Here is a 72,089-nt window from a genome sequence, read left to right as displayed (position 1 = left end):
TGTTGTTGTTGTTCTTACACTGGATTTTGTTTTCTAAATGTTTTTCCAGCTGTTGTATATTTGGATTGCAGAACAATTTGTAAGGTAATTATTTTTTATAAATGTGCAATATTAAAGTGTGAGTGAAGCTAATTGTCAAGTTTATTAAAGAAGATTGAGTTGTGCCCGCTACCTAGTGTAAAATAAAATCAGATCATTACAGGCTTAAAATAAAAGGAAGAGGTAAATATAGTCAAGTAATGAACATATTTCCTGGCTCTGGGGAGGCTGAGATACAGATATTCTTTAATATGAACAGTCTGGATTTTTTTTTGAGTGGGGGAACTAGAAAAGGAACGAAATAACAGAATAGAAAGTAGGTATATAGGTACTACCTATATATGCTATCTAGCCTGTCTTCTAATTTGCTGGTGTCTATTCTGAAAGCAGGGCTCTGCTGTTCCTTATTTAGCAGGCGTGCCATTTGCTGTTTACTGAGAATAGGGTTTGCAGAGTCTCAGGAGTTCCAGTTGCCTCACTGCCATCAAAGCATGGGGCATTTGGAGATGGCATCCTGCTTCTTTTGCTCAGATGGGTACCTGAAAGCTCTGCGTGTGTCACTTGGGCTGCTCTGAACAGCAACTTACCTGTCAGATTTGCTCTCTGTCTCCTGACCTCACTAGCTGACCCATTCCCCACCACGTGGACTGTGCTGTGTGTCTGCGTGCCTCTGTGCCCGCTGGGTCTTGCCATCCATCTCTACCTACTCCCTGCTCAGGTTTCTACTTGTGTTCCAGTAACTCACTTGACTCCATACAGCCCAGCTTCATACTGTGCACTATGCAAATCAGCTTCTGTTCTGCATTTAATTTAGAAATTTAAACAAGTGTAGGGCTGACAAAACACTGTAAGGCTGGACACATGTCATCATTCATTTGCTCAAATACATGGACTATGAGCTATCAATTAGTGAACCCTAATTTAAACTATGGCCTAAATTGAGGGGGAGTGGATAATGGAGAAGGCTATAGTGTATGTGAAGGTACTTAGGTTATAGGAAAAAAAAATTGTGTACTTTTAGCTTAATTTTACTGCAAACCTCAGATGGTTTTAAATTTTTACCTTTAAAATTTAGTATGTTTTAATAATTTAGGTTTTCTAAAATCTGTGCAGAAAGAACAGGAAATCCCCATAATCTTCGGTACTTCTAATGTCCAATAACATCTTGATTTGTATGGCAATTATTTAACACTAAATTTATGGTGAAAAGCTAGACGACTCTTGAGATAAAATGAAATGAAGCAAGGGTGTCTGTTTTCATTACTTACACTCATCCTCAGGAGTCCTACTGGATATAATGAAGTGATGGACGTCAACAAAATGCATACAGATAGTGAAACTGGATTGAAACTATCAATTTGGATTCCTTCTAGAGGGATTTGTGGACCACATGAAAGCAGACTATTTGACTTGGCGAAGACCTCCCTTATTTGTCAGTGAAAATGGCAAACAGATGAATGAAATAATGAAAACAATTCAAGATATGAAAATAGAATACAACAAAAAAATAGAATCACTGAAAATACTTCAAATTGAAATAAAACTAGAAAGACAAATTAGGATGTCAGACAAAACTCTCAGAGGTAATCTTCAGGTGTTAAAGACAAGGTAGAGGAAATGGATAGCACAGTCAAAGAAATTGTTACATAAATAAAAAGGCACAAAACATCCAGGAAATCTTAAACATCTTGAAACAAATTTAAAACAAACAAAAAGCCTATGTATAATAGATATAGAGGAAGGAGAAGAAAGACACAAACAATATTTTGTCACAGACAGTATTTTAAACAGAATCAAACAATCTTTCCAATCTAAAGGAGGTGTCTGTCCAGATATAAGAAGCATGCAAAACATCACAAGGCAGGAACAGAATGAAATTCCAAATGACACATTCTCAAAGCACTAAATATACAGAAAAGTATATTAAAAGCTGCAATGGAAAAAGACTTAACTAACATATAAAGGCAAACCTATAAGAATTACACCTAACTTTTCAATGGAGATGTTGAAAGCCAAAAAGGATGGGCCAAATGTGTTCCACAAACTCTAAGGGACCACAGATGTCAGCTCAGACTACTACAGCCATTGAAACTATCAATCACAATTAAAAGGGAAAGAAACACACTCCTTGATAAAACCATATTCAAGCAATTTCTATCTACCAATCCAGCTCTACAATGGCACTATAAGAAATACTTTAGTCTGAAGAGGTTAACCACATCCAAGAAGACAGTGGAAGAAATAATCTTATAACAGTAAATTTAAAAAGAAAAAAAAAGGCCTATCTCAGCGGGTCCACTTGGAGTTCCTGCAGGCAAGATCCTTGACCCCCAAATCCGGGCCCCTGCAAAAGAACGAGGTCTCAGCTGGAGAGCGCCAGTTTCCAGTGAGATCCCACTACCCTGCAAAACCTTCTCAAGTTCCAGCCCAGCCCTCGTCCTCTTCTGCCGGCTATTGGCCAGAGGTGAGTCTGGGCCCAATCGGAGGCTGCTTGTCCCCTTCAACCTCTTTACCCCCCTCCCCCGCCTGAACTCCCTGGATTGGCCCCTGATCCTGCTGCTCCTGTCTCCGGTCCCCTTTGAGAGCACCCTTGGAGCTCTGATACACCCCCACCCATCCCAACCTCCAGCCTACCCCCCCCACCCTGTGCCCTACCCCACCTACGGTCCTGCCGCTCTGGTTGAGCACTGGGACAGAGGGTGGAGCCAACAGTCCACCCTACTTCGGAGACCTCTCGGAGCAACTCCTAACAAAGGAGACCTGACTATCCACGTGGGACCACCTGTAATTTCCACCGGCTTGGTCCCTGACCCCGCCTCCAGTCCTCTGCTGGAGTCCCAGGCCCCCTCCCAGAGATCCGCCTATCTCTGCGGGTCCACTTGGAGTTCCTGCAGGCAAGATCCTTGACCCCCAAATCCGGGCCCTGCCAAAGAACGAGGTCTCAGCTGGAGAGCGCCAGTTTCCAGTGAGATCCCACTACCCTGCAAAACCTTCTCAAGTTCCAGTCCAGCCCTCGTCCTCTTCTCCCGGCTATTGGCCAGAGAGAAGCCTCCCTAGAGAGCTTGGACCACACAGAGATACAGACATTGAATCTTTGATCCACATAAGCCCATCTGGGAAGGACCATAGAGAGAGGGAAGAGACACCACCAACACCTACAGGAAGAAACTATGGGAAGAAGGCAATACAAGAGAACACCTAACAACAGAAAGACAAACATGACACCACCAGAATCTAGGGAATCTACACCAACTAGAATGGAACACAACAACAAAGCAGAGGAAGCAGAAGGGTATGACTTAAAAATCACCAAAAAAAAAAAAAGAACAAAAAAAAAAAAAAAAAAAAAAAACAAAAAAAAAAAAAGAAAAAAAAAAAAAAAAAAAAAAAAAAAAAAAAAAACAACAAAAAAAAAAACAAAAAAAAAAAAAAAAAAAAAAAAAAACAGGAAAAGGAAAGGGAACAAGATAAAAAAACCAAAAAAAAAAAAAAAAAAAAACAACAAAAAAAGGAGGAAAGAAAAAAAAAAAAAAAAAGCAAAAAAAAAAACAACACCCCCAAACACCAACAAAAACAAAAAAAAAAAAAAAGAAGGAAGGAACAAACCCCCACAAAAAAAAAAAAAAGAAAAAAATACACCAACCAACCAAACCAAAAAACCCACCAAACCCTAAACCCCCAAAAACCAGGAAATGAGGGCCCCCAGGAAAAGCCAAACCCAAAAAAAAAAACCAAAGGGGGAGGTGAGGAAGCCCAGCTCAAAGGTGCTGAAAACATATTCAACAAAATCATCGAGGAAAACTTTCCAAATCTGAAGAAGGACATGCCCATGAAAGTACAAGAAGCATACCGAACCCCAAATAGGCTGGACCAAAGAAAAAAGACCCCTCGACATATAATAATCAAAACACCTAGCATACAGAATAAAGAAAAAATATTAAGAGCAGCGAAGGAAAAAGGACAGGTAACATATAAAGGCAGACCTATCAAAATTACACCTGACTTCTCCATGGAAACCCTCAAGGCCAGAAGGTCCTGGATAGATGTTCTAAAAGTATTAAGAGAACACGGATGCCAGCCTAGGCTACTATATCCAGCAAAACTCTCAGTCAATATAGATGGAGAGAACAAGATATTCAATGACAAAACCAGATTTTCCCAATATGTATCTACAAATCCAGCCCTACAGAAAGTATTGGAAGGAAAATTCCCAACCCAAGGAAGGTAACTACGCCCACAAAAATGTAGGCAACAGATAATCCAACTACACCAGAAACCTAGGGTGAAGCAGAACAAATATATTCACAATACCACTGCCAACAACAAACCTAAATCAAACAACCATCAACAATCAATGGTCCTTACTCACCCTCAACATTAATGGTCTTAACTCACCTATAAAAAGACACAGATTAACAGAATGGATACGAAGACAGAATCCATCCTTCTGCTGCATACAAGAAACACATCTTAGCTCCAAAGATAGACATTACCTCAGGGTAAAGGGTTGGGAAAAGATTTTCCAATCAAATGGAAATAAGAAGCAAGCAGGCGTAGCTATCCTAATATCTAACAAGCTAGACTTCAAACCAAAACTAGTCAAAAGAGATGAAGATGGTCATTTCATATTCATCTCAGGAGAAATCCATCAACACAAAGTCTCAATTCTGAACATCTATGCCCCTAATACAAAGCCACCCACATTCGTAAAAGAAACACTACTAAAACTCAAAGCTCATATAAAACCTCACACACTTATAGTGGGAGACTTCAATACACCACTCTCAACACTAGACAGGACCACAAATCAGAAACTCAACAAAGAAACAAAAGAATTAACAGAAGTTATGTCTCAACTGGGGCTAACAGACATCTATAGAACATTCCATCCAAAGACAAAAGAATATACCTTCTTCTCTGCTCCACATGGAACCTTCTCTAAAATCGACCACATACTAGGAGACATAACAAACCTCAACAGATACAAGAGAATAGAAATAGTCCCCTGTATCTTATCGGACCACCATGCTTTAAAATTGGAATTCAACAACAATACAAATAGCAGAAAACCTGCAAACTCATGGAAACTGAACAATGTGCAATTGCACCACTCCTGGGTCAAAGAAGAAATAAAGAAAGAGAATTAAAGACTTTCTAATATTCAACGAGAATGAGGATACAACATACCCGAACTTATGGGACACCTTGAAAGCAGTGCTACGAGGGAAGTTCATTGCACTAAGTGCCCATATGAAGAAAACAGAGGATAGTCACATAAATGAATTAACAGCGCAACTGAAAACCTTAGAACAGAGAGAAGCGAATTCACCCCGCAGGAGCAGACGCCAGGAAATAATCAACTTGAGGGCTGAAATCAACAAAATAGAAACCAGGAAAACAATACAAAAAATCAATGCAACAAAGAGTTGGTTTTTTGAGAAAATCAACAAGATTGATAAACCTTTATCCAAATTAACGAAAAAGCAGAGACAGAACATGCAAATTAACAAAATCAGAAATGAAATGGGGAACATAACAACAGACACAGAGGAAATCCAGACAATTTTCAGGTCATACTTCGAAAATCTGTATTCCACAAAAATTGAAAATTCAAAGGAAATGGACAAGTTTCTGGATAACTATCACTTACCAAAATTAAATCAAGAACAGACAAACAACTTAAATAGACCTATAACCCGGAAATGAAATAGAAGCAGTCATCGAAAGCCTTCCAACGAAAAAAAGTCCAGGGCCAGATGGATTCAGTGCAGAATTCTACCAGACATTCAAGGAAGAACTAATACCACTACTCCTCAAACTGTTCCACAAGATAGAAACAGAAGGTTTATTGCCAATCTCTTTTTATGAGGCCACAATAACTTTGGTACCCAAACCTCACAAAGACACAACTAAGAAAGAAAACTACAGACCAATATCCCTGATGAACATCGATGCAAAAATACTCAATAAAATAATGGCAAACCGAATTCAAAAATACATCAGAGAAATCATCCACCATGATCAAGTAGGCTTCATACCTGGATTGCAGGGATGGTTTAACATACGAAAATCTATCAACGTGATCCACCATATAAACAAACTGAAAAAAGAAAAACCATATGATTATCTCCCTAGATGCAGAAAAAGCCTTCGATAAAATTCAACACCCTTTCATGATAAAGGTATTAGAGAGGTCAGGGATAACAGGAACATACCTAAACATAATAAGAGCAATATACAGCAAACCAACTGCCAACATCAAACTGAATGGAGAGAAACTTAAGCCAATTCCTCTAAAATCAGGAACAAGACAAGGCTGTCCTCTCTCTCCATATCTCTTCAATATCGTACTAGAAGTTCTAGCTAATGCTATAAGACAACAAAAGGAGATCAAGGGCATCCAAATTGGAAAGGAAGAAGTCAAACTGTCTCTATTTGCAGATGATATGATAGTTTACATAAGCGACCCAATAAACTCTACCAGGGAACTCCTACAGCTGATAAACACCTTCAGCAAACTAGCAGGATACAAGATAAACTCAAAAAAATCAGTAGCCCTATTTTTTTCAGACGACAAAGAGGCAGAGAAAGAAATCAGAGAAACATCACCCTTTACAATAGCCACAAGCAACATAAAGTATCTTGGTGTAACGCTTACCAAACAAGTAAAAGATCTATATAATAAGAACTTTGTGACTCTAAAGAAAGAAATTAAAGAAGATACCAGAAAATGGAAAGACCTCCCATGCTCTTGGATAGGTAGGATAAACATAGTAAAAATGGCAATCTTACCAAAAGCAATCTACAGATTCAATGCAATCCCCATTAAAATCCCACCACAATTCTTCACCGACCTTGAAAGGATAATAATTAACTTTATATGGAAAAGCAAAAGACCCAGGATAGCCAAAACAACCCTATACAATAAAAAGAACATCAGGAGGCATCACCATTCCTGACTTTAAGCTCTACTACAGAGCTATAGTTCTGAAAACAGCCTGGTATTGGCATAAAAATAGACAGGTAGACCAATGGAATCGAATTGAAAATCCTGATATTAATCCATGCACCTATGAACACCTGATTTTCGACAAAACAGCTAAAATGATACAATGGGGCAAAGACAGCATCTTCAACAAATGGTGCTGGCACAATTGGATGAGGGTGTGTAGAAGACTGCAGATAGACCCATGTCTGTCGCCATGCACAAAACTCAAGTCCAAATGGATCAAAGACCTCAACATCAATCCAGCCACATTGAACCTCTTAGAAGAGAAAGTAGGAGGTACCCTTGAACAAATTGGTATAGGAGACCGCTTCTTGAACATAACTCCAGGGGCACAGACACTGAAAGAAACAATTAATAAATGGGACCTCTTCAAACTTAGAAGCTTCTGTAAGGCAAAGGACACAGTTGACAAGACCAAACGGCAGCCCACTGACTGGGAAAAGATTTTCACTAATCCTATATCCGACAAAGGGCTGATCTCCAAAATATACAAAGAACTCAAGAAACTAGTCAACAAAACACCAAATAACCCTATTAAAAAATGGGGTACAGAACTGAAGAAAGAATTCTCAATGGAGGAAATCAAAAAGGCTGAAAGACACTTAAGAAAATGCTCCACATCCTTAGCTATCAGGGAAATGCAAATCAAAACATCTTTGAGATACCATCTTACCCCTGCCAGAATGGCTAAAATTAGAAACACCAGTGATGACTTATGTTGGAGAGGATGTGGAGAAAGTGGAACACTCCTCCACTGCTGGTGGGAGTGCAAACTCATACAGCCACTTTGGAGATCAGTATGGCGGTTCCTCAGGAAAATGGGAATTAGTTTACCACAGGACCCGGCAATCCCCCTCTTAGGCATATACCCAAAGGATTCACATCAATGCAACAAAGACATCTGTTCAACTATGTTCATAGCAGCACTATTTGTAATAGCAAGAACCTGGAAGCAACCTAGATGCCCTTCAATTGAAGAATGGTTAATGAAGATGTGGCACATCTACACAATGGAATACTACTCTGCAGAAAAAAATAATGGTATCTTGAAATTCGCAGGCAAGTGGATGGCACTTGAAGAAACCATCCTGAATGAGGTAACCCAGTCACAAAAAGAGGAACACAGTATGTACTCACTCATATATGGATTTTAGACCTAGATCAAATGATCACCAGCCTATAATTCACATCACCAGAGGAACTAGGATACAAGTTGTATTCTAAGAGATTCATATAAAGTCCCTCACAGAACTGGGGGGACAGGACAATCCCCCAGACCTCAGGTCCCCACCCATATAGTGGGGGAGGACAGCTAATGGAGAGAGAAGTAGGAGAAAATGAGAGGGAGGAGAGGAAGGCATGTGTGACTAGGAGGATTGAGCCTGGTTAGGAATGGAAAATAGGAAAGAGAGAGAGAGACAGAGACAGAGAGAGAGAGAACATAAAAGAGGGGAGCCAATATTGGTTTGAAGATAAAGTTGAACACAAAGAAAGGTCGAGGGAACTACAAGACTGCTCCCAACTAACAATCTCAGCTTCCGTGGAAAGGCTATCATAAATGCCCTTCCGGAGAGTGAGATCAACAACTAACTTCTCCATGGAGTCCTCAACTAATGCCTGTTGAAAACAGGAGCAAACACCCATACATAAACACTGAGTCAAACTAGAACCCAGAAGCAGATGGAGAGGACAAGACCATGCGGTAGAAGTACATAGAGACAGCTTACCTGAACAAGGAGGAGCTAAGGGCCACTAGACTGATAGCTGGGAAGCCAACAGAGGTCTGACTCGGACTCCCCTGAATATGGGTCTCAGCCAGAAGGTCTGAGCAGTCTAAGAGACCTCAGACAGTGGAGCCAGGCTGTATCCCTGGTGCACAAAAGGACTTTGCAAACATATCCCCCATGGAGGGATAACTGCCTTATTCTAGAGATAGGAGAGAAGCCCTAGTCCCTACTTCACAGGACCTGTCAGATCTACATGACCCCAACTGGATGGCATTCCCCTACATATTGTATTGTGGTGGGGGGTTGGGAGGGGAGGGTGTTTAGAGTGCATGGGAGAGGGTAGAGAGGGCAAAAGGGAGGGAAGGAGGGAGGGAGGGCTTGGGGGGAGGGAGGGAGGGAGGGAGAGGGAACTGGGATCGACATGTAAAATAATAATAATAAAAAAAAAAAAAAAAAAAAAAAACGCTTTGACTCCAAAATTTAAGTTGAAGAACAAGTTACTGGGGAAAAGTATTTCTATTTTTGTTTCCACAGAAAATGAAAAGATGTGGATTCCTTCCAGACTAATGTGGTTTGATCACACCAGACCGCCTGAAACAGAGTACAAGCTGATCCTACATTCCAAACAGCTGGACAAAACAGCCCTACAGACTACAGCTAGGATATCTGAATCTTCTTCGAATCCCCCTAGACAGCGCCCCTTACCAGCAGGAAGTAGTTTGGAAAGAACGACGCCCAAATTCCAAAATATTGTGTATAAATGTTTGTTCTCATTTAATTGGACTTTGTTATATAAAATTAAATAAAAAATACTCTATATGCAAAAAAAAAAAAAAAAAAAAAAATAAAAAAGAAAAAAAAAAACCTGACATCATAACAACAAAATAACAAGCATTGAAAAATAATGCTAATTAATAATCTTCAATGTTAATAGTATAAATCTCCCCCACCCAAATACACAGACTAACCAATTGTATTAGAAAACAGGATCTTGGGGCTGGAGAGATGGCTCAGTGATTTCTGTTGCATTAAGAAACACATCTCACCATCAAGGATAGATATCACTACAGGGTAAAAGGATACATAAAGCTATTCCAACCAAATGGACCAAGGATCTGGTGGAGTAATTTTATCTGACAAAACAGACTTTAAACCAACCTAATCTGAAGAAACAGAGAAGTCATCAAAAGAGGATGATCCACCAAGAGGATATTGCACATCTAAATGTTTATGTGCCAAACACAAGGACACCCAAGTTCTTAAAATAAACACCACTATAGATAAAATTCCATACTGATTCTACACAGTGATAATGAGTGAATTTAATATTTTTACCCAGAAAATATAATAAGACTTGAATGCTGAATTTAAATAACGTTATAAATGAAATTGACCAAGCCATTACTACAGAGCACTTCACACAGACACAAAAGAATAAACTTTCCTCTTATCAACTCATAAAACTTTCTCCAAAAGTACACAATACTTGGACACAAAGCAAGTCTCAACAGATATAATGAAATATCAACCTGCATTCTACCTTATCCCTATGGACTAAAGTTGGATATCAACAACAATAGAAATGGTAGAAATTATACAAACTTATGGAAACTGAAGTCACTACTGAGAAAAAAAATAGTTAAGATATAAATCAACAAAGAAATTTTAAATGTTTTAAAATTGAATTAAAATGGAAACATGACATGCTAGTTGTGTCCCATGGAATACAATGAAGGCTATTCTAAGACTCAGTAATCAAGAATCATTAGTCATTGATATTCCTCAACATCAAAATTCTCAATTCACCAATTAAAAAAAAACACAGATTAAAATAATGTATGCAAAAACAAGATTCACACATCTGCTGTGTCAAAGAAATGTACCTTAACATAAAGAAGACATTACTCAAGGACAAAGCATTGGGAAAATATATTCTAGGCAAATGGACCTAAGAAGCAAACTGGTATGGCCATTTAACATCTAACAAAACAGACTTTAAGCCAAAACTAACCAGAAGAGATAGAAAAGGAGACTACATAGTCATCAAAGAAAAAATTCACCAAGATGACTTTTCAATTAACATCTATACCCTAAACACATGAGCACCAAGTTTATGAAAGAAGGACTACTACAGATTAAATCACACACTCTCACACATAGATAGTGAAAGACTTCATTACCCTATTCTCACCAATGGACAGGTCATCTGGACAAAAACTAAACAGAGCAATGCTGCAGCTAATAGACATTCTACAACAAATGGACCTAGCAAATACTTACAGAACATTTAATCCAAACATAAAAGAATATGCCTTCTTCTCTGTACCACATGAAATTTTCTCAAAAATTGACTACATACTTGAACACAAAACAAGTCACATCAAATACAAGAAAATTAAAATAACTCCCTGCCTCCTATCACACCAGCATGAATTAAAGCTGGATATCATATCAACAGTAGAAACAGCAAAGAGCTTATGAGCTCATGGAACCTGAATAATTCTCTACTGAATGAAAATGGGTCAAGCAGAAATTAAGAAAGAAAGGAAGAAATCAAAATATCATTATTTGCAAATAATATACATGTGGCCAGGAAACCCCTATAACTAATTAACACTTTCAGCAAAGAAGCTAATTGGATACAAAATTTACTGGCAAAAATCACTAGCCCTCCTATACACAAATGACAGCTAGACTGAGAAAGAAATTGGAAACAATACCTTTCACAGTAGACTCCAATAATATAAAATATCTTGGGGTAATTCTAACCAAGCAAGTGAAAGTATGACAAAACCTCAAGTCTTTGAAGAAAGAAACTGGAGAAGCTATCAGAAGATGGAAAGTTACCTAAAAAAGTAACTGACTCTTCTATTGGGAGTTTTAGCCATCAACTTTATGGATTTTAGGAGCATTTGTTTTTGGTGTAACTTGGTCATGAAAGAGGACCACAGTGACATACTCTCTAATAAAGACACACCTACTCCAACCAGGCCATACCTCCTAATAGTGCCACTTCCTATGATCTAAGCATTCAAACCCATGAGACTATGGTGTCCAAACCTATCCAAACACTTACAAAAGGTCTAATGCATCATCAAAAGGTTCTATCCACTTCTATGAATTATTTTCTTAACCAATGACTCTGGTAAACTAGTTCATCGAGGATCGATTTCCCTCATATTGTTTCAGGTTATGTAGCCTTTGCCTTAAAAGTGATGGGTAGTTACGGTGCTCAATTTTCCTGCCTCCTAAATAGTAAGACTGATCCTATATGCTTTTGTGTGCCACAGCCTCACAAGCCAGGCTTCAACAGGCTCCTTTACTGCTTTTAAAAAGGTCTTCCCTAATTCCAGAAGTTCAAGTGCCAAGGATTTCCCGGTCACCCTAGTTTTTTTGTACAGAACCATCTGCAAGTTGGGTAACAAATTTTCTTTTTTCTACTATGAGTTGTCCCTAAGGTGTGCCTTTTTCATTTCTTCTCATGGTCTCCAAGTTCTTGGATCCTAGGAAGGGCTTCTAAGAGGGAATCTAACTTGTATTCTCTTTCCCTTTCAGTATCTAAGCTGTAAGCAATATGAAGCCAATAATGTCTCTCTTACCCTCTTGTGTATCTAATCTACTTGCCAGATCAGAGGCTAACCTAAAGGATGTTAGCTGCATCTCCTTTTCTTTTTGCAATTCCTCCTTTATACAACACGTTCCTGCTTAGCTGCCACTTCAGCCTCAGATGTATTTCTTACTACATATAACAGGTCAGGCAACCTTTGCTGCTGCTGTTGCTGCTGCTGCTGCTGCTGCTGCTGCTGCTGCTTCTTTCTAACAGTCTTGATCTTTGCATTCTACTCTCAAAGACTGCAAAATTGCTTCTAAACTTTTAACTGTTTCCAGGGCCTCTTCATACTCATGTGGTCCTCACTTATTAAGTAGATATAGCACCCCATATGACATAGGAAGATTCCCACAGACAATCTAAATCCCTTTGGCTCAGCTTTAGTAGCAAAATCCATGCAGTTAATGCCAGAAAAAAAAAGGGACACACTAACATGAGAAAGGTTGGCTGTATTACAATTTCTTCCAAGGATGCTGCCCCCCTCAGGCTGTTCACCCATAGTTGTGCATGCTTTGTTACCTATAGCAAGACCATATACCCACTCCTCCCCAATTCATCTTTGTTTAGGTACCATTATGTTGTTTAACAGGCTTTTCATAAGGAGACATGGCATGTACGGGACGCACATATACATACTTCTCACTTCAGATAGGGAACCCATAACAGACCAAAGCACAGATACCACCAAAGTTCAATTAGGTGAATCAATAAGTTACTGAAGATATTTAGAGGAGTATGGGTGAAAATTTAACTACAATACAGGACAAAATCATCACCAAAGACCACACCAGTATGGGTGACGGCTCACAAAACCTTGAGCTCACTACACAGCTTTCAGAAAGCTCAATAGGTTGAAGAATGTCCTTTTAGTTTGTCTAGGCCCCTTCCAGGCAACTTAGCTGGTCTGCTTTTGCTTTTTTTTCTAGGCATTTTGGCTTTTGATAACTTAGCTTAAATAAACAATATTTATGAAAGACGTAAAATACCAAAATTACTGTAAAAGAATACAGTATCATATCTAATAAATAAATGGTAGTTGTAGTTTAAAAAGTCTCCTTATAAAGAAGACTCTAAGGCATTTATTCCATCAAACAATTAAAAGAGCAATGATTTGACCTTTCAAAAAAAAATCCCAAGCATACTCTTCAACTCATTAAGATCAGTATTTCAGGGATAGAAAACTAAGTAAAGGCATTATAAGAAACTACAAACTACTATTCTTCACACACACACATACATACACACACACACACACACACACACACACATATATATATATTAAATAATAAAGTAAATACTATTATATATAGTAGTTTAAAAATCTCCATTTAAATGCAGCAATATATGATAGAATAATACATCATGTCTAAATAGTTTTCATAAGGATTCAAGATTGGATTAGAACTAGAAAAACAATACAATTTCTCATAGTAACACATTAAAATAAAAACCTTCTGTTGATACAGGAAAAGGCAACTAACAAAAATCAATCACTCTTGAAATTTCTTTACCCACATCTAGTAATAGAACATCCTCAAACTGTAACAGACAACCACTAAGCACATGAAGATAATGCACTCAACAGCGAAGGAATTAACACTTTCTCTCAGAACAGTAATGCCAAAGAAATGTGCCCTCACATTTCTGTGTAACATTAGACAAAGGCTTTGAACACTCAGCAAGTCATTAACAGAGACACTGGGGATGATTGAAAAAGCTATATGTCTACTTAAAACCACTTATAATATTTATAAGTCTCTCTATATATAATTATTTAAATGAATTTATGCCACATGGGGTGATAATGCTTCCCTAAGATATATATATATATATATATATATATATATTCAGCATGGGAAATATCACCTCCAGTGTTTGGCCAGTGGAGTTCAAGTATCTTCCAGATTAATACAGACTATTGGCATTGCCCTTGGTTTCCTCCTGGGACTTAAAGCTAAGACCCACTGCAGAAGGCACCACATACTTCACACAAAAGAATTAGAAGAATCTAACCAAACTAGTCTTGAAGGCTCCTTTCTGAAGACTAGCTCTTATAGTATCAGAAAAATACAATACAAGCTGCCAAGGGAGAAAAGCAATTAACAGTACTACCAGCAAAATATCCCCAAAGATACAATAGTGACACTTATTTCTTGGGGTAATCAACAGCTATTTGATTATACTTAAGGCCTTTTCAGTAGGAGGGAATTCACCTCCTGGTACTGCAAGGTAATGGACCCTAGAGAAGAACCTATAACTACGTTTCCCTGAACCATTATAATTCCCAGCTGCATTCTCATTTCCTCAAGTGCAGTATAAATCTCAACGCACATATCTGTATCTGCAGATAATTGCAGCTCTTACTCCTCATCAAGGAAGCTTCTTTGTGTAGCAGATGGCAACCATTGCTCAAAGCCACAACTGGTCAGAATGCAGAGAACAATGACTGTGTGGTGCCCACTTACACTTAGGGCTCAGGGAAGAAGACAAAGCAGACAACAGACTTGAACAGAATTTGCACATGACTACACAAATGACCAATGAGCTTGTGGGAAGATGCCAAACATCAGAGTCCAAATCACGCCTCTGCTGAGAACTTTCCATGATGAGTTTTCCTATCAGCATGTATATGCAGAAAGGATTACAGTTCTCATATACTAATGGCAGAGAGTTAAAAGCATGGCAGTTGTTTATAAGGTGTCTTAATTAGGGTTACTGTTGTTGAAATGAAACACCATGATCAAAAGCAAATTGTGGAGGAGAGGGTTTATTTGGCTTATGCGTCCTCATCACTGTTTTCATTGAAGGATGTCAGCACAGGAACTCAAAATGGGCAGGAACCTGAAGGCAGGAGCTGATGCAGAGGCCATGGAGGGATGCTGCTTACAGGCTTGTTCTCCATAGCTTGCCTAGCCTGCTTTCCTATATAACCCAGGACCACCACCTCAGGGTGGTCACAACCCACAATGGGTTTGGCCCTCCCACATCAATCTCTAATCAAGAAAATTCCCTACATGCTTGCCCACAGCTTTATATCATTTTAATTAAATGTATTATTTATTTTCCATCCCCACTATAGTTTCCCCTCTCTCTTCTCCTCCCATTCCCATCTTTCACTTCCCCATGACTACCACCCCATCCACTCTTGTGTTTCTGTTCAGAAAGGCACAGACCTCCAATGGCTATCAACAAACATGGCATCTCAAGTTGATGTAGAAATGAGTTCCTCCCTTTGTATTAAGGCTAGGCGAGGCAATCCAGTATGAGGAATGGTTCCTAAAAGCCAACCAAAGTGTTAGGCACTGCCCCTGCTCCCACTGATAGGGATCCCACAAGTAGACAAAGCTATACAACTGTCACATACAAGTAGAGGGCCTACGTTGGTCCCATACAGGCCCCCTGGCTCCTACAGTCTGATCTTAAGGAGGGATTTTCTCAGTTGAGGTTCTCTCCAGCAACTCTAGTTTGTATGAAGTTGACAGAAAACTAGCCAGTACAAATGAATCCATATATCTACTATATAATTTAATCATTCTATACTCAGATGCTTTCCTAGAAACATACCCAAAAGAAAAACCTTGCATAAAGTTTCATAAGAACTTGTTTATAGAAGAAAATTGGAATTATCTTTACAATACCCACTAACAGGGAAAAGACCAATTCCTTGTATTACTATTAATCCATTGGAATAATATCTAATATAAAGGAATAAACAATCACACATACAAATAACATAAACTAACCTCAAAATAATACCATGAATATGATTGTATGATTCCATTTGTATAAAACCTAAAACAACACAAAAATTAATCTGCTCATAAAAGAAACAAATCCATGGCTGCCTAGGGCATGGAGAAGAAAAAAAGAGATACGAAGAATTTCTGGGGCAATAACATGCTTCCTACACTCACAATTGCTCATGTTTTCATGGTTGTGCACATACATGTAAAATTTGGTCAAGGTAAATACTTTTGACAGGTTCAGTTAATTTTAGGTCATTATATCTCAGTGCTGATAGTTTTTAAAAGTGTAATTTAGAGACAAAAATTTTTTCATTGAATTTCAACGTGCCAGAGTATATTCAAAGTAAATCTCATAAGTATCTATTCAAATCTGTTCCTGAAGGATCCTTCCTCAGGAAGTCCATCCTATTCTATTAGCCTGTGTAAAGATAGCCAGTTCTGTTCTGTGTCCCTCCAATTACATACATGTGGGAAACGTTTAACAGCTCTGATAAATGGCTCTGTGTATATCAAACGATAGTAGATTTTTCTATGCTGTGCACTGTGCATTGTTAATACATAACCTGGAACCTTAGGAGGTTTGTGCTGTGGTGGTGCCAGGGAATAAATTGAAGGAACTCTACAAAGAAACTGCAGACTTCAAGGGAACTTTTGAATTCAGAAGTTAGGACAATTTAGGCTTCCACCTAGGAGCCCATGTTTAGAAAAGCAGGGTCAGAGTTACATTTATTGTGGGGTGGATAAAAGCAGGGGATCTATAAGCCAGGGTGGACATGAGTGAGAGCAGAGTACAACTGACAGGGAGCTGTAGGTAGTTCTGGTTCCTCAGCAACCAGAGCACTCAGAGGAAAGAACTGAAAGCTAGGATCATAAAACCTGAAGGAAAACTCGGTATCTGTACCAGTTATGTAACTCTAGATTAGTCCTGGCATAGGTTACTGAGTGAGGCTGAATAACCACAGGGAGGGCACTTTTTTCAGCCTTAGTCAATGTAGCTTCCACAGCCCTATAAAGAGAAGAATTTGAGAGTACTATGTGCATTTTATCAAAACGGTCCATAATTTCATACTTATTTCTGTCACAAAAGATGGCCAATTTCTCTGGAATATTATTTAATTTTCAATGCCTTTTCAATACCTCTTATTAAAATAAAAAGAACATCTTTTGTGCACTACTTGTCACTTAAAACCTTGCAAATTCTGTTGCCTTCAGGTCTTTAGAGAGGAAGTCTTTGTCAGGGAGCAGGAGAACTTCTGAACATGGGACAGATTACAAGGATATATGGTGACTGCTGTGTTCAAGAACTCCAGGGGACTTTCTGTAGTCCCTGCCAGAAAACTCCTCCAGTGTACTGCAATCAACAGAAACTAGGACACACAAGATTAATGGTGCCAAACAAAACAGAGAGAGAGAAAGGGAAGAGGAGAGAGAAAGGGGATGCAGGGAAAGAGGAAAGAGAAGAAAGAAAAGGAGAATCTTACTTCTTCATCCCAGGGAGAACTGCAGGGAGATATGGCTTGATATGTCTCTGGCATTTGGCCTAAAAGTACAGGTCCATGTTCTAACAGTTCTGTCATCACTAACTGCCCACTGTGTATTTCCTCCTATGCCTTTTTCAGGGCTGGATGTTGAACTCAAAGGCACACACACTATGCAAGTGTTTTACCAAAGAGATATATCCCCAGCCTTTTTTCTTAGAGACAGGGTCATGCTAAGTTACCCAGACTAGCTTTGAACTTAACTTTGCAACCCTGGGGAGCTTTGAAACTATGATCCACCTGCTTTAGCCTCTCAAATACCTAAGATTACAGGCCTGTGCCACCAGGTTCTCCTCTTTCTGATGCCATTTCTAATTTAGACTGCTTAACCAAAACATTTGATGATTTTCCTGATTCCCTTTCTTTCCTCCTCTTAATCCATCTTTGACATCCAACCTTTTTATTTTGCTACTTCCCATTTGTAGTTTCTTAATTTCCTATTTCTTTTTATATAGTACAGCAATCTTTTATTTATACCTTGGTTATCTTGTTTTTATAGCACAAAAATTCAAATTTTACCCTTTTAAGAGCATGGAATCATCTATAGTAGATAGAGTTCAACAGGATAAAGGAACAAATGTCCTGTCTGCAGGAAATGTCAAGAAAATGCATACAAGACCAGCTTAAGAAAGAAGGTAAAACCAAGACAAATGGCTAGTGTTATAGTTTTTTGTTGTTTGTTTGTTTTCTGCTACTGCTGTGATAAAATACTTGGATGAAAATCAACTTATGGAAGGAAAGTTTTTATTTGGCTTATACTTATAGGTCATAGTTTAATCTCTGGGGAATATCATGGCAAGAACTCAAACAGTATTTTGAAGCAGAAACCATAGAGAAATGCTACTTGTTGGCTTGCTGATTTAGCTAATCTTACATCGTCCAGGCAAGTGGCCTAGGGATGCCCTAGCCCACAGTGTACTGGGCTTTTATACATTGACTAATAAGACAATCCCTACCTCTTCTGATTAGTTTTTGTTTGAAGCCTATTTTGTCACATATTAAGCCTATATAAGTCCATTTGCTTGCAATATATTTTTCCATTCATCCACTCTGAGGTAATGTTTATATTTGATATTAAAGTGTGTTCCTTGGATGCAGCAGAAGGATGGATGGATCCTGTTTTCCCGTGCATTCTGTTGCTCTGTGTCTTTTTATTGGGAAATTGAGGCTGTGGGTGTTAAGAGTTATCAATGAGTGCTGTTTGTGGATTCCTGTTATTTTGTTGTGGGATGTGTTATGTTTTCCCCTTCTTTTGATTTGCTGATCTGGGATAATTTAGTTATTTCTTAGGTACAGTTAACATCTTTATGATGAAAATTGTCCTTTAGTGTCTTCTGCAGGGCTGGTTTTGTAGATAGGTACTTCTCAAATTTAGTTTTTAATCATGGGATGTATTGTTTTTTCCTCCATCTGTTGTGTCTGATAGTTTTGCTGGATGTAGTAGTCTGAGCTGGCATTTGAGGGGTTAGTATGGGAATCTAATACAGTAGATGTTTCCTAAAATCCATATAATAAGGTAATGTAAATGAAATTGCCAAATTCTGGGAAACCAGCTGGCCATTTTTGTTACCAAATGAAGCTTCTAGCACCAGGAATACCTAATTTAGCTGCTGTCCAAAGGAGTACAATGGGAATCTCCAAACAACCCAGACTATTGTCAACTTGTTTTCCACAAACTTATGGCAAAGCCCTATTGCTGATGACAAAACCTACATAATTCTTGAACATGGAGATGTCAAGGTGGTGCCTACCTAGAGCCTTCAACCCTACTGGACAGTATTTTCAGTACTGGGATGTACTCGACATACTACCAAAGGATAGATGTAAGCACTAACCCAGCTCCTCAGCTTTCAATCTACAGTGGTGTCCTGCCTGAAAGATACATTAGTGCAATGATAGCACAAAGCTTGTGGGAGTAGCCAAGCAATATCTGATTTGATTTACAGCCCAGTCTACAAAATGGAACCCATATATGGCAATGCTCAAGAACCAGAGACTAGATAGGCCAGAGACCTAGGGCAAAACCAAATACTACTGTTCTATTAAATGAACATAGCACCAAACTACTTCAAATGACATTCTGCTATATTCAAAGTATTGCTCAGCCATCATCAGAAAAGCTTCTTTCTGCAGTAGATGTGAACAAATACAGAGACCCATAGCCAAACAAAATCTAGAGATTGAGAGGTCTTAGAACACTCAGACCTAAACAAGATGCTTCCATCAAATCCCTTCCTACCGGGCTCAGAGAACCCTAGAGAAGAGCAGGCATAAAGAGAATAAGAGCCAGAGGGGATGGAGTACCCAATGGAAACACAGCCTTCTAAACACAACAGGACCGAAACACATTTGAGGTCATAGAAACTGAAGCAGCATGAACAGGAACTGTCTGGGTCTGTACCAGATGGAATCCAAGAGCTGAAAGAAGTAGACACAAGTCCCTATCTCTAAGCAAAAAGCTCTCTCCAAAATGATAATCACTTGCACATGAAAATCTACTTTCCTCCAAGGGCATCTCACTGGGGAAACAAACTACTCATAAGGGTAGGCCATATTCCCAGTAGTAGATGACCAATAGAAAACGAACTCAACAACTTCTTGGAAGTTTCTTGTCTCATAATATGCTAAGAACTCTTACTTATTCTGTTTCTGTATTTTGAAATTTTTTAACTTCTCTCTCTCTCTCTCTCTCTCTCTCTCTCTCTCTCTCTCTCTCTCTCTCTCTCCCTTACAGGTCCTTTACATACACTGTGGCTTCCAATTTTGTGCTTTTCATGGGCTTCCTGCATGTTCAAATAAGTGGGTCACTGTGTCTGTATCTGTTTCTTGTGTCTTTCTTAGGTCCTTTTTTCTTTCTGCTTGTTTGTTTTGTTCCATTTGGATGTGTTTGTTTTTGTTGTATTGTCTTAATCATGACCAAAGCAACTCTTATGAAAGAAAGCACATTTAATTGGGTACAAACATCAAGATCCACTCCCAGTACCTACTTCCTCCAACAAGGCACACTGACTAAACCTAATCCTTTTAAATAGTGCCACTCTCTGCTGATTAAACAGTCAAATATATGATCCTGGGGGGGCATTCTTGTTCAAATCATTGTACTTATTATGTTTTATTTTGTTTTATTGTATTATGATCCCTTAGAAGCCTGTTTGCTTTCCTCTTTTTTAAAAAAAAAATTTAATTACTTTTTACATCCTGGCCACAGTTTCCCCTCCCTCCTCTCCTCCCAGTCCCTCCCCACTAAACTTTCTCTGTTCCCATCCCCCAATCTACTCCTCCTTCATTTCTGTTTAGGAAAGGACAGGTCTCCCATAAGTATCAGCAAACACAGTATATCAAATTGCTGTAAGAATAAGCACCTCCCATGTATTAAGGCTGAGCAAGGAGACACAGTATGAGGAATTAGGTCCCAAAAGGCAGTACAAGAGTCAGTGACAGCCCTTGTTCCCACTCTTAGGAATTTCATAAGAGGACCAAACTATCCAACCATAACATATATGCAGAGTGCCTAGGTCAGTCCCAGGCAGGCTCCCTGGTTCTTGGTTTAGTCTCTGTGAGCCCCTATGAGCCCAGGTTAGTTGATTCTGTAGATTTTCTTGTGGTGTCTTGACTCCACTAACTCCTAAAATGCACACCCCCTTCTGCAGGATTCCCCAAGCTCTGCCTAATGTTTGGCTGTTGTTCTGCATTTGTTTCTTTCAGTTGTGGGATGAATCTTCTCTGATGACAGTAGGGATTGGCACGGATCTATGAATATAGCAACATATTGTTAGGCATCATTACATTGACTTTTTCCCCCTCTAGTTGTGTTCATTTCTATCCTAGATTTCTGGGTCATCCAGCTTGTGGGACCTGCTGCTCCAGGCAGTGCTTATTCTCCTGGCAAGGGTTTTAGGCTAGATCATTGGTTGTCTACTTCCCCAATCTCTAGACCACTCTTAGCCCAGCACATCCCATAGGTAGGTCAAGGGTTTGTGGCTGGATTGATTTCCAACTCCCTCCACTTGAAGTCTTGTCTGGTCACAGGAAAAGGCTAGCTCAGGCTATATATATGTAATTGCTAGAAGACTTAGCTGGGATCAACCTTTCCTGGGAGATTCTCTTGCACCAGGTTTCTTTTCTAATGAAAGACAGTAAGGAGATGGATGATGTTAGGGTGGTAGGTGGGGAGTTACTGGGAGGAGTTGAGGTACTACAAACCATAATCAGGATATATTAATGACTGGTATTTGGTGTTCACAGGTCTGAGCAGGGTCAATTCTTCTGGACTTTCTGGCTAATAAGATAGACTTTTTGTATTCATCACTTCACTTAGATAGTATATAAGTTTAAAAGCTGGGAACATAACACAAGGTGAAGTTCTTACCCAGCGATCCCAAGACTATATGTTCCATTTCCAATACTAGTTTAGTCACTATTGCTACAAGAAAATAAACACAACAAAAAGCTTCTTGTGTGAGAGTGTGGAAGTTTGGTAATCTTGAGAATAGTTATGCCTTTTATTCTACTAGAGTAAAATTTGTTATACAAGTAACAAATGTGGTTGCAATTATGGATACAACTTTCATATCTTTCAGAGTCATTCTTAAGGTCCATTTGGTTTCCCTTTGGAGCTGTTTATTTATGGTGTTATTAACATTTCCTTGAATGAGACTTCTGTTTCAAAATAATAGTATCTTGAGGAAAAGAGATACTAAAATTGAATATGAAACACTCAACAATTTGCCTGTCACAGTGCAATAGATCTTTTTAAAGGTTCTACTTTAAGATACTTGTTTTTTCTTCTCAACATCAGTAAAATAAAAATTTGATTATTTCATTTAACCATGAAACAAGGATCTCTATTTCGCAAGATCATTTTAAAATTTCCCAGTGCGATGTCCTGCACAATAGTCTCAAGAGCCATAATATTTTATGGTAATTTGGTTCATATAAAACATGCCCAGGGATACCTTGCCAATGGTCAGCTTCAGTACTGATCATTTTAGAACCTCTTGGGTTTTCAAATGTTTGTAAGGAAAAAAATCATATAAAAGCTTTCATTTTGTTACAAACATGTAGCCCTGAAATAATCTATTACCCGCATACTGTTAGTCTACTGAGATTAAATCTACAAATGTTCCAGAAGCCAGCTCATACCTCATTGCACTCGGTAGCAAGCCACAGGAATTTAAATCGTGTGTCTCAAAGAATTACTGTGTCTGTATCTTTTCAAAGACCTCAGTAACAACAACAAGCTCTAACATGGCACTTACTAGATAAAATCAAATTTGGAACCAAATTTAAAAAGACAAACACGGTATGTACTCACTCATATATGGATTTTACACATACAGCAAAGGATTACCAGCCTGCAATTCTCACTGCCAGAAAAGCTAGGAAGACCCTAGGAGAGACATACATGGTCCCTCAGAGAAGGGGAAAGGGACAAGATCTCATTAGCAAATTGGGAGCATGGGGGGAGAGGGAGTTATGAGAAAGACAAGGGAGAAGAGGAGGGGAGAGGTGGGTATGAGGGAACAGGAAGACTGATACAGGGAAAGAATAGAGGAGAACAGGAAAAGAGATACCATAATAGAGGGAACCATTATAGATTTAAGGAGAAATCTGGCAATAGGGAATGCCCAGAGACCTACAAGGATGACCCCAACTAACAATCTAAGCAATAGTGGAGAGGCTACCTTTAATGCCCTTCCATGATAATGAGATTGATGACTACCTTATATGCCATCCTAGAGCCTTCATCTAGAAGCTGATGAAAGCTGAAGCAGCTAAACACTGAGCCAAACTCTTGGAATCCAGTTACAGAGTGATGAGCAAAGAGGTCAAGACCAGGCTGGAGAAACCCACAGAATCAGCTGACCTGAACAAGGGGGAGCTCATGCACCCCAGTCTGAAAGCTTGGAAACCAGCATAGGACTGACCCAGACCCCCTGAATGTGGTGTCACTTAGGAGGACTGGACAGTCTATGGGGCCTCTGGTAGTGGACCATATTTATCTCTAGTATACAAATGGATCTTGGGGACCCATCCCACATAAAGGGATACGTTCTCAGCCTAGACACATGGGGGAGGGTCTAGGCCCTGTCCCAAATGTTATGATGGACTTGAAGATTCCTCATGGAAAGCCTTACCCTCCCTGAAGAGCAGAAAGTGGATAGGCTAGGATTTGGTGGGGGTGAAAGGGGAGGATGGGAGGGTGAGGGAACTGGGATTAACATATAGAACAACTTTAAATTTCAATTTTAAATTTAAAAAGGGGGGAAATACTATGGTGACTTGAACAAAAATGGCCTGTGTTATTATGGAATGGCACTATGGATGTGACCTTATTGAACTACATGGCTTTGTTGGAAGAAGTATGTCACTGGGAGTGGGCTTTGAGGTTTTAGAAGCTCAAGCCAGGCCTGGTGGCTCACTGTCTCTTCCTGCTTCCTGAAGATCCAGATGTAGATCTCTTAGCAACTTCTTTAGCACCATGTCTGCCTGCATCTCACCATGCTTCTCGCCATGACAGTAGTGGACTAAACCTCTGAACTATAATCCAGCCCCAATGAAATGTTTCCTTTATAAGAGTTGTGGTGTCTCTTCCCAGCAATTAAACACTAGCTAAGACACGTACCAACCCTAATTTTTGTCAGTCTCAATTTCTAGTCCTGCATTAAGTACATCTTCACTGTTAACTTGGAATTATAGGAGTACTTCACAGTTCAGAGCTCTGCTTGTGTGACCCAGTTTCTACAGGTAATCTTGAGCTTGTCACTTACTCTGTCCAGCTATTAATCTCCTGGCCTGATAATGAGGACTCAGAATATGATAATTTCTAAGTTTCTTTCTGACTCAAAATCCCTATGTTCCTATTACCTGAGAAATATGAATTGAAGACCAGAGAAAATATCACCAATGGAAGGAATGCAATGGACCTCACTCTTCATTCCTGTGACATAAAAGTACACATTGATACTATGTGAGTTAGTGGGAAATCATAGACAGTAGGATCTACTGATTCAAATAGAAATTGATTTTTTCTTCTAGTTTGACTCTGCCTTAGGAAAAAGAAAATGTAACTGGCAGGACAGATTCTTAGTTTAAACCATTATATGGACCTGTGGAGCATTTGTGAGAGTACCCTCCTACTCTGGGCCTGATCTCTGACCTCTTGTGTAGCCATCTGAAGTTGTTTCCCAAATCAAACCTGGGGGAGATCTAATATTGATAACAGAACTCAAAAATCTCCATGATAGACTAATCCCACATCCCAATTAGGTGTCCAAAAATTCAATGGGACAATAAGTTGACAATTTAACCTGTTTCCCTTCCCTGCCACAGTGTAAAAAGGTAAACACATTTACAAAATTCTCAGCATATCAGTCCTGCCTGCAGCTGTGGATGCCTCATACTTTAAAAAACTGCAGTGAGTCTAATTTGGATGTTAAGGACAGAGGATTTTGAAACCAAGTCACATGAAGTGTGGGCAGAGTCTAGTTCTGAACACCTAAGCCTAGGAAGTATGAAAAATGTAATGTCTTGGATGAAAGGAAGAAGCAAGATGTCCAAGGTCTTTGGTGGGAGACTACATGAATAAAGAAACCGAAGCAGCTGACATCAGGAACAGATGCAGAACAGTGCATGAAGACGACCATCCACATGTGCTTGCTTGGGGAGTAAGGGTGACCGGAAGTGGAGCCGGAAGCCCTGCACTCTCCCCCCATGCACTCTGACCCCTTTCTGCACACTCCGCCCCCACTCCCTCCCCCCTTCTCCCATGAGCATTCCTAGCTGGGTTCTCTGGCCCAGGTCCTGCGTCTGTAGTCCAGGTCTCGAACGGGGTGACGTGTGATGACGCCTCAATGGTCGCCAGGCAGGCTGGGCTTCGCAGCGCAGCGTGGTGCCTCGTGGCCTCTGTTCGAAGCACCTCTCCTCCAGAGCCTGGGCTGCGACTGTGCGTTGGGCGGCCGTGAGGCCGAGAAGCATGCGCGCCCGGGGCGCGGGCTGCCCCGCCAAGCTGCTGGCCATGGGCTGGCTGCTCCTGGTGGGCCTGCAGGCCTCGCAGGCAGCGAATGTCACCGCGATCCAGGAACCCGGCGGCGTGGCCCGGGAGGGCGAGGGCGAGAGCGATACTGATGAGGAGGCCGAGAACGACACCGATGTGCCAGAGAACGAGGCCCCGGCCGAGGCCGAGGAAGAGGGTGAGGGCAGTGGCTCCCTGGGCGCGAAGGTCCCTGAAGAGGGCAGAAGCCCACCCTTTCCTCAGAAAAGAATTAATCAGTGTCACCTTCTGTAGAGTTTTTGGGCATTACACATCAGCCCCGAGTTAACCCACGCTGTGCATCCATAACCTTTAAAAAACAAGGTGCTAATGTCTAGGGCTCCAGGAAAATAAGCACGGATATTGAAAATGCTGTAGAAATACTTTACAAGAAAGAAATCGCATTTTTAAGAAATAAGGTGCCTGCTCATCATAAGGAATTGTGTGTGTGTGTGTGTGTGTGTGTGTGTGTGTGTGTGGTTTTACTCTGCAGTCATCTTGCTCGTTTTATTTTTTAATTTCCAAAATGCTTGACACCCTCTTCCTTTCCTATTCTTGAGATGGGAACTCAAGGGAAGTCAGGATTCCTTTTCTTGTGACATATCTAAATGAATATGCTGACAAAACTGCCCCAAATCTGCCATAATCTTGGTGCAGCCCTCAGCACCCTGGCATCAGGCCCTGTAGTGTTTGCCCTTCAAAGGACCGAGGCTGTAGAAAATGAAAGGACCCAAGTCATGATGCAGTTGGGTGATGATGTGTTAAAACATGAGAAATTGAAACAAACCTGTGTTTGGCTCTGTAAACTTAGCTTGTACTCCTGGCTCAAACAATAGTAGCTTACAAACAGTTGCACATGTTCACGAGTAACTCATGCGCTGATAGGTCAGTGGCAAGTTGGCAAGCATTTCCTTGATATCTTTGTTTTTCTTGTGTCTTCTCAATCTGTACCTATGGCATCGGTGCTGCACCTGCCATCCTTTTATTTCCTGATGACAATGACTCTCAGTATCAGAAAGAAATTGACTCTCTGAGATTATTGGGGACCCTACCTTGGCAACTTTACAGAGATCTCGAAGAGCTCTTTGATTTTGTAACTGTAAGAAAGAAAGGACTACAGAAGAGACTTAGGTTCTTTGAGTAACAGTTTTAATATTAAAATAGTCAAGGGAGAATTGTAGCTGTGAAGTGCCAAACAATGTAGAGGTGAAATCCTGGTGAGGGATTTGTAATCCCTTACATTCAGATTCAAAAATTTAGTGCACTTAATCTCATAGCACTTTTCTTTCTACATGCATGGGCTCCTGAGAGTTCACATGTCCTTTGGAATTTTAGATATATGCTTTCATGTCTAAGTGCTTTTTCCTGGGGGACTAAGAGCCCAGAACTGTAAACAGAGGTGATAGATACATGAACATTTCAGGACCTTGGCAAATTTGCATGATCCTGATAGCCTAGTGGATCTATAAAAATTGTCATCATCATTTACTAGCTGGTGTATTTTTCTTTTCTTTACTTGCTTTTCTTTTAATTCTGCTTCCAGATAGTTCACAAATTAAGGGCTGGTAAGAACACTGTGAGAAGCTTCAGTAGAAATTTCAATCTTGTTTTTGGGCGTTCTACCAGTGAAGTTGTACACACTCTAAACTGGGCAAATAATTTGAATACACCCTAAATTCTTAACTGTTCAACATGAATCTGCAGTGTATCCACCACAGAAATTCAAATGCAGCCTCTCTCACAGAGTCTGGTTCATCATTACTGTGGTTCTTTTTTCGCTATTGTCAAAACATAATACTTCTGAAAGATAGGAAAAGCACACAGTTCTTTGCAGAGAATGCCATTTTTGCTGTATAATTGCAAAGCATTTACAGTTTTAGATTTGTAAACAATTGGAAGATTAGTCAATGAGTTTTATTCATGTCAACATCATCTATTTTCTTTGAGTCCCCACATAGAGACCTGCTGTCATGATTTATCCACTTACAAATCTTGTCAAGTTAATTCGATATATAAACAGGAATAAAGAAAGAATATTGTCCTTGTGATTTCAGGAAAACAAGATGATTCAGGGCTTTATAGTAGAATATTTCAGGAGGAGGCCCTTTCCCTTGGAAGATGTACCACATGTTTTCATCTTTACGAAACTCCATGTCTACTTATTAAGAGAAAATCCAGACTATTCATCCAGGGTGCCATGTTTTGATTATGTAACTAATTGTTTTACCTTAACTGTTATATTGCTGTCTCTGTTCATCATTGTTTACTTATTGTGAAAGGTTTTACTTATCAATTTCCCCTTGGTCATCATCAACAAGCACAAACAATACAAACAAAAAAGCCCAGTTGCCAAACCCTAGCTTTGTTCATTTCTGGTGAGTGCAGAAGAGGGTGCCTCTAGAGATGTGTCCTGTGTTCCTGAGAAAAAAGAAGCTGGAGAGATAGAAAGTAGTAGTGACCTCAGAGCTTTGGCTTACTTCACAACTGCTCATCTTTCTAGACAATTCCAAGCAGTCTTCAATTTGATAATTTTAGGGTTTTTAATATAGTTGGAAATATTGGTGACCTATGATGAAATAACAATGTTTGAAGATAAAAGAAATATCAGAGTATGTTAGGATAGTTGATCTCTTCTATCTGCCTTATATATCTTTTATAATATAAACATTCTATATCAATATGCTCAGACTTATTAAAGGGCCCACTAGACATATACATAGTGAATAATAAATCAGTTTACTTTATTAAACTACAACTGTGGTTGATTCTGGTGGCATAGGACTATATCCCAGCTACTTTAGAGTCTGAGGCAATAGTATTGCAAACTCAAGGACAATTTGGTACATAAAGTGAATTCAAGGACCCCCTAGGTGACTTAAAGAAACCTGTCTCAGCTGGTGTAGTGGTGGCATGTGCCTGTAATCCCAGCACTGGGGAGGCAGAGGCAGGTGGATCCCTGTGAGTTTGAGGCCTGCCCTGTCTACAAAAACATACAAAGCAAGTTCCAGGACAGCTAGAACAGTTACACAAAGAAACCCTGTCTCAAAAGTTAAGAAACAAAGAAAGGAAAAGAAACCTGTCTCAAAAACAAAATGAGGAGCAGGGGAAGGATATTTGAGACCCTGAGTTAATTAATAGCCAGTAGTGCAATAAAAATAAAGTGAAAAATATGTCCTTCAATCTAAGAAAGAATAAAATCCTGAAATATCAACCTTACACCCCCTCAAGAAATAGTTTCAGGGTCTCAGATGCATCCTGATGATGTGTGTCACTAGTTATCCTGTAGAGCAAATGATTGCCCACAGGCTCTGGGCAAGACTCCGGAAGGCTTTAGGAACCCTTGCCACATTCTTGCCTCCTTTGGAACTCACTGTTGAGCTCATTGGTGGTTTTTACTAATGACATACCACACAATATTTTGGACAGTTGAGAATTCAACCCATAGGATTTAATTTCATATGAAGTTTCATTTTGTTAAATTTGGCTGTTCTCTCCCTCCCCCCAATAAGCCTCCAAACTTATCAACAGGCTTATTTTCAGGACCCAAGATTCATTCTGCATGTTACCAAGGGTTTTTTTTTCTAACAAGTTATTAATAAAATGTTGAAGACATAGATCTTTGACACATTATTACTTCCACATTGACGTCAACCAGTGGACTTAATGATGTATTGATACTCAGACTTTTTTCATTTGATATATTGTTAGTTGGTGAGAAACTGACAAATGACACATGGAAGTTTAGCTATGTATCATTTTCTTGAGCCATCATTTTAGGATTTACAGTTTTATAAAGTGTCTAAATGACCAAAGGACAAAGTTAAAAGAATCTTTGGAAGTTGTCTGGTTCCATCTCCTTGTCCTTCTTTCCCCCCTCTGAGGAAACTCAAGTAAGAAGGAACTTGCTTATTTTTCCCTAGTACCATTAGTAGTGCATAATGGAACTGGCTGACTGATGGTTCCTAAGTGGTCCAGTAGTCATTTTCTTACGCATGCTTTTATGCTCAGGTTCAGCTTTCAGCTTGTACCTCATAATATGCCATCTGAAATTATTCAAGCATTCCAAGTATTAAAATGTCAATTCAAATTGATCATCATGTTAGTTCAAGTCATTTAACAAAGTCAATGTTGACTTAATTATCTGTATCCCATGCCTGCTCAGTATTCACAGTCCTGGATTTGATGCTTCAAATACAGAATAAAGTGTTTGTGAAACTATTAATGTTTCACAATATTGAAAATAGAAAAAATAGAATATGAAATTAATAACTACAAAATGAGTTTGAACTGTATTAACTATTGTGTCTTAAGTGGGTACACAGTCCTAAGCAGTTTATGGAATGTTTTCCTACACCACTTCATTCAATTTTAAATATCAAGTAAGACACACTTTGCAATTTTTACACAGGGTTAACTAGGTCTGACAGAATTGAGCTGCCTCACTCAAATTTCAACAGCATATTAGTGGCAGAAGCAGTGATTTGGACTTCAAGTTGGATGTGCTTTCTGTGTAATTTGTGGCTTAGAGATTCAATGCCTTTTAACATTCTCCTTTAGCAGCCCATTCTGCATTTTTTTTCCTGTTGAGATTTGAGTCTTAATCTGTGTTTTTGAAGACTTGGTTACATATTATAGCTTTAGGCACTCAGGCTAAACTTTGGAATGATTAGCTCATACCTGTAATCCTAGAGAAGCCAAAACAAGAAGACCACTGAGTTCAAGGCCAGTCTGTGCTGTGTAGCAAGATTTTGTTCCCAAAACACAACTACCAAATCATACAAGGAAAGTCAAAAGAAAATATAATTGAGAACCAAGACTACTAAGCTTCTCGAGTTATTATATATGCAAATAATTATATAATAAACTGCATATATTATAGATTAACCTGCTAGATAAAACATGGGAATGGATTTTTAGAAATACCGAAATCTGCCATCCAAACCTGCAAACTGAATAAATGGAATCTATTCTATTTGTAAGTTTAACTTTTGATACACACTTGGTATGAAGACTTATTTGGAGATGTAAATTGTTTTGTACTAGTTTATTTCTTTTACCATCCTTATAGGAAATAGAGAATATTTAAAAGTTGTTCCTATAGTTCAAAGACTCATGTCTATTTATTTTAATTTTACATATCGATCCCAGTTCCCTCTCCCTGTCTTCCCTCCCTCTCTCCCTCCCTCTCTCTCTCCCTTCTCTTCCCCCCAACCACCCCCCCATCCCATTCCCCTCCCCACTCCACAGGGAGGGTGATGCTATATTTTCCCAGTTGGATTTTAATTCACTGTGTATTAGCTAACAAAAAAGAAAAGCTCTGTGTTACATACACGATTCAAAAGCAGACCTTAAGTTATTTCTAACTTAATGACTGTCCTTAAAGGTTTCGGCTTCTTTTGATTTAGAATGGTAATATCTGTGCCTATTTAAGGAGCAACTTTGCTTTCCTGGTTTAATAGAATATTTTTTAAAAATCTTCTATTGCTCATATGACAATTACTTGTACCCTTCACCTCCCAAGTAATATGTTTGTCACTTATAAACATTTTCATATGGTTAAATAATTTTTTTTAACTTTATGTTTAGTTCAGAACAGAACAGTAGTCAAAGAAGTAGAATTCGGAATGTGCACAGTCACATGTGGTAAGTAGCACAGACCAAAGGAATAACCTGTCATTATTTCGACCTAGATCAAATGCCAACTATTGTAATCTCTGTACTACTTATACTGTTTTCATCCCTTGCTTTATATGCCTATTACTATCATTTACACACAACACTAGGTAATTGCTTTAAAAGGTATATTTTCAGGTTTGGGGTATTTTTGCATGTAAGCTATATTTACTAAACTAAAATTCTGCTTCACAGATGTTCAAAGATGAGATATCTTCAGTGCATCTAACAGATGCCTTCCCACACTACTTTCGCAAACCTGCCAAAAAAATAAGCTTATTTGCAACAGACTATTACAAATATCCCATTTCTCTAGTTGTACATTATATTTTAGAGAAAAGAGATGTTAGCTTTGCAAGATGAATAATGGTGAAAGAACATGACATTGGTCCATTCTAAGAACAGAAATTTTAAACAAAATCTCCTATGTAGAATTGGGATTCAAACAACATTTGCTATATAGACAGACCAATGTTTCTTAAACAGCTACCCTAAATATGTTAAAATTGCTGGATTAACCCAGAGATTTTTAACAACCTAGGACTATGGGTAGGCCTAAGACTTTGAAGTTCTGATTAATTCACGAGGAAGCTGATCTTGCTAGTGCTGGATGTCCCTTGATTTCTATAACCATTGCCAGGAATCATCATGATGAGAAGACAATAGATAATTAACAAATTAAATTACTTATCCTTAGTTGGAAACATGACTGTGATAATATTCTAGTCTGTACACATCTAAATCAAACTTCTTTCTAGGTTCTGTAAATGAATTGCCAAAACTGACAGTTTTTTATGTGGGTGCTAAAATATACATAACATAAAAGTCACCATTTAACCACTTTCAAGTATACAGTTCAGTGGCCCTAACACTATCCATGGAATAATTTTAGTAGCCAAACTAAAACCTCATACCCAGTAGACAGTAGTTCTTCACACACCCATCCTCCCAGTTCCTGGAAGTCACTTTTTTTCTAATCAGCCTAAAATGGGGTTCTGGCCTTAGCTTTGTAGTGGCACCAAAATGACAGGAATCATGACAGCCTGAGAGTGTTTAGTTGTAATTTATCTTTTGTTGTTGCTGCTGCTTGAGAATTTCCACAGTAGACTTATTTTTATAATAACCCCAGTAATCTCCAGCCTTCCCTTCCCTGATCTTGCAGGGTCCACTTTCCTATCCCTCAAAAATGTAGTAACACCAAGGAACGTGCTAGAAATATAGGATGCAGACTTTTCCAAGGCTGGGTCAGAGTCTGCATTTTAGAAAGATCTACAATTGACTTGCATGAACTCTTAAGTATATTAGCCACCTGTCATCTTCAGCTTTTCCTTTCCTTGGATGGGCTTATGATTAATACCTTGTTAGGGGCCAAAGAGGGGACTCCATCAGGGAAGATAAAGGAGACTCTGCTTAGCCTGTTATACATCTCATTACAGGCTATGGTTGCGAACCATTCTAGGATCAGCTAATAATGATTTGATTTCTTGCTAAAAAAAAATGTGGAGCAGATTCAGAAAGAGTATATTGCTGGAAATAGAGTTGTAGTAAATAGTTTATCCCATCTGTACTTAATAGAGATACTTTATCAATACAGATACTGAAAAGCATCTTATGGTAAAATAGGACTTTGGAATTTATTTCAGAAGCTCCAACCCCAAACCTGAAAAGTTCCATGATCAAATAAATTTGTGTAAGCCTAGGTATTGTAGCAAATCTGATTTTATATGTTATAGGAAGAATATTTTTGTACTCTCAAAGGGGGAAAATTCTATCAATTTAAAACATGCACAATTATATTGAGTTCTGATTTCAAAGATATTGAAATTAAAAATTTTATATTTTAGTCAGTAAAAATGATGCATAGTAGTATATTTGTTAGCATACTAAAAATTTCAAAAAACTTCTAAAGAGATCCTTTTTGCTTTATTGTAATGTTTTAAAATGTGCAAGTGAGCATAGATTACTTTTCCTGATGGGAATAGCAATCAGTGTCTTATGAAACTTTCTTGGGGGAAATACTGTTTTAAGAAATAAATGGAGTGGGGAGTCTACAAAAGCGCTATATGTTTTCATACTGAATTTAGAATTTTAATTTCCAAAATTAAGAGAACATTCTCAGAACTAAATTAAAGAAAATACAGACTTGAATGGGAGGAAAGACCCTTTGCAATTATTTTTATTTAAACATTTGTTAATTTCTCTGACTTAAGGTGTTGGTATCAGAGAAGTTATTCTAACCAATGGATGCCCTGGAGGAGAATCCAAGTGTATAGTTCGTGTGGAAGAATGCCGTGGACCTGTTGACTGTGGCTGTGAGTTGAATCCATATTTACAGAAAGAGCGTTAATGCTGGGGAACTATCTTTAACCTCAACCTACTACTGAGTACAAGGAGACAATCAACTGATAAAAATAAATAATGAAATAACTAAATACCCCCTCTCTAGACTGTTAGAGCTCCAAGTAGGCTTGCTTTTGATGTACATTTCAGTGATGTGTAGAGTCTATGGTGTGGTGGCGCTTCATTGTGCCTGGGGTCTGTGTTTGAGCCGGCTCTGGAGTGAAACACTTCTGATGCTGTGGCCATGACATTTTATCTGTAGATTAGGAAACCTAAAATTTGGAACTTGGAGCTCTTTATATCAAATTATGTTTTTTTCTAATGAGGTTTCATAACCCCAAATTAGAAGCCACGGCAGATAATCAAGTTCAAAGTAATATATCACTATGTTGAATGCCTTCTCTTCTATACTTTTTCTGCATTCAGATGAAGAGCACTGGTTTCTCCTCACCTGCTTCTTTTGATGATTTCTCTATAATCAGACTCTCAATTACAAGATCCAGTGACCTCGGTATCAAATTGACTTCGGGGGGGGGGGGCTTTTTACAATAGTGTGGCATATGAGAAAGTCCCCAGACAATACAAAATTTTCCTTACAGTAGTGTTATTTACCACTGTAGGGAGATAGGATTTGAGATCTGGATTCTAACCTGACCTTTTGTTATCTTCTCGGAGATCTTCAGTAGATTTCATAACTTTGGATCTGTTTTATTCAACTGGAGAAACTAGAAATTTGGCTTATCATAGATCGTCCAATCCTCATATTATGTATAATGTACATGGACGTGGATGCATGTATATAATGTATACTCTGCCATGATAGTGTTATTTCTCTTGGTTGATGGTATACTTATTAGTTGATATAATTAAAAATTGTTGATAAAAAGGAATATGGCCAGATAAAGCAATTTTTGCCCAGTGATATTTGTCTGTTTTTTCTTCTTTTTCAGGGGGAAAACCAATTTCTGAAAATCTTGAAAATGTTAGACTATCGTGTGTTCATATATCTCCTGTAAATCGTTTCAAATATATGTGGAAGCTTCTAAAGTCAGACCAAGTAAGTAATGACTGAATAATCTTGTGTTTTTGGTAGCTGATAACATTTGTATCTAGTTATAATGACTTATGAAAGCAATTTGTAAAAATGGAGTTAAAATCATATAAATTTATTATATTATTGGAATTCAATTTTGTCAGACTAAAAATACATATATCTTAGGGTCATCTATAATCACAACTTAAATTCACACATTTTATATTGTATTCTGTTTTGGAATCAAGATTCTTACTGGTTTATAAGACATGGCATGATAAATAATACTTAACATTAATTAAAGGTGTTATAAATACACCTTTGTTATAAAACAAATCTATAAACTTCTTTAAAAATAAGTAGTGGTGTCATTTTACTGATAGTAAATGAGTTATAGAAAGTGTCTTAGTTTGCTTTTCTGTCACTGTGATTAGACACTTAACAACTGAACTGGGGAGGAAATGGTTTATTGAATAGTTTATTCCACATGACAGTTCATCACTGAGGGAAACCAGCGCAGGACCTGCAGCAGAACCATACTTGCTCATCCTGCTTTCTTATACATGCCATGACTATCTCCTGCCCAGGGGTAACCTGGGGCCTCTCACATCAGTCATCAATCAAGAAAATGCCCCACAGAATAGCTGATAGGTCAGTTAGAGGTATTGTCTCAACTCAGGTTCCCTCTTGCCAGATGACCCTAACTTGTGTCATGGTGACAAAAACACACTACCACAGAAAGTACTGTCCATAGTCAACAGGGTTGTTTGATTATCTGACTAAATCATGTATGAGCAATTAGTCTCACACTAGGCTGAGTAAGCAGTTCTGCTTTTGTTAGAGGGATGCTTCCTCACTCTGTCAACCTCTTGATGTTTGCTGGTTATCCAAAGTGGCCTGTGTGTCTTTTCACTGTCTCCATTAGCAATCAGTGAACCCAGTCAAGACTATTCTTACATTTTGTTTTTGCTTGTGATTTTGTTTTTAATAGCAACCTGTGATACTTGCAAATGATTCAGCAGTCCTAGAAGTACAAAGAGAACTTCATCCCATGGCTTTCGAGTGTGACACCCTGGATAATAATGAAATAGTAGCATCTATTAGGTTCACAGTCTATACAACAACTGGTAAGTGTCCAGCAGTGTTTGGTTTGCTTGTATCTCAAACTCACTTCGAGGAAACTGCCTGATGGACTTTTTAAAATATAAATTTCTACCAGCTGTACCCGAGCTTCTGATTTAGTAGATCTGTGTGGAACTGGCACGTGAGTTATCAGATGAACTGTTCCTCTAAAACCCAGTCCTGGAGCTCGAGATGGTTCAACAGTTCAGGGCACTGGCTGCTCTTCCAGAGGTCCTGAGCACAATTCTCTGTACTCAAAGGTGGCTCATAACAGTCTTTAATGAGATGTGATGCTCTCTTCCCATGTGCAGACATAGAACTGTCTATCTCTGCTTTGGAGTGCTGGAATTAAAGTTAAGTGCTATCATGCCTGGTTTTGGATTATGTTTTTGAAGATTCGGTATTAAAGTTCGTGATCTATTCTTGAATACAACTTTATATACTAGAAATTGTCTCTCCTGAGAAATACAATATATGTCCATATTCATTCAGATTAACCTGTGTCTTCTCTATGTCCAGGTAACTATTTCCTTGGGTTTAATTGCTCTGAACCATATTTAATGTTGCTATCTTTGTTGATAGGAGTATCTGGTCACAAGTTCTTTTAAGAACTCACTTGTGTTAAGATGCTCTGAAGGAACAGAACTGATAGAATGAATATTATAGGGGCGATTTAGTAAAGTGGTTTACAGGCTATGGTTCAGGTGGCTTTCTCCCTATGGAAGACCAGTAATCCAGTAGTTGTTCAGTCCATGAGTCTGGATGCCTCACCTGATCTTCCAACTAAATTGAAGTACCATCAAAAACATGCCTCAGCAGCAGGATAGATGAACTTGCCAACAAGAGTGAGAACAAGCAGGCAAAAGCAAAAGCTTCCCTCTTCCATAGCATTTTATATTAACTGCTACTAGAAGGTGTGGCCCAGATTTAGGATGAGTCTTTCCACTCAAATGATCCAATAAAGAAAAAAATCCCTCACAGGTGTGATCACCTGCTTGAGTTTTAGTTGATTCCAGATGTAGTCCAGTTGACAGTCAAATTGGCCATTATGTCATTAAAAGATTCTAGAGCCTTTTATTCTCAGAGAATATAAGCATTATTATTATATATAAGCATTCTAAAAGTGATAGCTAACTTTAAGTGGGTCTGTGTATTTCTTGAAGCTATTTCTGAGTCTAAAAAGCTTTTGTTGCAGTCTGGTGTGCCATGCCATGCAGTGTTCTTTATTGAAATGAAAATAAGCAGCAAAGGATTTTGGAGAGGTTTGAAAAATGAATATTTACTAGTTAAACTTTCTTGGTGTGCTTTTAGATGGCAACTTACAAAACATTTTCAAGGTAGAAGCTAATAACCACTATGATGAGTCATCATAAAAAAGATAACTCCAGTAGCAACTAACTATTGAGAAAAGCACGAGAAGACTGAAGGACCATCAAACTTTATAAACATACTCAACTTACCATAGTTTATGATAATAGGTATCTGGCCATTTGTAGATTTGGTCCTCACTGCCTGGCCACTAACAGGTACCTTTCAGTAGTTAGCACTTTTCACATTTAGAAAGGAACATTTACCTGCTAATGTGTAAGCTAAAAGTTAGAGCATAGACACAAAATTCTTGCTTTGGTAGTGATAAGAAACTAATGTATATATAAGTGATCTTTATCTAAAACATTAAGTATTTATATTCAACCCATTTTTCATTAGTTTTAACTTCATTAAGTTTTTTCTTAGAAAATTTTAAGAGGAAATTCAGCCTTCGTAAGAAAGTTAGATGTACAAGTAATGCAAGATTACTGTTCTCAGGAGTGGAAATCCCAATACCCTTTACTCTATCCTCTCTTGGCTGAAATTGGGTGCTAGTGAATAAAACAAACTAATTTTGCATTTATCTTCAGAACCCAGTCCTAAACATTGTCTCTCTGTTTTAAAAATACCCCACGTTCTACAAATCAAAATCACTAAAAATATTTCTTAATCTGACAATATTGAAATAAAAATATAAATGCACCTTTGCAGTTGTACTCAAGACTGTTTAAAGGGAGGATCACCAAATTGCATTTATACTATATGACTACTGAGAAAAGATGGTTATAATCCATGACATTAAGAAGATAGGAACCTATCCATGTGATTGCTATGCAGGAGATCACTTCTCACAGAGTGGTACATGTTAAGTTAAAATGTTAAAATAGTCAGATCATAGTTTATACAAATTGTTAAATCACCCTGGTCTTTGTTATACTTACCGGTATAATACAGTATTTAGTCCAGTGGCCCTTTTCTGTATGGATTTTTTGTGTGTGGGTTTAGAATGTGGGGAATAAAAGAACCATAAGAAAGCCAGCACATTCACAAAATATATAATATAGACATAAGCTGTGTCTTCACCACTTTATAGCATACTGATGCTATTACACATACTGTAGACCAGCTCTGCTTTCTTAACAGCCTTATTTTCAGAAAGGAAATGTCTGACTCAGGAGTAGTGTGTGAATATTGTATGGAGAACAATGAATGTCAAACCCAATCTTATATTTTAAAAACCAGAGCTATATCATAATCCTAAGCATAAAACTTAAGTCTGTGAAGCATTAAGGAGGAAATGGCAGAACTCATGATTCAGTAGTAGGCAAGGTTTCTTAGCCATGACTCAGAACAATAAAAAGTAACGTTGAGTAAATCACACTGTGTCAAAAGTAAAAATTTCAGATTACCAAAATAAGTCACTTGGAAATGAATAGGTAGGCTGAAACCTGGGAGAAATCCAAGAAACATAGCCAGGATAGTCACTTTGGGAAAGTTCTCTCTCAGTTTGTTAGGATACTAGGCATACCCCTACCCTATTGAAGTTACTCTTATATTTATCTCAGAGAAAACATATCCACAAAATAATGCTTACAGGAATGATTTATTTAGATAGCCACTCCCTGCCAATTGCCAGTAGCAATCATCATATGTGTCTCTCTACTTTTAGAACTGCAGATGAGAAGAATAAGCAGACCAGACACTGATGCAGTTTTAGTTTTTGTGCTGACCATAGGAGTCATTATCTGCATATTTGTGATCTTCGTATTGATCTTCATCATCATAAATTGGTAGGTGAATGGCAGGGATTCACTGTCGTCTTTGATTGACCTTGTCCTCAATCTCCACCCATTTGCAGTGAAGCCCAGATTGCTGCCCCATGGTGTCTCCTCTATGTATCTTGATGCCATCCTCTTTCAGGCTACCCCAGGTTGTATGTGGATGCTTTTAAAACAACATCATGACTTATTTTGCAGCAGTGGGAGAGCTTTCAGATGTGTATTTTACAAGACAGTTGTTTAAAAAGAAAAACAAAAAAGAATACTTTTACCATTTAACCATAGCTCTCACTGCTTTAAAACTTTGCTATTGTAACATCCCAATTCACTTAAATGAAAAAAAGAAAAAGCCTGTATGTGTATTATACCCAGCAAATCTAAGGGTTCATCAATTACAGTGCAGATGGATTATTTCCATGTGAAGTTGAACTGTGAATAAAGGGCATGTCTATATAATCGAGATGTAAATATGAACCTTGTCTAGTTTTGTTTTTGTCTTTTTATTGTGGCCTTTGTTTTTATTTTTGCCTTTTCCACCAGGGCGGCAGTAAAATCCTTCTGGGGGGCGAAAGCCTCAACTACTGAGATGCACTCTGAGCTGAGTTCTATGAGGTACAAAGATTCAACTTCTCTTGAGCAGTCACCAGCAGATATACCTGTACATGAAGATGATGCTTTAAGCGAATGGAATGAATGATGTATGGATGACATATGAGAAACCAAAGACAATTAGAGCATATCAGATTCATTATTATAAAAATAAAATATATACTGAAATACTTCAATGATGTTGGGTTGAGTTTACCTCCATGGCTCTAATGCATGTGCGGCAGCGCTGTTGGTTCAGTCCAGCTCTCTAGAACAATTGCCTAATTCTCGTTTAAATAGTTCTTGGTATTTACTGTTTCAGATAACAGCTTGAGGTCACTTCTATAAATGTATATACAAATAATTTCTGATCACTTTGGTCACTTGTGAGATCATTTGCCTTTTCTGTCATAAATAAGAAAAATATAATGTAGAAGTTTCCTTGGAAAGTAAGCTTTCTCCAACCTGGGAGAAATAGATTGAACCACTAAAGTAAATCATACTTCATAATCTCTACAGGGCATGTGACGTACACAACATCCTTTGTAAAATATGAAGTAGTAATAACAACCAAGACTTGGAGACTACTGTGTGTTCAGCATTGCTCAAAGCAGTTCATTGGGTAATTTGATTGTGGATGTGTGGAAGAAATACATGCAAGAACTAAACAAGTGCTTGGAGGTGGCTGAGAAAATGACATGGGTTTAATAATTTGTATTTCTCCCCAGAAGCAGTGACTTAGGAACTCTAAAATAACCACTAACAAGTACCTCGTTGTGCTTAGTGTGCAGGTGATATAATAGAAAGAACACCACCATTTTGTGTTGTACTACTGTGACACAATTCAGCCTGCAAACTAGATGTTAAAGCATTAAGAATTATACTCAGTAGTCTTTTCCAGCAAGTTTTCTTAAGACTACATTTTGTTTTTCTCTGTTTAGATGACTAACTTAATTGCTTTCTTTTAGGATTTATGATATGCACTGGGCAGGAGACATTGTAAACGGGCATTTGCTCTACCTTGCTCTAACACACAGAAAAGTATACTATAAAGTTACCCTATTTATTTCTGTTACATGGCAGTTCTATCTGAAAGAAGAAAGGACCAAGTGGTTAGAAAATGATTTTCATCTGTTGTGGGAATTCCTTTGGAGATCTTAAGTGAAAAGAGATTATTTTAATATAATCTCCTAAAAGAAAATTTTACACCACCTACCTCAGACAAATGTTAAACAGCGACCAGCCTTCCAGTTCTTATTTCTGAGTATGTATGGTCTTGCACCTTTAGTAAAGAGACTAAAAATTCTTGAGTAGTAATTTTATCAGTCCTTGTTTTAAAGCCAGAATGGCAGTGAGATCCATTTATATTTCCATGGACAATAGAGTTCAGTTATTGAACAAGACTAGTTGTGCTACGTGCTGTTCTTAGGCTATTTCTGACTGCCTACCTCTGGCATGTGGTAGACAGAACTTCTTAGCTCTTTTGGTTAGCTGGGGCAGTGTGCCTACTTCCGACCAGTAAGTCATCAGCCCACATTCCAAAGTTCTGGGTCATCCTGAATCTGGAACACTGATGTGAGGAAACATTTGGAACTCTGATGGCTTGGGTTCCAGAGAGAGGACTTTGTGCCACAGAATCTTTAGTAAGCCAATCGTAGATAGCTCACTATTTTAAGCCATGAAAATTGACAGGTTATTTGATACAGTAATTAATACTGTAATTATTCTAATTGACACATCTCTTTTCTTTAAAATAAATTGAAGAACCTTCTTTACTGGGGACTTTCAAGCTTTCAGTGTGTTGCATATCCCCATGAGTCTCCAATGAGGGCATTGGTAAACTATTTCCCCAATGTATGGAATGAAGCCATGAATATATGTAAAGGGTACTGCTCACTTTCAAGCAAAACTGTCCTGAAAGATTTGCATTTGAGGAGCCATGTGTTAACTGAGTCATTAGTAATGTATCACACACAGTTTCAGACCCAGGCAACAGGATGGAAGACACAGGAGTATGAAGTAGAAAATTTAAATCTGGACTCACTCTTGGTTAAATGACTCCAAGGGGAAGTGCTTTCATTTCTTTCCACGGCAGAACATTAGTCAGACCTCGGGGAATCCTCTGGAAAAGGGGGAAGAAGGATTATGGGAGCCAAACTGGCCAAGGACACCACAAGGAAACCCATAGAATCAACTAACCTGGGCTTGTAGGGACTCACAGAGACTTAACTGCCAACATGAGAGCTTGCATGGGAATGACCTAGGCCCTCTGCCCACATGTTATGGTTGTATAGTTTGATCTTCATGTGGGACTCCTAACAGTGAAAGTGGGAGCTGTCTCTGACTCTGTTACTGCTTTTGGGACCCTTTCTTCCTACTAGTTACTTAGTCCAGCCTCAATAGGAGAGGGGGTACCTAGTCTTACCAAAATTTGATATGCCATGGCTAGATAATAGACATGGGATGCCTGCCCTTTCCTGAAGAGAAAGGATGAGGAGTATGTGGGGTGGGAGAAGGGACTTGGAGGAGAGGAGGGAGAGGAAATTGATAGAGCTGGAGGAAAATAAATTAATAAGAAAGAGTATAGCTATGCACTATCTAGGGGTGTAAAAGTTAGTTTCATAGGAAATCTAAGACAAGTAAGGTTGATTTTTTTTTTTCAAGTTCTTCTCTTAAAAGCAGGTTAAACAAATTTCGCACACACAGTAGGCTAGCAATTATAAGTCTTAAATGGCCTCAATGTGTATTATCAACTTCAGCTATAAAACCTGACAAAAGTTCCAGTCCCTCAGAATGCAAGAGATATTTTCAGAATATTGTTTTGTCAGGCTAAAATAATTAGCATATTTTATATGAAATCAATAATATACCAAAGAGTTCTCCCTTTTCTTTTGGCTTTTTTTCATTTACCTAAGTTCTACATATACTCCCAGTTGTAATACATTGTATTATAGACCACAATGTAGTAAACAATCTGAGGAAGCCTGAAATTTTCTGTGAAGCAATAGTAGGTAAAGACTCGTTTAAAGAAAATTCTATTGTATCAATTTTACCTTGTTTAAAAGGGAGGAGAGCCTAGGCAGAGCAAAGAGCAGGTCTGAAAAAGCAAAATGCATCTTGAAAGAAGGCTAGTGGAGCTAGAATATGAAAGGAGAACATGTTTATGGGAGATGTGGCAGAGGTAGTTGAGACCATACATGTACATGACATCATATATGCACAATGAAAACACTGTGTATACTACAAAATTATATTTTAATAGTTAGGAATGCATATCAATGATACAATCTCCAGAATATCCTGCTATACCATTATAGAGTTGGCTTAGCCTAGCTGCCTTGAGAGGCATGTATCATAGGTTTATCAGGTTAGAATCCATGGCTGCTGGGGAACAATGTACCTTCCAAGTCCTGAGAGACTAATGCACTCTCTCAGGCAGTAAAGCGTTCAGGTCACTTGGTGTTTCTCTGTATGTTCACTTAGAAGCCAAGGAAACATGGAAAGTTGACATGACAACTGATCTTAGATATTAATCTTGTGTACTCTTTGAGGCTTGCAAATGTCATAGTATCCTGGCAAATACAGCTGTGTTGATCCTGACAACTGCCATTATATTCTGTTTCTGATAAATGTAGAGAGCTGCGAAGTGCTGCGCCTTAAAGATGGTGCTGGCTTCTGCCTTCCACTGTCGTAAACAAGTCCTTATTTGGCTAAGCTTGTTCAGCTTGCTTGCTTCCCTATAAGAGCAGCCTATCTGCAGGGTTCACGTGGCTCACTGGGGTTGGTCAATGCAAGGGGATTTAAGCCTGTGTAGGCCTTTCCCCAGGGTTGCCAGAAGAATAAGCATGTTCAAGGATCCTGATTAAACTGCTAGAAGAAGATCTTCCCTGAGTCGCGTTTTTTTTCTTGCTGGTCAAGGTTGGGCGCCACAGCTGGTGGCCCATATGGGGACCACCCAGGAAGAGTGGGACAATAAGGACCGCGGGGATAAGCAGCAATAAAGTCTCAGGCATTGAGCGAGAGGTTCTAGTGAACCGAAAGTAAAATTTTTAAAATGGGGACATCTCAGTCTCATCCAATTTTTCTGGCTCTTCAGGAGCTACTTTTGTCAAAGAAACTTAAAGAAAAGCACACTGGAAAGGTTTCTGGGCAAGTGCAATGCCATTGCACCTTGGTTCGCAGTTTCCGGGAGACATTACGTTAGCGTGCTGGGACAAGTTAGGCAGGGATTTTGACTTTGCTTGGGAACAAGGGATGCTAAAGCCCGGAGTCAGACCCTTTTGGAAGTTAGTGCTGGAAGTTAGTGCGTAGCTGCATTGAGGACCAGAAATGGTGTAGAGAGGCAGTGAAAAAGGAGCAAGCTGCTACAAGAAAAAAGATCAGAGGAGGTTAAAAGCACAGGGGAGTCTGATATGGACGAAACAGACTCTGAGGAGGAATTGCAGGCCCTAGTAGAAAAGGTTCAGAAACAATCCCTTAGAAAACGGAGAAGGGAAAAAAAGGAGAAATGGCGATGTGAGGAGGAGGAGGATTCCCTCCCCCAATAAGGCCTTCAGAGGGCCTCCCTTATCAGATGGAGGAAGGACGGGGCCGAGGAACAGGGCCTTCCTTTTGCCCTGACGTCTGGAGAGCAGTGCAAACTGACCTTGGTCTAGCTTTTCCAGTTTTCCAGGATGCCCAAGGCAATAGATATGAGGAGCCTTTAGACTTCAAGGTCATCAAGGCTTTGGCTGAGTCTGTGAGAACATATGGGATCCGGCTCTTGATTCTCCTAGGCAATTGATTGTTGAAGAAAGAGAAGCCTTATGTAAAGTTGAGGAAAGACTACAAAACACATTTCTATCTAGATGGAAGGAAGGTCAAGCTTTCACGTTATGCATTCTCATTACCTATAATCAGCCTACAGGGTTGTTATGGCAGGAAGGACCATTGCTTTGGATTTATTCCAAAATCTCCCCAGCGAAAGCAATAGAACATTATCCCAAGCAGTCGCTAGTTTGACTCATAGTGGAATTCAACAAAGCATTCAAATTTTGGAGTGCCCCCGGCACTACTTGTGGTGCCTTACTCCAGTCACCAGGTTAAGATCTTGTGTGGCACTATCAATAATTGGGCCATATTGCAATGTGGGTTTGATGGAATGATAGATAATCATTATCCAAAGCATCCTTTAATAACATTTTTTAAGGAACATCCTGTGATTTTTCCAAAAGTAACTTCCTCAGTCCCACTTAGTGGGGCTCCAAATGTTTTTACTGATGGTTCAAAAACTGGTTGTGGGGCATATATGATTGCAAATAAGACTCCTGTGCTGTGTCAATTTCAGCCAGGATCCCCTCAAGTTGTGGAATTGAAAATTGTAGTCAAAGTATTCAAAATTTGCCCATTTGCATTTAATTTGATCTCAGATTCAGCATATGTGGTGAATGCAGTAAAATTTTTGGAATTTGCAGGCCCTATTATAATTAGTAGTGTTATTTGTTCACTCTTACAAGAGCTACAAAGATTAATTTGGTTGAGAAAGGAATGCTTTTATATTCAACATATTAGAGCTCATACGGGTTTGCCTGGGCCCTTAAGTGAAGGAAATGACATTGTTGATCAATGGACAAGGGTGGAATATATTTTTTACAGCTTATCTTTAGATCAGGCTAGCCAATTCCATCAGCAATTTCATGTGAATGCAAGGACTCTTCAACAGAAATTCCATTTGTCCAGAGAAGATGCTTGACAGGTGGTTTTGAACTGTCCACAGTGTATAATATACCAACACCAACCTGGTGTGGGGGTAAACCCTAGGGGGTTAATGCCCCTAAAGATATGGCAGATGGATGTCACGCATATGTCAGAATTCGGAGCTTTGAAATATGTACATGTGTCTGTGGATACTTGTTCAAGTGTGGTACATGCTACGCCTTTAAGCAGAGAAAAAGCCCAATGTTATTGGACACTGCCTGGAAGCCTGAGCGGCTTGGGGAAAACCTCAATAGCTAAAAACTGATAATGGACCAGCCTATATGGCTCAGAGATTTACTTCCTTTTGCAAACAAGTGGAAGTTCAGCTTGTCCATGGATTACCCTACAATCCTCAAGGACAAGGGATTGTAGAATGAGCTCATCGCACCCTAAAAGAATGCTTAATAAAACAAAAAGGGGGAGTAGGCCAAGGCCGAACTCCCAAGGAAAGAATATCTTTAGCCCTCAATTTTTTAATTTTGGATGTTGATGGCCTTTCTGCCGCTGATCGTCATCAGTGGCAAGGAGGGAGCCTAAAAGGCTATGTGAAATGGAAAGATGTGATCACCGGGTTATGGCATGGTCCTGATCTGGTGTTGGCATGGGTGAGAGGGTCTGTTTGTGTTTTCCCCCAGGATCGCCAAGAACTGTTGTAGGTCGTGGAGAGGTTTGTAAGAAAGTGCAACAAACATGAAGAGCCTGCTGTTGCTATTGATCATCAGCCTGATTTGGCCACCAGTGCAGATGGAGTCACGATGGGGAATCCTGTCGGTGTTCCCAAGACCCATGCCGTTACGCTATGATGCAAAAATGTTTCCCCGATTTTTTAGTACTAATAAGAGCTTAGATTTACCTTATTTGCCTTATGATAGTGAGATTGCTAATATAAATGAAAATAGGAGTTCAGGGATATTTTACCTTCTCGCCAGGAATTAGTACCAGCTTCAATTAAACCTTTGCTGGGAGAAACTTTACTGATCAGGATCCACAGCAGGTGGATATTTCCAACCCTTTTGATCTCTGGCTCTTGTGCAACATTAATGGCAGCTGCATAGATTTGTCCCCTTTCCTTATGATAAGGAGCGGAATTCATGGGATGGCCGAATTTGCTTGGTCTACCTCTGAGCATTTTGGTGAATGGTTCAATCATCAACCTGGCAGATGGATTCCCATGTCTGTTGATGCCCCGAGTGCTATGACGGTGTTTAGACCACAGAGAGATTTTGGCATTACAGCAGCCATAGTTGCAGCTATTGTAAGATCCGCAGAGGGCATGGACCCTCACGCCCTAACTCAGGAAAAGCGCCCCCCCCAAAATCACTCACGAGAAGCGGTCTTGATGCAAAAGCATGAGATTTTTTTATATTCCAGTGCACTGGGGTCCACAGCCATACTCCAGGTGGGGTACAGGACTGGGAACCCTTGGTACAGGGTTCAGACAGCTTTTATAGGGTTACAACAAAGCCCGCGCATTACAAACCAATTATCTTAATAGCATCCAGTGTGGACCAATCAATTTGAACTATCCAAGCCCACGCTTAGCCCAGGAAGTCTGCTTTTGCTAGGGGTCCTGGGTAGTGTGGCACGGCTCATTTCCTGTTCTCATTCAATCATAGGTGCTGTCGGTAAACCCACCCTGTTGTAAACAGTCAAGAATGACCTTTTGTCTACTCACTGCTAGGGGGCAGAGTCTAGGGAAAATTAGGCTAAATTTTTCCATCCTTACACTATCTTTTCTGCAGTTGTGGGTTTAATCACGGCTGCCGTGGCCATGAGCACATCAGTACAGACAGCCTCTAAGTTAAATGAATTGTCCAAGAATGTGGCAACCGCCTTGGATGCTCAGTCCACAATTGGTGCTCAGTTAAAAGGAGGTCTTATGATCGTGAACCAAAGAATTGATCTGGTGCAGGAGCAAATAGACACTTTGTGGCAGTTGGCACAAATAGGATGGGAATGGAAGATGATGGGGCTATGTGTGACCTGTGTGCCATATCAAAAGTATTCAGTGGCTGCCAATATGTCTAACCAGCTTTCTTAGTATCTTTTAGGCAATTGGTCCGGCGAATTCAATAAGTTAATGCAGGACCTGAGACTTTCCATCGTGCATGTCAATTCCACATCTCGGTTGCAGAGGGACTATCTACATGGATCACTCGAGCCATGAAACACCTGAAAGAGTGGGCTGGAATGGGAGCCATGGCTATCCTCTAGCTGCTTATCTCCTTCATGGGCCTGTGGTGCCTTTGCAGGCTGAGGCTTGCTCAGAGGCGGTATGCAGCTATAGTTGTCCAGGCATTTACAGTCCCCCCAGGCATGGCTTACAGTCATGAATAAGAATTGATCCTTCACACTCAGGTTGTATGGCTTAGCACTGCACTCAAGTTGGCTCTGGAAGCTAGCATCTCCAACAAGGGCAAGTCTGGTTGCATGTGGGTTGGTGTCAGAGGCCCCACCTCCAGGAAAAAGATACCAGATGGGTGTGGCACTGACTTGGCTGACTACCAGGATTCAGGGTCAGTACAATGTCTTCCACCTTCCCGATGGTGAGCACTCTGTCGTAAACAAGTCCTTATTTGGCTAAGCCTGTTCAGCTTGTTTGCAGAGCAGCCTATCTGCAGGGTTCACGTGGCTCACTGGGGTTGGTCAGCGCAAGGGGATTTAAGCCTGTGCAGGCGGGCGTTTCCCGGGGTTGCCAGAAGAAGAAGAAGCATGTTCAAGGATCCTGATTAAACTCCTAGAAAAAGATCTTCCCTGAGTCGTGTTTTTCCTTGCTGGTGGAGGTTGGGCACAGCAGATATAGGTATGAAAGTGCTCTTAATAAAATTATCATAGCCTGTTGTGCTGTGGCCCCTCCAACCTGGCCTGATTTCATTCCTCATGGTCATATCAGGTGACATTGGCCAAGTAAGTAAGTATGGGTTCTTACATTGACCAAACCTAGGTTCTTTTAGTTCTGTTGGGAATGCAAAATTCTTACCAGTGAGAACTTAGTTTTCATCCATTATGATTCCTAGTTCACTCTCTTGTTCAGGACAGGACAGGAATATTTAAAGTTCCTCAGAATAGCCATTGTGTTGGTGATGCCTGTATGTCAGCATCCAGTCAGTGACAATGTAGTTGGTAGCTGTGATTTTTCTATAGTAAGGACAAGACATGTAATGAAGCAGACAATGTCACTCATTCTATAACACCCATCTTCCTTCTGTTGACAATATAATGCTTTCAGTTCTCTCAAGTAGATATTATATAATTTTTATGATTCATATATTTCAAAATTGAGGTGATTTTTCAGTGTTGGTTTCATTTTTGTAAATTAAATATTGTTCATTAATTTTTGTTTTCTGAAGGACTGCCATTTTGGAATTTATCACCCATCACTATAGTGATCTATCACCTGTTTCAAAATTAGAGAACCAATTATGCAGTTATTTAGGCTTTGAGATTTGTGCCATTTTATTATCTATGATCATTTTGTTGTATAATAGAAAACAGTTTGTCTTTGAAAGTTCCTTACCCTTATTGAAGAGCAAAGTTCTATTTTGAACATCTTAAGTCATCATGTCTTGCGTTGATTTGCACAAACTCTTCACTGGACTCTTTCTTCAGTTCCGTACTGTAAGTGTGCCCAGTGGACCACCAAGTCCTCTTCCTTTCCCTGCCATCCAGATCTTATCACACTCTTATTTGGATTCTCTTCCCCTTCTAGCCTCTTTGTGACTGCGCCTGCTCATCACTTTTCTTTGCCCTTTCTGAAGCCCCAACCCTACACCTCACTTTGCTCCTTCCTCTGGAATCTTTAACCATCAGCCTTAGGCTCTCAGAAGTCCAGGACAGTCACCCTGCCCCCTCTAGACTCTCCCACTCATATACATCAGCACAGCCCCTATTCTAGCTGAAAAAAAAAACAGCATATATACTTCCTCACTTGCTAACTCTAATAACTGCTCACTGCATGGTGCTTTCCCCAGAGCATACAAAAGGATGTACCATGTTCTTTCCTGCCTATCTCTAGGGCTTTGTATTGTTTGTTCTGGAAGAACATGATTTCATTATGTCAGATGATTTCTCTTCCTTGTAAAGCACGTATTGGTGTTACCTTGGGGTACTGCATAATAACACAAATATTGCAATAACTCTCTAATGAGAGTGCTTCAACCTAACCCGCTTGTCTGAAAGATTTTTGAACTTTGTTTCGGTAATTCTGGAAAGAAAGCTGTTTTATTTTTTAAAGGGTAAGAGGGTGATTAATGTACAGAAATAAAGCTGGAATTTTTCTATTGTCCTCAACACACATTTTTTTTTCATGGAGAAAACATGTATGTGAGTGGCTAAGAAATTCAGAGAGCAAGTGTTTATCTCAACTTAAACTTTGTTTTAGTTGTATTTGTCAAGAAAGAGTCCTACTCTCATTGTAGAAAGCAACAGCAACACTGATCCTATGAAGCTCACCAGTGCCAGCTCTACTACAGATTCCTGTGTGATAGGTTCACTCTGGGTGAATTATACACTATTGATTGAGGTTAATGGCACATAAGCATACGTGTAGGAATACATAGATATCTGTGAAGAACAATAGGCTAGCATAAGTCCACAAAAGTATGATTTAAATAAATTGCTGGGTTCTGAACTCTATTCATAATAAAAAAAAAACTTTAATATCTATCATTCTAAAAAGTATAGAACTTAAATATCAAAGAAATATTTCTTTTTTGGCATCTCTTTTAAATAGTGAGGAAAATAATAAAAAATGATGTTCAACATCTAGCTTTGCTTTTCAGTAAGAGTCAATAACTGTTAAAGACAAACTACTTTCTATTATACAAACATGATCACAGATAATAAAATGGCACAAATTTTATTTACTTCTATATTTGCTTTTCCTCTCATTTGCTTCCGTGTTGGGTAGTTCTAATCTGCCCACCCCTGTTGTGTTTCAGGAATGCTATTTTCTATCTGCCTCTCTGCCATCCTTTTCTCCATGCTTTAAATCTTTTAGATGCCTATATTATCTTCAACTCAAATAGATTCCTAGAGTTTCCATTCTGCATTTCTGACGAAGTTCTTCATTGATATACCACTATCAATTTCAGGATATATAACACTGGAGAGGACTTCTTTATGGTATCATTCTTTACAGCAACAAAGCAAAAAACAAAAAAAACAAAAAAAAATCTCATCTCATCTTCCTTCTTGCCCTGAAATTAGCTTCCATCTGCCACTTGTGCTGTAGCTTTCACTGTAAGAGAGGGGGATGAGATGAAGTTTTCCTAAAGAGCCATTTGGACAAGAGTGGATACCCATTCCAGACCACATACCTACTTCTAAACTATAGAAAAGAGTCATTAAGTGATTTAACCTCATTTATAATCTCCTTTATCCTGAAAGTGATAAAAGCAGCTTCACCAAAACAAAACAAAACAAAAACAAAACAAAAACAAAAACAAAAAAAAAACCCAAAAACAAAAACATGAAAGGTTCTTGGAATTAAACAGAAAGTGAAGAGTGAAAGATGGAAGATGGAATGAGAAAGAAAATGATAATCCCTTTTATATCTGTAGATATGTGTTTTTTGTCTACCTTGGTCAGAGACCAAGTTTGTTTGTTTATTTTTTTTTGTTGTTGTTATTGTTTTTTTTTTTTTATTGCTCAGACCCCTAGTTGTTCAAAGGGCTGAAAATAGGCAACTATGAGTGTTTAGCCATGATTGGACCAACTATATCAACCTCCACCTACCCAAGATTTAGAAAACATTCACAGAAGGTGGTAAATAAAGAATGTAGTAACTAGAAGGTGAGGAGGAGAGTTGTGAAATGCTGTTTGCTGCATGGATGTTGCTCACATGAATTGACAGCACCTGTGTAACCATTTCCCTACTGTATGTTAAGTGTCTTAACATTACAAACTCAACACAGCTAAAGAGTGGGTATGCTGATACTCATGACCATCTAGTAACATTTGGCCTAAAAGTATTTCAACAAATTTCCCTAATGCCATGTGAGATTCACTTGGCTGTAACTGTAAACAAAAGCCCTTAGAAGTTTCTTCACTTGTTTCATGATGCCATTGACTCTTACATTATTTGTGCATGGTCAACTTTAATCTCCTTTTCAAGAGGAAGAAATGAACTTAGAGGAGGTTGAAGAATTTAACTGGTTTTCTGATTTCACACTTAGCTTCCTTCATAAAATACACTATCATCTTATGAATATAAATACTTAAATGTGTGTATGACAGATAAGCAGCAATTATGAAGTAGGGCTTGTTTTAAAAGTTTTAATAGGCAAACACATACAACCAGGTAATATTATGCATTCAACTATATCTATAGGTTAGATGTTGGATGAGATCTAAAAGAAGCTGTGTTGAAGAATTGAGTGAAATGTGAATGAAAGCTTAATGTTACCTCAGAAGTCTGAAGTCAAGGGCAGAGAATTGAACTAGGTCCATATCACAAAGATGAAGTCTAGAAACTATATTGCTATAAGCACATGTTAGGTCCCTATGCAGGCTGCCTGAAAACCCAAATGAGCAGGAAGGGGAGTCATCAGAAGCAAAGGATCACAAAGAAAATAGGACCTTGTGTACCTTGTTTTTAAGCCTAGACTGAAGTGAAAAACCCTATGAAGAAAGGAAAGAGGTTATGTAAATGGAGTTGTGAAAAAACAAAGAAATGGCCTTCTCAAGTAAGGAGATGGAACCTAGAAGCAGAAAGAAAGAGCTTGATACAGTTAAGGAGTAATTTACATCAGCAATAGATAAAGACACATTGGTTGAAATAGACAAGACCCAGCTATTAAGTTGACCACAGAAAAAAAGGTAAAAGAAACACAACGTACAGATCTAACTGCTTATAATGCAAAGCCTTATATGGAAGAGTTGGATGAGTGTAGATGACAAAAGAGGTCTTTTAGGTAGCAATTTTAAGCAAGGAGCCACAGCTTCAAGTGGTGTGAATTTTCCTGAGAAAACAACTGGATGGTCTGTGGTGTTGGTGAGAACGTCAAGGGTCTCCTACTGGGTAATTAAGGAGGTGTCATTCATGCTTCAGTGTTTTCACTAAGAATAATTGTCTTCATATTATTAAGCTGATAAGTAATATTGACTTAACTATCATAATGTCACAAATGACTTTATTCTGGTCCAAGAGACCTCCCACAGAGATTTTCTTTCCAAAGAGGAAGATACTGGGAACCACCATTGGGAAAAGAAAAAAGATTGACAAGATCTCCTATTTTTGCTTTCACTTGATAAATGGAGATGATTGCGTCTATGTGATGTGAACCTCATCTACCTCTTTGCCCCAACAGTCTTGGTGACTGCTGAAGACTTGGGAATACAGCTCTGAAACTTGTCTTAGAGTTCTACTTTCAAAGAACATTGGCATATAATTCCAAACTATTTTTGGTGGTAAGACAGGGTCAATATATTCTATAGCCCAATTATAAGTTGCTACACAATGAGATGAGATGAGCTCCTGCAAAAGCTGCAGGGTCTGTGTGTATGTGACAGGGGGACTTCTAGGGACAAAACCAAGGCCAGGTCTGCATTGGCACCTGGAGAGAAGGCCATGGCTGACAGAAGGACCAATCAGACACCTGTCAGATGTGATCAATGACTTTGAACACATTATAGAGCGAGCACATGAGCGTGCGCACACACACACCACCACCACCATCACCACCACCAAAACAGAAAAACCTTTTTGAGGGTGGGGAGATGGCTCAGCTTGTACATGCTTGGATGGCTAGTATCTCTATAGCCCTCTCCAATCTATAATTATACCTAGTTTCAATAGAATTAAGAATAATTTTATAACTACTGTCAAAAAAAATGTAAAAGGAGATGGAAGACACCAAGGAAACAAGGCCCTCTAATCAATAGGACTTAGACACATACATGCACAGGGCCTGCACAGTTCTGCACCAGATGAGATCCTAGAACTTAGAGGATAAGTATATGCATGCACCTGTCCCTAACCCAGAAGCTATGTCCAATTGAGAACCACTTGCAAATAAAACTTAGTTTTCTCCAAGGGGGTCTCATTGGGGAAATAAACTTTTCTTAAGGGAGGCTATATGTTCAGCAATAGATAGCCAACAGAAAACAAACTCAATGGCATTTCAGTTCCTTGTCTTACAGTATTGTATCAGGGCTTTCATCTGTTTGTTCTGCTTTATTTTTTATCTTTTATTTTTTTAATTTTTGCTACACACACACACACACACACACACACACACACATAATAATTTTCATGGGATTCTTGAGTGGGTAAATGGGTGGATCTCTGTGTCTATAATCATTTCTTGTGCCTTTTCCTATGTGTTTTGTTCTTTTCCTATGTGTTCGGTTTTATCTTATTATGTCTTAGAAGCCTGTTTGTTTTCTAGTGAGAGACAAAAAAGGGAGTGGATGTGGGTGAGTTGGGAAGATAAGGAGGAATTGAGGGAAGTAGAGGGAGGGGAAACCTTAATCAGAATATATTACATGAGAAAAAAAATCATTTTCAATAAAAGAAAACACTGTGAGCTATATAAATCACTGAACAAATGGAAATGAAGAGATTCACAGCTTAACTGTCAAATTAAACCAAGACACTCTGGCTCTGAGTTCAAGAGCAATGGTAAGAATTCACCACTCCCAAAGATATTTGTATTGTTATCAATTGTGTTGGTGTTTATGATTTTACAGTTTCAAGTATATTATCTGCAAGGCTGTAATTATTTAAATGGTTCAATAAATGCCATTTTAGTATCAAAAATAATGAAATAAAAATTTAGAGTCTGCAAAGTCCTTCAAAATCTTGACCCTGTTTAAAAACCTAAATCCAATGCCTCTTCTGAGACCCAAGACAATTTCTTAAATGGAACCCCTTGTAAAATGAAGGAAACAAATCCCATTCTTCCAACATACAATGGCACAGAATATACATTTCCATTCCAAAGGGGCAATGGGGGCATAAGGAGGAAACACTGGAACAAAGCAACCTGGAAAGGCAAGCTCCAAACACTGTAGCTCCATGTCTGATGCCAAAGGGCTTAGATAGCTCTGTCTTCCAACTTTGCTGCTTGTAAGACATAACACTTAGGTTGCTTCCATTCCCCATGTGAAACTATCCTTAGCAGATCTCATGATTCTGGCACCTCTAACATACCTCAAGCATAACTTTCACAACTTCTTTGCAATGGCCTTTCATGGTTTCTTGCCATCTCAGGCCTTCACAACTGGGACTGCCCCATTCCACATTTCCTGGCCTCAGTACCTTTCCATAATATGGAAGAAGATTTTATGCCCCCCTTTTTCATGTAGTCATCTCTTTGTGAGCGATACTGCCACATTCTTTGGGATAGACCTTTGGCCCCTTGAATGGCATTTGCAGAAAGTTTAGTTTGTTGTTCATTTCTTGGAGCAGAAGATGACTTGAATATTTTGTCTTCACAAGTTGGAAGTTTAGCTGCCTGTGACCTTTGCTTGAGAGCACCAATTCCTTTATTCCAATGCAGATTTATCCCCTCTTTGGTGGCATTATTCTACCTAACAATCTCTTCGAGCACAATCATTAGGTGTTGCATTAAGCTTGCCAGTGTCCTTTTGCTCTCTAAACTGTACATTTTATACTTCTTTATCCACCATTCATTTTTTGTGTACTTTTTTTCTCCATAGACCTGCAACATAGTGATTGCTAATAGCAATGCAAGACTCGGTATAGGGTGTTTTGAAATCTTCTTTACACCCCCCCCAAAAAAAACAAATTTATTCTGTTCCTTTAAAATGTATCCCCAGACAAGTTCTGAAGACATGGGCAGAAATCAGCTATTTACTAAAATACTACAAAAATAGTCCTCAGCTCAGTCGCTAATATTGTCCTATCCAGAACTTCTTGTGCTGATCCTCCCTGGTCCATGTTGCTTTCACACTGTGTTCCAAGCTCCTAGGACAGCCCATTAAGCTCTGCTAGCCATCTTTACAGCTTTTCCAGTTCAAAGTCCAAATGTCTTCCACATTTCTCCAAACAAAACAAAACAAGCAAACAAACAAACCCCCAAAAAAACTACATTGTTGGGCTTTTCACAGCACTGCCCCAGTTCCTGGTATTAACTTCTGTATTAATTATGTATCTAGTACTGTGATAAAACACTATAAACTAGACAAGTTATAGAAGAAAAGAATAATTTTTGGCTATGGTTCCAGAGGGTTGGGTCCATAACAGCAGGCAGCAGACATGGCAGCTGGAGGGTACACTAGAAATAGCACACTGCCTTTAAAATATCACTGTGTCCCCCCCACCCAACAGTTCTTCTAGCAAGGCCACACCTCCTAAACCTACCCAAATTGGGGACCAAATATTTAGATGCCTGAGAGTATGGGGCACATCTCATTAAAACCACAACAATAAAGAATCACCATAGAAAATTTCCCAGAACCAGAAAAATAGATGCTCATCCTAATACAGAAGGCATTCAGGACAATAAACAAACAAGACCAGAGAAAAAGTTCCCATCATCATATTAATTAAAACACTAAATATACAAAACAAGGGAAGCATACTTGCAGTCACATATAAAGGTAGGTCCCTCAGAATAACAGCAGTTTAACTGATACAAAACTCAAAAGCTAGGAGGATTTGCCAAGATGCATTTCAGGTTATGAAAGACAGCAACTGCCAACCTAGACTATGACACACAGAACTACTTGTGATTAAAGGAAAAATAAAAACTGTCCATGATAGCAAAAGATCTATTTATGAACAAGAATTAGGGAAGTTATGACCAATAAGCAAGATCTACAGAAGGCACTTCAAGAAATCCTTCAGATAAAGAGAAAAACAAATTTATCCATGAGACCACAAGGAAAGAACGAGCCCCACTAAAGTAAGAGTTAAGCAAAATGGGGTAACAAAACAAACACTCCAGAAAGAACAGTGTGACAGGAACAAAGGACATCACAAGAGTAACTGTGAATATATATATATGGGAATTGAAATCATTCAAACAAATAGTCTGAGGGAACAATCAGTATCTCTGTTTTAATATCTAATATCTAATAAAAACTTCAAATGAAAAATATTAAGAAAAAGTGAAAACTCCCTTCATATTGATTAAGGGAAAAACTCATCAATAATTTTTAAGAGAAAAATGACACAACACTAAATTGTCTTCTAAATACCTATTTTTATGGACAAAAGCCTTAACCAGAGAAGCCTCTCTATACAATGTATGGTGGTGAACACAATATCTATAGTTACATAAACTAGGCTCACACAAGTTTGCTGATACAGTCAGCAAACAGGACTTTCCCTTAACCTCTGAACTATTGGAACTTGATTCTGGAAGAGGAGAATCACTGTCTTTATTGTGTGGCCACTGATGATCCCACTAGGCTACAACACACAGCTTCAAACTCGTGGCCACAAAGATGTCCCTGATTAGTTTCAGTAGGTCACAAACAAAATAAGTCATCATGAACATACAAAAGAGAGGTGGAGAGAGGGAGGGGTGAAAAGGGTTGTTAGGAAAGTGGAGGTGAGCATGGTCAATGCATTACACAACATGTGTGAAAATGCCTAAGAATAAATTTATTTAATAAAAAGAGGACATTGTGATGTCAAAAAAGTCCTGAACACAGGTGTACCCATTTTTATGAAACATAATATTACAGTCAAAGATTAGCCTTTGATTAATTAACCTTTGATTAAGCACAATAGCAGTGAGTAGCTTTACTTCTCACCAATTGATATTTATTCCTGACAAAAAAGAGAAATATCTAAATTGAATGACATCATAGAGTTAACAGGCATCTACAGAACATTTCATGTAAATGCTGAGTGACATACATTATTCTCAGAAACTCACAGATCTTTTAAAAAATAGATAGCATATTAGTACATTTAAAAAAAACCTCAGCAAATAAAGCAAATTGGAATAATTCCTCATATTATATATGATCCTGATGGACAAAGACTATAAGCCAACAGCAAGAGAAACCCTAAGCAAATTCATGGAGATTAAATAACAGCCTACCAGGTAATAAATTAATCATTAAGGAAACCAAGAAGGAAGTTTTTAATATCCTATAATTAAATGAAAATACAATGAACCAAAGCTATAGGACACAATGAAAACATTCCTAACAGGAGTTTTATAGTTCTGTCTGCAACAAGAAATCAGAAATCTCAAACACATGGCTTAATTACACACATTGGAGCCCTACCAAAAGAAGAACAAGTTAAACCACAAACCAGTAAGTAGAAATAAATTAAAATCAGGCATAAGTTAATGAAATGGAAACAATATAAAGAATATCTGAAACAAAGAGTTAGCTCTTTGAAAAAAATCAACAAAATTTTCAACACCTTAGTCAAACCAAACAAAAGAGAGAGAAAACCAAAATAATAAATTGTAAAAGGATGAAAGAGCAATTAAAATAGTTACTGATAAAATTTTTAAATTCTAATGGTCCTACCTTAAAGCTTACACTATAATAACCCAGGAAAATATTTTAAAAGTGAATAAATTTTATATGTATATGACCTACCAAAATTAAAACAAAATAAGAGCAAAGATTTAAATGTACCAATAAAAATTGAGATTTAAGCAGCAATTAAACATCTCATAAATAAAGCATCCCAGGCCTAAATTATCTTCAAATATTTCCAAACCCATAAATTAAAACTAGCCCTAATATTCTCAAATTATTCCATAAAACAGTAAAATAAGGTCTTCTATTCCTAACCAGGCTCAATCTTCCTGGTTGCATGTGTTTTCCTTCCCTCCCCCTCATTTTCTCCTACTTCTCTCTCCATTCCCTGCCCCCCCCCCACTTCCCCTGTGTTATGGGGGACTTGTCTCTTCCCTGTTCTATGAGGGACTTTATAGGAATCTCTTAGAATACACCTTGTATCCTAGTTCCTCTGGTGATGTGAATTATACGCTGGTGATCCTTTGCTCTAGGCCTAAAATCCATATATGAGTGAGTACATACTGTGTTCCACTTTTTGTGACTGGGTTACCTCATTCAGGATGGTTTCTTTAAGTGCCATCCACTTGCCTGCGAATTTCAATATACAATTATTTTTTTTTTTCTGCAGAGTAGTATTCCATTGTGTAGATGTGCCACATCTTCATTATCCATTCTTCAATTGAGGGGCATCTAGGTTGCTTCCAGGTTCTTGCTATTACAAATAGTGCTGCTATGAACATAGTTGAACAGATGTCTTTGTTGCATGGATGTGGATCATTTTGGGTATATGCCTAAGAGGGGAATTGCCAGGTCCTGTGGTAAACTAATTCCCATTTTCCTGAGGAACCACCATACTGATCTCCAAAATGGCTGTATGAGTTTGCACTCCCACCAGCAGTGGAGGAGTGTTCCCCTTTCTCCACATCCTCTCCAACATGAGTCATCATTGGTGTTTCTAATTTTAGCCCTTCTGGCAGGAGTAAGATGGTATCTCAAAGTTGTTTTGATTTGCATTTCCCTGATAGCTAAGCATGTGGAACACTTTCTTAAGTGTCTTTCAGCCTTTTTGATTTCCTCTATTGAGAATTCTTTCTTCAGTTCTATACCCCATTTTTTAATAGGGTTATTTGGTGTTTTGTTGACTAGTTTCTTGAGTTCTTTGTATATTTTGGAGATCAGCCCTTTGTCCGATATAGGATTGGTGAAAATCTTTTCCCAGTCTGTGGGCTGCCGTTTGGTCTTGTCCACTGTGTCCTTTGCCTTACAGAAGCTTCTAAGTTTGAAGAGGTCCCATTTATTAATTGTTTCTCTCAGTGTCTGTGCCCCTGGAGTTATGTTCAGGAAGCAGTCTCCTATACCAATTTGTTCAAGGGTACCTCCTACTTTCTCTTCTAAGAGGTTCAATGTGGCTGGATTGATGTTGAGGTCTTTGATTCATTTGAACTTGAGTTGCCTGCATGGTGACAGACATGGAGATTAACAACTAACTTATCCATGGAGCCCTCATCTAATGCCTGTTGGAAACAGGAGCAAACACCCTTACATAAACACTGAGTCGAACTAGAACCCAGATACAGATGGAGAGGACAAGACCAGGTAGCAGAAACACATTGAGACAGCTTACCTGAACAAGGAGGAGCTATTAGGCCCCCAGACTGATAGTTGGGAAGCCAGCATGGGACTGACTCAGGCCCCCCTGAATATGGGCCTCAGCCAGAAGGACGGAGCAGTCTAAGGGACCTCAGACAGTGGAGCCAGGATGTATCCCTGGTCCACAAAATGACCTTGCTAACACATCCCCCATGGAGGGATAACTGCCTTAACCTAGGGAAAAGAGAAAAGCCCTAGTCCCTACTTCACATGACCCCAACTGGATGGCATTCCCCTACATGTGCAATTGGGGTGGGGGGATGGGAGTGGAGGGTAGTTAGGGTGCATGTGAGAGGGCAGAGAGGGTAAAAGGGAGGGAAGGAGGGATGGAGGAAGGGAGGGAAAGGGAACTGGGATTGACATGTAAAATAATTAAATTTAAAAAAAAATGCTTTGACTCCAAAATTTAAGTTCAAGGACAAGTTACTGGGGAAAAGGATTTCTATTTTTGTTTCCACAGAAAATGAAAAGCAGTGGATTCCTTCCAGACTAATGTGGTTTGAGCAAGCCAGACCCCCTGAAACAGAGTATCAGGTGATCCTACATTCAAAACAGCTGGACAAAGCAGCCTTGCAGACTACAGCCAGGATTTCTGCATCTTCTTAAAATCCCCTATGACAGTGCCCCTTACCAGCAGGAAGTAGTTTGGAAAGAACAATGCCCAAATTCCAAAAGATTGTCTATAAATGTTTGTTTTCATTTAAATGTACTTGGTTATATAAAATAAATAATAAAAAAGTAAAAGAAGGAAACTAATAAACTTTTTATGAAGCTACTCTCTCTCTCTCATAACACACACACACAAGGATGCAACCACCAAAGAAAATTATAACTCAATATCCTTGAAAACTGAACTCAAATGTTACACATTTCATAAATAGACTCAAAGACAGAAATCACATGATCATCTGTGTAGATGAAGAAAAGCCTTTTGACAAAATCCAACATTCTTTCATGTTGAAAGTACTTTAAAAAAACATGTGCTTCCTTAGCGCAGTAGGCAGTGTGTCAGTCTCATAATTTGAAAGTACTGAAGAAACATAAAAAAGAAGAAACACTTTCAAACAAAATAAAAGCTTTATTTGACAAACTTATAACCCACATTATATTAAATAGGGCTCAAATCAGGAAATAGACAAGTTATGCATTTCCTCTATTCTTGTTTGCTATAGTACTAGACATTTTAGTTAAAGTGATAAAGGAAGAAAAAATAAAAGGGATGTAACAGAGAAACAAGCCCGTCTATTTGCAGATATTAATATTTTATACATAAGAGACCTAGAAGGCTCAAAAACAACAACAATAAAATTTTAGAGATGATAAACATCTTTAACAAAGTAGCAGGACACAAATTTAAAATTTAGGAAAATAATTCTTTTCACAATTTCCTCAAGAAATTACCTTTTAGTAAAAACAAGGATATGAAAGATCCCTACAATTAAAACTTTAAAAATGTTTTTAAACTGAAAAAGAAATTGAGGAAGACATTAGAAGACAGAAAGTTTGCTCATGCTCATGGCTAGGAAGAATCAATATCATGAATGTAGCCATCCCATGAAATACAATCTACATATTTGATGCAATTCCAATAAAAATTCAGTGACATTCCTTACAGAAATAGAAGAAAAACAGGAGCCCAAAAGACTTTTTCAGTGAATTGTAGCCCCATAAAAAGAGTTTGGCAATGTCCCTTCTGCTTCTATTGAGTGAAACATTTTGAGGAGTATTTATATTAGCTCTTCTTTGAATTTCTGGTAGAAAACCAACTGGCCCTAGGTTTTTTTTTTTTGTTTTTTGTTTTTTGTTTTTTTTGTTTTGTTTTGTTTTGTTTTGCTTTGTTTTTTGATTGGGAGACTTTTGATGTCTGCTTCTATATTTTTAGGGGTTAAAGGTGTATTTAAATTGCTTATCTGTTCTTGATTTAATTTTGGTAAGTGATATCTATCCAGAAAATTTTCCATTTCCATTAAATATTTGAATTTTGTGGAGTACAGGTTATCAACATATAACCTGAAGATTCTCTGGATTTTCTCAGTGTCCATTGTTATGTTTCCATTTTCATTTCTTATTTTGTTAATTTGCATGTTCTCTCTCTGTCTTTTGATTAGTTTGGATTAAGGTTTTTCTATTTTGTTGATTGTCTCAAAGAACCCAATCTTTGTTACATTGATTCTTTGCATTGTTTTCCTAGTTTCTACCTTACTGGCATCTACTCCTCTGGAGTGAGTTTGTTTCTATTTGTTCTAGTGCTTTAGGTTGTGCTGTTAATTTTCTAGTGTGATGTGGACACTTAGTGCTATGAACTTTCCTCTTAGTACTGCTTTCAAAGTGTCCCAAAAATTTAGGTATATTGTGTCTACATTCTTATTGAATTCTAGGAAGACTTTAATTTCTTTCCTTATTTCTTCCTTGACCCAGAAATGGTGCACATTGTTCAATTTCCATGAGTTTGTAGGGTTTGTGCAATTTTTGTTAGGGCTGGATTGGTTAATACGTATTGTTTAAAACTGGTTTTGTCATAGAATATCTTTGTTTCTCCATCTATAGTGATTGAAAGCTTTGCTTGCTATAGTAGTCTGAGCTGGCATCCATGGTGTCTTATTGTTGGTCTATCCAGGATCCTCTAGCCTTCAGAGTTTCAATGGAGAAGTCAGGTGTAATTCTGATAGGTTTGCCTTTATGGAACCAAGGTTCTCTTCTTGGGGTAGGAGGAAGCAGGTCCAATACTCTGATGGCTCTCCTTGTCCAGTGGGTGGAGGGGGGAATAGTGAGCTGGCAGGCTTCAAATGGGCTGGTACACTGGGTCAAGTTACCCTGTGCACAGTCCCCCATCTTCAGGAGGCTCTGAGCAGGCTGGAAGGCAGGCCGGAGACAGGCCCAAGCTTATCTCCTACCATTGTCAGAGGTAGAACCAGGATGCTGGCAGACTCTGGGAAAGCCAATCCGTGAGGATGGGCTCCCTTGCAAGCAGTCCCTAGTCCTCAAGAGGCTGCAAGCAAGGCACCAGAAGGCAGGTTCCCTCTGTGGGCCAAAAGTGGTATTCTTGATGCTGGCACAGAATGATACACAGAATAATGAGTTAGAGCAGAGAATGCAACTGTAACCACTGGCTCTTTGAGAAAGATGACAAAAAACCAAACCAAAACAAAAACAAACACAGTGGACAAAAGATAGAATTATGCAGGAAAAGCTGGATATTTACAGGACATTGCACAAATAATTTCCAAGTGCTTCATGGACCTCAATGTTAGGCCAGAAATTCTGAAACTATTAGAGAAAACTAAGTAAGTACATGTCTACATAGAACCACAGGCAAGAACTTTCTGAATGATATTATAATCATTTGGGAAATAAGATCAATAACTAACAAATGGGACCTCATAAAAGTAAAGAGGCTATATAGAGCAAAAGGACTTGCCAGTCAAATAAAGAGGCAGCCTACCAAATGAAATAAAATGTTGGGCAGCTGTAGATACATCAGACTTTTTGGATAGATTATTCAAAGAACATAAGAAAGAAGGTATCAAGAAAACAAACAACTCAATTTAATGTCATCTATGGAACCACACAAAGAGTTCTCAAAAAATATAAATGGCTTATATATATATTTTAAAGGTGCTCAGTATCTTTGGGTTTCATGGAAATGCAAATTCAAATTTTCGCATCAATAAGAATGGCTATCTTCAAGAAAACAAATGATCAGAAATGATGCAAATGAGGGTATATGGAAATGAGCATCCGTACCTATTGCTGGTAGAAATATGAATTTGTGTAGCCATCATTTAGTGAGTATGAAGGTTATATGAAAATCTAAAAGTAGAACTACAGGAAATACCACTCCTGTACATCTATCCAAACAACCATACCCTACAACATAGAGACAACTTACATGTCCTTGTTCTTTGCTACTCTACTCACTTTAACTTGGAATTATCCTACATATCCATCAACTGATCAACAAATAATGAAAATGTATATATACACAATAGAATTTTATTCAGTATAAAAGAAAAATAAAACTGACATTTGCAGGAAAATTGGTAGGATTGGAAAGAATAATTCAAAGTGAGGTGACCCAGAGCCAGAAAGATAAACATCACATGTTTCTTTCCACATGTGGATCCTAGCTTTGACATTTTAGGTTTGTGTCTTTAATTCAGATTGTCTATAGGTGTTGGGAAGCTAAAAAGTTCACATCGGGCAGGGGGCTAGTGGGGAAGAGATAGTAGAACAATTTCATGTTAAAGTAGAAGTGGCCAGCCTGCTCTATAGAGCCAGTTCCAGGACAGTTCTAAAAAGCAAAACCAAACCAAAACAAATAAGTAGAAGTGGGTAACACTGAACGTTAAAATGTTTTAAAGGGAATGGGATTGGGGTAGGAAGAGATATAGATAGGTTTGTATAAATTAAGGATGTATGGAAAAGCTTTATTGTACCCACTTCTTGTAAACTGATTAAAATATAATTTCTTCAAAGTAGTATGATATGAAAAGTAAACTGTATGAGTGGAAAATGATTCCTTCAAATGCTACGTTATTAAATAAAAATGTCAATACTAGTCATGAACTCTCCTGCAATTGTTTGGTTGTGGAGACCCCTAAAGCCCCTACATAACACAAGCTATTGCCATTGACCTTGTTTAGCTACCATAACAACATGGTAAGACCCTATTGCTGAAGATACAAGACACTTTGGTTGTAGGACATAAGGAAGTCAATCTGGAAGTGATTTAGAAACTTCCTCCCTGCTAGTTAACTCTCATATTCTTGAAGGTACTACATAGGTTTATGGAGGAGAACAATCATTAACATTCCTACCCAGCAGTGGCCCTGCATGTTACAATTCTGGCCTGCCAGGCAAGATATGCCAACCGGTGCAAGCGCACCTTGACTCAATGGATTTGAGTTCCAGAGCAGGGAGCACTTGCCTACTACTGTAAACCTAGTCTAAAGCCCATGGTTAGTGAGGTCATAGGCTCTAGTGTGTCTAGTGTGGTGAACTTGAACTCATTACTATTATTTTACTAAAGGGATGTCAAATTGCTTTTTTTTTTTTTTTTTTTTTTTTTTGGTTTTTCGAGACAGGGTTTTTCTGTAGTTTTGGAGCCTATCCTAGAACTCAGTGTGTAGATCAGGCTGGCCTCAAACTCCCAGAGATATACCTGCCTCTGCCTCCTGAGGCAAAATTGCTTTTTAAATATATATGTATTTTCACATTTGTACAATAGTGTTCTCTCTACTTTGGTCATGGAAGCTTCTTTCTGGATTGCATAGCAATCAGTGTCAGAAAATGATTGGCCAAAATGGAGCATTTATTTCACACACATCCCGAAGCTTGTGGAATGCTGTATAAGAGAAAAAGAAGGCGGTAAAAGGTAGTGGAATGCTGGGAAACCCTGCCTTTCTGGACAAGCCATGCCATTGCACTCATGAAGTCACAATACTATTCTTACCTGCATGAGACCTGCAAGAGATTTGGCCTGTCAACATTCCATCATCCAGTATCCTACATTCTAGAGGAGACAATAATTCATGAGGTTCCATCCCTGGCAGAGGACCTACTGCTAATTGATGGACCCTGAAGGAGGCTCCCATTTTTCTTCAGGAGTGTGGCTGCTAGCAGCTTACCCATGTTCCTTTGCATACAGGCCTTTTTAACTGGACTAATCAATTTGCAAACAGAGTAAGAATTAGAATGAGAAGAGGAAGAAGAGAAAGGATTGAGGGGGAGGAGGAGAAGAAGATGATGACAATGACCTAAAACTGGAAAGAGGGGGAGTATTAGGCACTAGGTAGGTCTGGGAGAGTGGATCCATGATTTGGGTTGGATATGTTCAAGATACAGTGTATGCATGTATAAAATTGTCAGCTAATACATTTTTAAAATGAAACAGACACTTCTCAGGAAAGTGGAAAATGAAAATATATGTTTCTTCATCACTTTGTAGGTTGAGACAATGTCAAAGGAAACAACCATGAAACAAATTACTCAAAGCCAAGAATGTCATTTGCTTTGCTGGGATGTCATTCTCCTGTTACCATGAAGAATAGAAACCACCAGCTTCTTTTCCACCCAGATTTCCATTTGAGTTCTTACCTCTAACTGGTGCTTCAGCACTGAGTATGCTCTGTCTGGACCTGGAGGTGATCTCCTATTATGCTGCCTCCATGAGAAGGTAGTTGTACCAACTTCTGTTTCTGAAGCGAATGGTGAGAATGGCTTCCTGGAACATACAGTAGTGACTTTGTCTTCCTCTGCTGTGTGTGACACTCTAAACCTCCATCTTCCCCTCCATGTCTCTGGAAGAAGAACCTCTTTCCCAGGCAGCTGCTGAGTTTCTTGTTAGAGATCCAGCAAGCATCGTCATCTGCCCCAGAGAAGAACAAGAAATAAACCACCTCTTCTTTTACCTCTCATTCCTTTCCACAAAAATCAAAATTTAACCATAATCATCCAAGATATAAAACCCTAAAAAGAATTAACTTGTTTTTGTTGTTAAGTCCCCTCTGTGTATTATTTATTTTTCTGTAATGTGATAAAATGCCACTTCCCAAAGCAACAACAGGAGGAAAGACTTCATTTTTGCGTACAGTTCCACAAGAATAGGCTGTGGTAACGACAAAGGTATGGTATCATGGGAGGAACAGGAATCTGGCAAATCACATTTCCTTCACACACAGGAAACAGATTCAGTGAACAGGAAGTAGGATGAGCCTTTAGACCCTCATGTCCCATACTTACTCAGCAAAGCCTTACCCCCTAAAGTGCTGTCAACTGAGGATGAAGTGTTTAAATGCAGGAGTCTATAGGGGGCATTTTTTATTTAGATTAACATATTGGGCTACCTGAATTAGAAAAATGTTTAAAATTTGTATGTGTGGAGGAATTAAGGGAGGGAAAATATATGAAAACCTTAAATATGTTTCCTTAAATTGAATTGACATTAGGACCACTGTCCTCCACAGATCTAAATATCAGCAACAAGCCTTTAGACATTTTGATCCTATACTAAGACTGAAAGACAAAAAAATAAAGTTAAAGAAACCCCTCACTTGAAATGAAGGACTAACCTGGAAACCAATATCTGTTCCTTGGAATTTGCTAACTTCCCCCTCACAAGGCCCTGAGATAACAAGATACCAAGAACTCATACTGCCCCTCCTTTCTTGTGAGTCAGCAGGTGGTAAATAGGGTCCTTAAGAAACAAAGAGATAACTGTACCTCTGGTTTGCCCAGACAAGATTAATTAGCACACCCTGAGGCCCTAAGGTCTGTTGACCCTAATAGCAGATCCAGCCTCAAAGGGTCTCGTACTCAATGGACAAAGGGTCCCACCCTCTCCCTAAGCTTGTGGGTTTTGCCTTTAAAAACACCTGTGGGGTGGGGGGGGGAGGCTGCTTCTCTCTAGCCTGCATGCTGGAGGAGCCCTTTTGTGCAAACATTTCCTGTTCATTAAAGCCTCTTGGGTGTTGCAACAACTGGACTGGACATTGAGTTCTTGGGGATACCGACTGAAACTGGGAGACTCCTCATTCTGAGGGTCTTACAAGACCACTCCTGACACCCCATTCACAAATCAACACAAAGTAATCCCAACACTGACACACACAAAACACCCCTCAGCTAGTTCACTGCATAACAAGTTGAGGTAACAGCAAACAAAGGCCCAAACAAACACTCAACAAAGGTGAGACCAGATATCCACACCAAGAAACAAATGGCCCAATTCACAGGCCTCTGTTCCATCAGAAAAATATTAACAATATGAATGAATCGCCAATTGACAATATGCCTCCTCCAGAAATTGTGTCCCCATTCTAATGCTCCCCAAGAAAAGTAACTTAGCTTATACACAAGACATGATTTCAAAATAGAAATTATAAGTATATGAAAAGGCCTCACATATTATGAATAAATGTCAAAATTAAGACTCTAAATACAATAAGTTGAATGAAATAATTTGATATAATTTAATAGAAAGGTAGAATTTTTATAGAAAATATAAATTAAAAATAGAACTTTAACTGAAAATTTCAAAAGTTAAAAAAAAAACTTAGAGATAAATCTCACCAATAGATTCAAGTGGAAAAGAAAATATCAAATCTTGAAGAAAACGTAGAAGAAATGGGTCTCTCAGTCAATTCTGGAATGCTATAAAAAAATTAAAACTATGAAACGTAGGTATAAGAAGATAAAGCCCTGGTCAAAGCTACAAATTTATTTTAAAAAAAAAATAGAAGAAAATTTCTCAAATCTAAGGAAGACATGACTATCAAGATGCAAGAAGCATACAGAATACTAAATAGGACCAGAAACATCCTAAACCAGTTAATAATAAAAATATTAAATGTGTAAAACAAAGGTATTGAACACAGCAAGGGAGAAATAACAAATGACATATAAGGGTGGGCCCATCAGAATAACACCTGAATTTTCAATACAGACTCTAAAAACCAGAAGAGCCTGGACTGGTGTTTTATAAGTTCTGAACAAATATTGATGCCAACCTAAACAACTATAAGCAGGGAAACTATTGATGGGAGATGTCATTCTGTAAATATGTTTCTCATACTAGCTAATGAATAAAGCACTGTTGGCCAATAGGAAAGGAAGATAGGAGGGACTAGGAGACAAGGAGGAAAGAAGAAGGAGTAAGGAGTCAACATGGAGAGACCGGGGAGACCAGATGCCTGCCCCATTCCCCAGTAAGGAGACCACATGAAAATACATAGATCAACAGAAATGGGATAATACTTAAGACAGAGCTAACCTATAAGAAACTAGTACCTGACCAACAGCATAATATCAAATACAGAGTCTCTGTGTGTTAATTGGGACTGGCACGGCAGCAGGAGAAGACGAGCGGCAGGCAGAAAAACCTTACTCCTTACAAACTATCATATATAATTGGAGGAGAAATAAAAACTTTCTATGATAAAAACAGATTTAAGGAATTTATGTCCACTAAGCCAGCTCTACAGAGGATACTGGACAGAGTATTTTTCTCGGTCCACACTAATTCGGGGACTTCTCTGGGACTTTTCTGAGCAACTCTGAACAAGGAGACGTGCCTATTCCCACGGGACCACCTGTAATTTCCACCTCTTTGGTCTCTGACCCCGACCTCCAGTCCTCTACTGGAGGCCAGGGCCCCTCTCAGAGATCCACCTATCTCTGCTGGTCCACTCTGAGTTCCCACCTGCAAGATACTTGACCGCCAAAGCAGGGACTCTGCTAAAGAAAGAGGCCTCAGGCGGAGAGTGCCAGTTCCCATTGAGATCCAACTGTGGGTGCAGAAACATCCCAAGTACCAGCCCAGATTTTGTCCTCTTCCCCAAAGCCTTGGCTAGAGCCATTGGCTAGAGTCCACACTACTTTGGGGGACTTTTCGGGGCGAATCTGAACACAAGAGACCTGCCTATCCACATGGGAACACCCGTAATTTCCACCGGCTTGGTCTCTGACCCTACCTCCAGTCTTCTGCTGGAGTCCCGGGCCCCTCTCAGAGATCCGCCTATCTCTATGGGACCACTGTGAGTACCTGCTGGCATCTTCTATTGGATCCTCATCCTTGACCCCTTCCCTGGATCCCTGTCTGGGGAGAAACCTCCTAGAGAGCTTAGACCACACAGAGCTACAGATATTGAATCTCTGACCCATATAAGCCCACCAGGGAAGTGCCATAGACAGAGGGGGAGACCCTACCAACACCTACTGGAAGAAGCTATGGGAAGAAGGCAATACAAGAGAACACTTAACAACAGAAAGACAAGCATGACACCACCAGAATCTAGGGAATCTAACCAACTAGAATGGAACACAACAACAAAGCAGAGGAAGCAGAAGGGTACAACTTAAAAATTACCATCATAAAAATGATAGAGGCCCTCAAAGAAGATGTGAGAAAAATCCCTTAAAGAAATGGAGGGGAAAATAAAACCAAAAAAGTGGAAGAAATGAACAAATTTCTTAAGTAAAGTACAGAAAGCCAAGAAAAAACAATTAAGCAGGTGAAGGAAACAGTTCAAGACTTGAAAACTGAAACAGAGAAAATAAAGGCAACACAAACTGAAGGAATGCTGGAAATAGAAAAGCTGGGCAAAAAATCAGCAACTACGGACACAAGCATAACCAACAGAATTCAAGAGCTGGAAGAGAGAATCTCAGGCGCAGAAGATAAACTAGAAGAAATAGATTCATCGACCAAAGAAAATCATAAATCCAACAAATCCTTAACACAAAACATCCAGGAAATGTGGGACACCATGAAAAGGCCAAACCTAAGAATAATAGGTATAGAGGAAGGTGAGGAAGCCCAGCTCAAAGGTGACAAAAACATATTCAACAAAAATCATCAAGGAAAACTTTCCAAATCTGAAGAAGGACATGCCCATGAAAGTACAAGAAGCATACCGAACCCCAAATAGGCTGGACCAAAGAAAAAAGACCTCTCGACATATAATAATCAAAACACCTCGCATACAGAATAAAGAAAGAATATTAAGAGCAGTGAAGGAAAAAGGACAGGTAACATATAAAGGCAGACCTATCAAAATTACACCTGACTTCTCCATGGAAACCCTCAAGGCCAGAAGGTCCTGGATAAATGTTCTAAAAGTATTAAGAGAACACGGATGCCAGCCTAGGCTACTATATCCAGCAAAACTCTCAATCACTATAGATGGAGAAAACAAGATATTTAATGACAAAACCAGATTTTCCCAATACATATCTACAAATCCAGCCCTACAGAAAGTATTGGAAGGAAAACTCAAACCCAAGGAAGGTAACTATGCCCACAAAAATGTAGGCAACAGATAATTCGACTACACCAGAAACCAAGGGTGAAGCAGAACTAACATATTCACAATACCACTGCCAACAACAAACCTAAATCAAACAAGCATCAACAATCAATGGTCCTTACTAACCCTCAACATTAATGGTCTTAACTCACCTATAAAAAGACACAGGCTAACAGAATGGATACGAAGACAGAATCCATCCTTCTGCTGCATACAAGAAACATATCTAAGCTTCAAAGATAGACATTCCCTCAGGGTAAAGGGTTGGGAAAAGATTTTCCAATCAAATGGAAATAAGAAGCAAGCAGGCGTAGCTATCCTAATATCTAACATGTTAGACTTCAAACCAAAATTAGTCAAAAGAGATGAAGACGGTCATTTCATATTCATCGCAGGAGAAATCCATCAACACAAAGTCTCAGTTCTGAACATCTATGTCCCTAATACAATGTCACACACATTCATAAAAGAAACACTTCTAAAACTCAAAGCTCATATAAAACCTCACACACTTATAGTGGGAGACTTCAATACACCACTCTCAACACTAGACAGGACCACCAATCAGAAACTCAACAAAGAAACAAAAGAATTAACAGAAGTTATGTCTCAACTGGGGTTAACAGACATCTATAAAACATTCCATCCAAAGACAAAAGAATATAACCTCTTCTCTGCTCCACATGGAACCTTCTCTAAAATCGACCACATACTAGGTGACATAACAAACCTCAACAGATACAAGAGAATAGGAATAGTCCCCTGTATCTTATCGGATCACCATGCTTTAAAATTGGAATTCAACAACAACACAAATAGCAGAAAACCTGCAAACTCATGGAAACTGAACAATGTGCAATTGCACCACTCCTGGGTCAAAGAAGAAATAAAGAAATACATTAAGGACTTTCTAATATTCAATGAGAAAGAAGATACAACATACCCGAACTTATGGGACACCTTGAAAGCAGTGCTACGAGGGAAGTTCATTGCACTAAGTGCCCATATGAAGAAAATAGAGGATAGTCACATAAGAGAATTAACAGCGCAACTGAAAGCCTTAGAACAAAGAGAAGCGAATTCACCCCATAGGAGTAGACGCCAGGAAATAATCAACATGAGGGCTGAAATCAACAAAATAGAAACCAAGAAAACAATACAAAAAAAAAAATCAATACAATGAAGAGTTGGTTTTTTGAGAAAATCAACAAGATAGACAAACCTTTATCCAAATTAACGAAAAAGCAGAGACAGAACATGCAAATTAACAAATTCAGAACCGATACAGGGAACATAACAACAGACACAGAGGAAATCCAGACAATTTTCAGGTCATACTTTGAAAATCTGTGTTCCACAAAAACTGAAAATTCAAAGGATATGGACAAGTTTCTGGATAACTATCACTTACCAAAATTAAATCAAGAACAGACAAACAAATAGACCTATAACCCTCAATGAAATAGAAGCAGTCACGAAACCCTTCCAACCAAAAAAAGTCCAGGGCCAGATGGATTCAGCGCAGAATTCTACCAGACATTCAAGGAAGAACTAATACCACTACTCCCCAAACTGTTCCACAAGATAGAAACAGAAGGTTCATTGCCAAACTCTTTTTATGAGGCCTCAATAACTTTGGTACCCAAGCCTCACAAAGACACAACTAAGAAAGAAAACTACAGACCGATATCCCTGATGAACATCGATGCAAAAATACTCAATAAAATACTGGCAAACCAAATTCAAGAATACATCAGAGAAATCATCCACCATGACCAAGTAGGCTTCATACCTGGAATGCAGGGATGGTTTAACATATGAAAATCTATCAACGTGATCCACCATATAAACAAACAGAAAAAGAAAAACCATATGATTATCTCCCTAGATATGGAA

The 72,089-nt window shown here is 38.8% G+C and overlaps 1 protein-coding gene across 1 annotated transcript; it reads left to right on the top strand.

The window, feature by feature from the left end:
• Window positions 1-25,557: 25,557 nt before the first annotated feature.
• Window positions 25,558-39,740, top strand: Spaca1 (sperm acrosome associated 1). The gene is made up of 7 exons (XM_051187471.1): window positions 25,558-25,861; window positions 31,288-31,344; window positions 33,585-33,686; window positions 34,665-34,771; window positions 35,739-35,874; window positions 38,847-38,967; window positions 39,496-39,740. Exons 1-7 carry the CDS (start codon window positions 25,645-25,647, stop codon window positions 39,650-39,652), a joined length of 897 nt encoding a protein of 298 aa, XP_051043428.1. The 5' UTR covers window positions 25,558-25,644; the 3' UTR covers window positions 39,653-39,740.
• The last annotated feature ends 32,349 nt before the right edge of the window (window positions 39,741-72,089 follow it).

This window comes from Phodopus roborovskii, unplaced genomic scaffold (genome assembly GCF_943737965.1).
Source record: "Phodopus roborovskii unplaced genomic scaffold, PHOROB, whole genome shotgun sequence".
Lineage (NCBI taxonomy): Eukaryota > Metazoa > Chordata > Mammalia > Rodentia > Cricetidae > Phodopus > Phodopus roborovskii.
Note: the sequence above shows the minus strand (reverse complement) of the source record. Positions and strands in the feature narration are given on the sequence as shown.

Bases quoted from the DNA above. Each gene is read 5' to 3' on its own strand.
- Spaca1 (XM_051187471.1), top strand. From the start codon at position 25,645: ATGCGCGCCCGGGGCGCGGGCTGCCCCGCCAAGCTGCTGGCCATGGGC. The intron at 33,687-34,664 runs GTGAGTTGAATC...CTTCTTTTTCAG, and splicing joins TGGACCTGTTGACTGTGGCT to GGGGAAAACCAATTTCTGAA. The intron at 38,968-39,495 runs GTAGGTGAATGG...CTTTTCCACCAG, and splicing joins ATCTTCATCATCATAAATTG to GGCGGCAGTAAAATCCTTCT.